The sequence below is a fragment of the Microtus pennsylvanicus genome, chromosome 5, assembly GCF_037038515.1.
Source record: "Microtus pennsylvanicus isolate mMicPen1 chromosome 5, mMicPen1.hap1, whole genome shotgun sequence".
Lineage (NCBI taxonomy): Eukaryota > Metazoa > Chordata > Mammalia > Rodentia > Cricetidae > Microtus > Microtus pennsylvanicus.
This window is the reverse complement of record NC_134583.1, coordinates 11,985,319-12,057,407: the sequence shown is the minus strand read 5'-3', so window position 1 is coordinate 12,057,407 and position 72,089 is coordinate 11,985,319.

The window sequence follows — 72,089 nt, the reverse complement described above, 5'->3', positions numbered from 1 at the left end:
GGATTTTTGCATCGATATTCATGAGTGAGATCGGCCTGTAATTCTCTTTCCTGGTTGAGTCTTTGTGTGGTTTTGGTATCAGAGTAACTGTAGCTTCATAAAAGGAATTTGGTAATGACCCTTCTGTTTCTATATTGTGAAATACATTAAGGAGTATAGGTATTAGGTCTTCTTGGAAGTTCTGGTAGAATTCCGCATTGAAACCATCTGGTCCTGGGCTTTTTTTGGTAGGGAGGTTTTTGATAACCTCTTCTAATTCTTCGCGACTAACAGGTCTATTTAGATTGTTCACCTGGTCCTGATTTAACTTTGGTAAATAATATTTATCTAAGAAAGTATCCATTTCCTTTAGATTTTCCAGTTTTGTGGCATATAGGCTTTTGTAGTAAGATCTAATGATTCTCTGAATTTCCTCTGTGTCTGTGGTTATGTCCCCCTTTTCATTTCTGATCTTATTAATTTGCAAATTCTCTCTCTGCCATTTGATTAGTTTGGATAGGGGTTTGTCAATCTTATTGATTTTCTCCAGGAACCAGCTTTTTGTTTCATTGATTCTTTGGATTGTTCTCTGTGTTTCTATTTTATTGATTTCAGCCCTCAGTTTGATTATTTCCAGTCTCCTACTCCTCCTAGGTGAGTCTGCTTCTTTTTTTTCTAGAGCTTTCAGGTGGGCTGTTAAGTCTCCAATGTGAGCTTTCTCTGTTTTCTTTAAGTGGGCACTTAGTGCTATGAACTTTCCTCCTAGGACTGATTTCATAGTGTCCCATAAATTTGAGTATGTTGTTTCTTTATTTTCATTGAATTCCAGGAAGACTTTAAATTCTTTCTTTATTTCTTCCTTAATCCAGGTATGGTTCAGTAGTTGGCTGTTCAGTTTCCATGACTTTGTGGGCTTTCCGGGGGTAGCCTTGTTGTTGAATTCTAACTTTAATCCATGGTGATCTGATAAGACACAGGTGGTTAGTAATACTTTTTTGTAACTGTGGATGTTTGCTTTGTTACCGACTATGTGGTCGATTTTCGAGAAGGTTCCATGAGCTGCAGAGAAGAAGGTGTATTCTTTCCTATTTGGGTGGAATGTTCTATAGATGTCTGTTAAGTCCATTTGTTTCATTACCTCCATTAATTGTCTTATTTCTCTGCTAGGTTTCTGTCTGATTGACCTGTCCATTGGTGAGAGAGGAGTGTTGAAGTCTCCTACTATTAGTGTGTGCGGTTTGATGGCTGCCTTGAATTTTAGCAATGTTTCTTTTATGTACGTGGTTGCTTTTATATTAGGGGCATAGATGTTCAGGATTGAGACTTCATCCTGATGAACTGTTCCTGTTATGAATATAAAATGCCCCTCTCCATCTCTTCTGATTGATTTAAGTTTGAAGTCAACTTTGTTAGAGATTTTATGGCCACACCTGCTTGTTTCTTAGGTCCATTTGCTTGATAGGCCTTTTCCCAGCCCTTTACTCTGAGTAGGTGCCTGTCTTTGTGGTTGAGGTGTGTTTCTTGTAAACAGCAGCATGTTGGATCCTGTTTTCTTATCCAATCTCTTAGCCTGTGCCTTTTTATAGGTGAGTTGAGACCATTGACATTAAGTGATATTAATGACCAGTGGTTGTTAACTCCGGTCATTTTTTTTTAGTCGTAGAGTTTGTGTGTATCCCTTCTTTGGTTTGTGTTGATGAAGGGTCTCTAGATGCCTGAGTTATTGTGGTCATTATTGGACTCCTTGGTTAGTGATTTTCCTTCTATTACTTTCTGTAAGGCTGGATTTGTGGCTGCATATTGTTTGAATTTGTTTTTATCCTGGAAAATTTTATTTTCTCCATTTATAGTGAACGAAAGCTTGGCTGGGTATAGTAATCTGGGCCTGCATCCATGGTCTCTCAAATTCTGCAGTACATCTATCCAGGACCTTCTGGCTTTCATGGTTTCCATGGAAAAGTCAGGTGTAATTCTGATAGGTTTACCTTTGTAAGTAATTTGGCCTTTTTCCTTTGCCGCTCTTAATATTTTTTCCTTATTCTGAATGCTTTGTGTTTTGATAATTATATGGCGAGGGGATGTTTTTTTTTGATCCAGCCTATTTGGTGTTCTGTATGCTTCTTGCACCTTCATAGGTATATCTTTCTTTAGGTTGGGAAAGTTTTCTTCTATAATTTTATTAAATATATTTTCTGGACCTTTGAGCTGCACTTCTTCTCCTTCTTCTCCTCCTATTATTCTTAGGTTTGGTCTTTTTATTGTGTCCCATATTTCCTGAATGTTTTGTGATGAGAGTTTGTTGGACTTGCTGTTTTCTTTGATCAGTGCGTTTATTTTCTCTATGGTATCTTCAGAATCTGAGAGTCTTTCTTCTATCTCTTGTATTCTGCTGGTTATGCTTGTTTCTGTAGTCTCTATTCGTTTACCTAGATTTTCCATGTCCAGCTGGCCCTCTGTTTGTGTTTTCTTCTTTGCCTCTATTTCAGTTTTCAAGTCTTGAACTGTTTCCATTATCTGTTTGATTGTTTTTCCTTGGTTTTCTAGGGTATCATTCACTGATTTATTCAATTCTTCAAACTTTCTGTTATATTTCTCATCCATTTCTATAAGGGCGTTTTTTACATGCTGTTTAAGGGCGTCAATCACTTTCATGAAGTCAATCTTTTCTCCTTCTTGATTAAGGTGTTCATGTCCTTCCGTTGTGAGGTCGCTGGTTTCTGGTGGCTTCATGTTGCTTTTCAGTTTGTTGGGCGAATTCTTGCCTTGGCGTCTGCCCATCTCTTCTTCCAAATACTCCCTTATGGATCTTCTTTTACCAGATCAGGTCTCCTTGCCTAACCAACGCGGCCTCCCCAATGTTGGCTCTCCTGGCACCAAGGGATCAGGTCTCCGTGCCCAACCCTGGCTCGTCCCAATGCTGATTCTCCCCAATGCTGGTTCTCTTGGGGCCGAAAGATCAGGCCTCCGTGCTGGTTGGGCAGCTCGCAAACAAAGCGCCTACCCTCCTTGGTGCAGGCAGGCCACAGAAACAAAGGAAGTGCAGCCCGCCCGGGCGCCCCGAGGACTGGGACCCAGCTCCCAATGCCACGCGCCAAAAGAGTGCGGGGGGGGGCAAGTGGGGAGGGCTCTGGACGGAAGCTGGGTGGGCCAGGAAGAAAGAGGCAGTAACCAGGGAATAGAGGTCCTGCAGAGAGCCCAAGAAAGACAGGAGGCCAAGGGACCCCGAGATCCCCGTCCCTGGCTGGTGCCGCGGGCCAGAAACTCCCTGAGATTATTCTTGAAATAGATTTTGGTATATATAGTAGTTTCTTCTTATAGTGGGGCATATTTTCTAAAACAGTGAGTTCTAAAAACTGTGCAGTGTATATATGACCTTCTACATAATGTAGCTGTGATACATTTTAATGTTTTGTACAAATGATAATAAAATCGAATATGTATAATAATATGTTGTAATTAAAGTTTCACTATTTTTTCTGTTTGTCTCCTGCTCTTCCACCCTTTTTCTCTTCCCTCCCTCATAGTCTCATTACAGAATAGTTTTATTTTTGAACCAAAATTGACTATTTTCATCATAGAATCCCAGAAAAGATAACTGTGAGGATCTGGACTTCTGTAACCAAAATTAATAAAATAAAATTTGCTTTAGAAAACTTACATGTTACAATAAAAATCAATACCAAGAATTAGGTGTATGAATTTCACAAAAGGTCGCAACCAATTTAACTATTAGAACACATTTTATTTCTTTAAGCTTCATTAGATAAGTCGTAGGGCCATGAACGGTAGCATTTCAAATGTTTCTGAAAGTCTATACTAAGTGTAAATGAAAATAAAGTCATCAGTAGCTCAAAATGGTCACCAGTATGACTGTCCAAACACGAGCTGAGCAATGGATACTCCAAACTGTATGAAGAATGGCCACCAAGGCCTCAACCCTACAGAAACACAACTGAAGACAACTGGAGAGAACTGGGGTTGTAAGAGGTAGTCCTCCCCAGTAAAAATATAGCAATTCTCTATCACCAACTCTAAAAATATATGTATAGATAATATTGTATGGACTGGAAAGATTAGTAATAAATGTATATACATACATCGACACAGATATAGACATATGTACTTATAAGTCATATACATATATTCATACAATAACAATTAGTTTAAAAAGAGACAATAAATTTGAAGGAGAAGGGAGAGGGTTCTATGTGAGTGATTAGAGCAAAGACAAGAAAGTGAGAAAGGCTGTAATATATATATATATATCAACTCAAAAATTTGAAAAATGAGAAGAAAGCCTTCAAAGATGAAATCTGGATAATTTTGAGACTTTTTAAAATAACACTGTGGAGAGAGTGGTGTGTTTCTTTTAGTGAGATTCATTCAACTTCAAGATTTACCTAAATTTCCAAATGACAGACTTTAGGAAATCAAATTTTATGACACACATATTAGAAAAATAACTTTTAGACATTTAAGAGAAATTTTGTTCTCCCCCTTACATGTGTCAGTGAATAACTCATTTTTCCATTTTGATTTGATAACATTTAGGCCAAGGCAAAAGAAAATATGAAGTGTTCATGGAAAGTGTGAAGTGGTCATAAAATCAAACCATAAACTATTCAGAGGTTTTTCTTTTTAAGTCCTAGTCACATAGTTCAAGAATGACACACTTAATCTTAATGAAAGAAATATTTATTTTAAGAAAATCTCATGTCCAGAAATGAATTCTACCTTTTCTTGACTTTCTATTTCTCCAGCTGTTCTCTTTCAGTTTAGAAAGATAAAAATAGGCTACATGCATATCCTTTCAAAATGAGAAGATGACCGCCTTTTACTGCAGAAGAACACACTTCTTCCTCCAGTTTTTACGTTGAGGTTTTTTCTATAACTTTATTACAAAGTATAAATATATAATCTCTAAATACACACACACATATAATTTATAAACTCTTTGTCAGCCATGACTTCCCCCTCATTTCATTTAAACAGATTGACATTTTTCCTATTTGGCCTTTATTGTCTTGAATTTCTGATTGCTAAGTGTGGTACTTATGTATCTTGTCGTATATTCAAGACCACAAGTGTTATCCTTCACCCCGTTTCTCTGCTTTGCTTTCCATATCTTTTACTTGACTCTTAGCATATCTAGTAGCACAGTTTTTCCACACCGTTGAAGTACATTCACCAGTTTCTTTTATAATTCTGTCTTCTGCAGTGAATAAGTTTCAGTTAATATTTTTATACCCCCTTTCAATTGAAATTCTGAAAATAGTGTCCCAGTTAAGATACTTTTGAAAAAGAAGTATGCGGGGATATTGTTGTCTTAATGTCACTTTACTTTTCCTGTAATGCATTCTATATCTAGACAAGTAGTTCTGAAAAGGGTCTAATGTGGTATAAATTATTCCTTGGTTATTGAAAATATGTAATTACTCTTGTGCACTTTACAGTCACATATTAAACACTTACCCAAATCATATGATGTAAGCACTTAAAGAATGTAAAATAACTAGGTTAGGAAAATGTTGAGCAAGTCTGGGACTGCTGACAGAATTCCAAAGATGAATGGCTTAGTGTTAAAATTGCTTAGAGCTTTCATTTCACCCAAACACAATTCATATGCTTGTAAGATCATCATTTAGAGGTTCGGTTCAAAATATATCAAGGGAACATTACGCAGTGAGTTAAAATCTGGAAGTTTGTACACTGTATAAAGTTTTACCCTTCAAATACAGGGTTGCAAGGTGGATCTAATGCCATTCACATAGAAAAAAATCTATACAGGCAAAACTAATCCCCTGGAAGATACATCAGGGTGCACTAATATCATTATGGCAGAGCTAAAATTAATTTGACAGCTGTTTGCATAATTAAAGTATATATATAAACATATATATATGTATGTACATGCATCTTTCATGCAAATTCACAGATTCAGACAAATTTCATCAATCAAAGCAGTAGTTGCTGTACCCTAAAGTGTTGGTGGTGCATAGCTTAGATATGTTCTATTTTAAGACAAAACTGCTCCATGGTGGTATTTACTTCCAGGTGCAATAAAACCCATTTAAATTTGAAGGCTAATTAAAGCAGTGAAACCTCATGACAAGGAGAAACCCAAGCTCTACCAATCAAACCAGGGATTGACACAGACTGCCAAACATAGCAAGGAGATCTCAGCTGAAAAAAAAAAATGTCTAAGAGTAAGCTGCCATTATCGAGAGTTCTCTAAGTAAACGACTCATATACTGAACCCAAGACATAGTGAGCCTGTATGACAACTTATTCCTAAAATGTGTCTGGTAAAAATTTTGTCACTACAACAACTACTTCATAAATTCATGTGTTTGTTTTACACACATTCCAGAGTACATAAACAGTCATAGAAAAATAAAATTTAAGTTGGACATGATCACTCATGATTGTAATTGCAGTACACAGGAGGTTGAAGCAGGAGCATTGCTGTGAGCTTCAGACCATACTGGACTGTCTAGCAACTTTTGTGTTAGTCTAGTTTACATAGAATATTCTGTCGTTTGTAGGTATACATGTATATATGTGTATATGTATGTATATATGTGTGAGTAGTGAGGAGTTTGTTCTCTTATATACTTAAGTTCTAACCATTCTAACATTGAATATTGTTATAGTGCTACTATTTTGTCTTCTCTTTTATTAATAAAACCTTAGTACAAAGAGTAGTAGTTATCACAATGACACTTTCAATGTTAAAACAAAATTGATTTTGAGAATGTATATTTGCTTGAATATCTCTACTCTTTGTTGTTGCACCTGGCTTCTTTACTACACAGTCATACATAGGGCAGACAACACAAATTTTCAAACTCTCATATTCAGATTATGAAAAAGGTAGAAATCCTTTTGAAGATATAAATGATTCATTTGTGAGCCTATAAGCAATTTTATAAAATAAATAAGTTTTATAAAAGCTATTTTTAGTTGACTGTATTAAAATTTTAGACTAGTGAACATTAGCATTTTTGCTCTTTTTTGATTTTTGGAGACAGATTATCTCTGTGTATCCCTGGTTGTATTGAAACTCCCCACACCTGACTGGTCTCAAACTTAGATTTCCACCTGTCTCTGCCTCCTGATTAAAGGCATATGCCAAGCACATCCAGGAAGCATTAATCCTAATGACTTTGGTATCACTGATTAGACCAATATAGTTTTAAAACTTTGATCTAGATTAAAACTGAAAGTGAACAATGTTCAAAGAAACACTTGCTCAATTTCTGGTGTTGAAATTTCTGATGTACAAAATCATTATGATTCCTATTACCTAGAAATTTCTTATTTGAGGGAAGCACAAAAAGTACCTAGAAATTTGCAAATATAGATTTAGAAAGTGTAATTTCTCTTATTTTATGATTGAGTAGTTAATCGTGAAAGTGCATACATACATACATATGTGTATTTATATATTTCTTTTATAACAGTTACAACTATTATGTAAGAAAATGTGAAAAACATTACAAGAATAGTTTATATTTTCCAAAGAATGACAGTAGAAAATATAGTGACTATTTTCTTAGATAGCTACTTTTTTTTTAATAGAAAACATCAAAAGAAAAACGGAACAGAAGGAGGAGGAGGAGAGGGGGAGAAGAAGAGAGGAGTGGGAAGAAACTCAAGATGAAAGAGGAGAAAAGGTAGGGGAAGGAAAGGGAAAGGAAGGGAACAGAAGGGAAGGAAAGAGAAATAGGAGGGGGGAGAGGAGGGAATGTAAGGGAGGGAAGGGAAGAGAAGATTAAGAAAAGTGAAATCTGATTGTTATTTAAATTTTCCGATGCTTACATGGTTTCTTACTGAGCACCAAGAAATTTTTTTTTGTCTGTAATAGGTCTGAAGTTGTCACCATCAAAATTATTAATTTTAAATCATTGTCTAGGGGGCTGGAGAGATGCCTCAGTGGTTAAGAGCATTGGTTGCTCTCCCAGAGCTCCTGAGTTCAATTCCCAGCAACCATAAGGTGGCTCATAACCATCTGTAAGGAGATCTGGCGCCCTCTTCTGACATGCGGGCATATATGCAGGCAGAATGTTGTATAAACAAACAAACAAATAAATAAATAAATAAATGTCTAGGAATTACTGTTTTAGGTAATATAATAAAAAGATTAGAATTTTTGTGCCTAATTTAGCGATTTATAAAGCTAAGTATAGAATATTTTTTTCTCCCTACCTATTTCCAACACACTAGTTTTGCATGGTAGCCTCTATTACTTAGGTTACCCTTGACAATAAGTACATTTGTTTTTAAATCCTTTGACAGTTGTCCGGATCATCTAACAAAATGTAAACTTACCATCTCCACATACGGTCCCTTTGTTGTGCTGTACAGTTGTAGTTCCCACTTCCAGGACACAGCCTTTCTTTGGGAGCATATATTTTCCTTTTACAGTGCCATCTCTTGTTGCTGCCTACTTAACATTTTAATTCTAACAAAGAAACGGTTAACATTTGTTTTTCTTGAACACACCATATGATCCTTTGTTCCTTTGCTCATGTGAAGACTTTTGCCCAGGTGTCCCTTCTATCAAATACCTAATAAATTCTTTCATATTTATAAACTGAATAATTCTGTTACAATCTTCACGAAGATTTTTAACATTCCTGAATATGATAAATGCCTCAAGACTAAATAAATAGTTGAATACTTTAACTATGTCAATATATATATATATATATATGACTAATAAAATCCCCAAAGAAAGTATTTGTAAAATTATCTCGGCCTACATGCAAATATCAATAGACTAAGGATTGGTAGGCAAAATATAGTGTTCTTAAATATGCTATTTAACTGAACAAATATGAAAATAAAGAACATAATGAAAAACTCAAATAATTAATGATCACAAGTGGCTTGTCAATCTCAAGAACTACCAATAACTTCTAAGTATAGAAAAAAAATCTTTTTTTCACAAACTAATTTTCTTCTGTAGATAATTTTAATCTACAGAATATTTCAGACAGACTGACTGAAATATTCTGTAGATTAAAACAAGCAAGCAAACAAACAAGACAAAGCAAAACAAAACAAAAAAATCGTTGTACTATATACTTTGTCAAGGAGGTCTGTTACATGTATGTGTTTTGTTCTCTTCAAAAATTTTTCCAGATAATGGATTACATCATATACACAGATCTTCACATACGTTATTCACTGGATTGTTTAAATAATAGTCTAATATTGCAAATGTTTTATATGTTGAATCATGCAACAAAACTTTTAAATTGCATACAAATTAGGAAATAACAAACCACGTCATTTTATTTTGCAAGTCAGTTAAGTATAAAGTTCATATCGCTGAACAGTGAGGCTAATGTGACATTTTTATGTTAAAGTAGATTTTTAATTTTGAGTCATTAAACAGGCACAATTTGATAGTTGATTAAAACTGTCTCTTCATGCCACCATTCATTAATGGAAGAATTAGCTAATCTATTGATCATTTGACTTGATAATCTTAAAAATCAGTGTAATAGCTATTCAGGTGAAAATAAGGTATGGAATTATATATGTAGACATTGTGGGAAAGGAAGTAGAAACTAAAGGGATTCACATGGTAGTTCTTACAACTATATCTCTATATTATGTTTATAATATTATTTATTCAATTATAAGACAGACTCGGAAAGAAAAGTATGTTTTTGTCATGTTAAAGTGCTAGAATTAAATGAATATAAATGCATATACATACATGCATCGATTCATATGTGCATTATGAAAAAAGTAGATGACTTTCTCAAAGTAGGAAGGAGAACAATAAGAGACATAAGAAATAAAAGAAGAATGAGAGCAATGTCCTAGATGTTTAAAAATGTCAAGAAGAAACAGATTCTTTTGTGTTGGACAGAAAGCATTTTCAGCTGTTTCTTTGAGATAGGATTTCAGGTTACTCAGTCCAGGATTTAATTTTTTTATGTGGCTTAGGATGGGCTTGAAATTCTGATTCTCCTGATTCTACCATGCACATTTCAGGATTGCAGGCATATTCCTTCACAACCAGGAAGAATTTAAAAACTAATAATAAGTATAAATGTAAGAGAAGACAGAGATGGTAAAATTTGCAACATAGACAAATCTTCAGCCATTTGAAAACCAAGGTTTATTATAGTAGCTATGAGAGGACTGTACATCTAATTATAGATGAATGGATGATGAAAATTTGACACATGTGCACAGTGTAATATTAGTCAGTTATAAAAAATGGAACTTTCAGGAAAATGGATGGAACTAGAAAATATATATTAATAATAGATAACTGAGTAGCTGATTAAACCCACTAACAGATTAATACTATAAAATAATATAATAACTTAGATAACCCAGGCAGGGAAAGTCAATACCACATATATTCTGTAATATGCAGATTCTAGTGTATTGTTTTCATGTAATCCATTTATATGGGGTAAGTGTAGGCATTGTCAGGAATGTAGCTAGAGGCCCAGATAAAGGGACATCAAGTCTGAGGATGCTGTGGACAGTAGCGAGGCAAGTGATACGGCAATGGAAAGGGAGCTATTGCACACAGAAGTATACAAGTATGACAGGAATGCGGTGCTCTCTGAAACAGGAAAGGTCAGGTGAGGGATGACAGGAATGCAGTGCTCTCTGGAACTGGAAAAGACCAGGTGAGGGATGAAGCAGAACTGGAGAAAGAGTGGCAACGAAGACGGTTGTGTTCTAGTCTAATAAAAATCTTATTTTAACTCGAAAATCTAGCAACATGATTAAAATTTAGAAGGACAACACATTTCGAGGGCAGCAACATGTGCTGTGTGATGGTCTGTGCAGCTTTACACCGCAGACAATAAGAAAACTCTCCTTCTTCCTCATAGCCTGGAAGTGTAGACTTGCACCTAGCTAAAACATGTGCGAGGGGGAGGAGCCCCAGAAGAGTGTCCTCTGGGCAGGATTCTCACTGGGGCTGACAACTTTTGGCCCTATAGTTTTGTTTTTGTTTTATTTTGTGATACACGGTTTCTCTTTATAACAACTGTGGCTGTCCTAAAAGTTGATTTGTAGGTGAGACTGGGGTGGAACTCACAGAGATCTGCCTGGCTTTGCCTCCCAAGCGCAGGGATTACAGGTATATGCCACCACCACCCAGTTTTAACCATGCATTTTTTTATCACAGTTGCCAATTTAAATGAGCTTTGTCAAAATATCTAGGCAAATTAAGCTTTTATTCAAAGATGTACGTATATATTTAAAAGGTAAACCATGATTTCTAGATAAGCAATAATGAAGAAAAATTATGTGGAAATGTTTAAACTTAAATAATAGTTGCAAATTATAGGCCAGGTATTATTATTTTTAACATTTCTGTATGAGAACTGAAAAAAAAACAGTTAATCATATGTGACTGACATAATATATATATTTACTTACCATTTTTAACTACCAATATAAATCCTAATATGGTAGATTCTTTCTATTTATTTAAAAGGAATTCTTGACTGTTCATGAAATTGCTGTCCCAACTATCAAGAACTCAGCTTACAAAATCAATTTTAACATATGCAATACAATTTATATTTACCATATTTTATGAAAATTTGTAATCTAACATTGTATGTTTGTGTTATATGTAGTAAATTCTACAATAAACATTCTTCTCTCCTTGATGAAAAAAAAAAAGAAAAAGAAAACCTACACACACAGTTGCATATGTACCAAAAATCATCTCCTCTGCCTACAGTGAGCAGTTCCGGAAATCCCCTCTATTGCGCATCATAATATTAGCAGTTTGAATTGTACCCTATCTTTTAGTCTGAAAAGAACTGTGTTTTCAGTTGAGAATGACCTTATAACATCTTCCACCAGTTGAAATATCAATTCAGAGAAATTTCCTAAATTCTCATGTCAATATTTCTGTAAATCTAAGAACACAAGACTTCATGTGATGAGCTGTTTCCTGTGCTGTCTCTAGAGTTTCATGCATTAATATAAGTCTGAGTCATATGAAATTAAAGGAGAACTGACTAAAAACACTTTTGATATACAAAATTACAGCACACATGTAATATAAAGATTATCACGAAATCAATGATCTTAATTTGCTTTTTTTATTGAGAATCTAAGAAAATAGCAAGCTCTTGTTCACATTGAGTTTTAACACAATCCATGGACTATAAAGGACTAAAATAGTTTAACAGTACATGTAATCATTATTGAATGAATGAAAGAAGGGATAAATTCAAAGGCTTTTACTTGCACATTACCTTCTGCTGCTGCCTGGAGGTTTTGTTCAACTTCCATTCAATTTACTCTATGAGAGCAGTGAAAATCTTATTGCTACTGTAGCAACTGCTAACTTGGAGAGGGCTATTTGCTCCTGGAGAGTAATACAGTCTTGACTTCCAGGCAGTATGAAGGCAGAAATAAAGGAGTCTAGAAGTAACTTTGCTCTTTCTATGATCAGAAAAGACACATTCTCAGGCACCCAGGGAAGAATTAATGTCAACATAATATTTAACAGCCATGGGAGTACCTAATAATCCACTCTAACTGCCCTCCTGAGAAATACAAATTTACCTTTATGTCTTTTTTGTGCGTCCTCCAATCTATCAAATGACCGCATTTGGCAATTCCCATCACCTTGATTGCTCTAATCTATCAACTGATGGAACTGTGTGCTTCTCATTTCCTCTAAAAGGGTGCTGTTATTCTCTTGCTTTTCTGGTAGACTGATTTACAACCCTTTCCTCTATTGCTCCCTCTGGTACTCTCTTTCCATATTTCTAACAGCTTTTGTGTTAAGCAGTTTAACTAAATTGCGTGGAGGCTCACCCCTCATTAATGTTAATCCCTGCTTTCCTACTTTTAAATTAACAGTGCCCAACTATCAAGAGGGTTTTATGACCATCAACTCATTTCTTTCTTTTCATGATAATATAAATACAGTTATTGTATTCCCAGTGAGAACACCATTAGAGCACAGTTTCTCTGAGATTAAAACAAAACCATTCTACCTAAATTTCTTTCATTATGCATATGTTTTAAATTTTGTAAAATTGGTTTCTACGTTAGGGGGATGGCTGAACAGATTGCACAACATTCTTGATGTGAGATTTCAGCTCTCTTTATATGTTTAAGTTATATCAATTATTCTTTATAACAAAGTTCTTCTTAGCTTGCTAAATACATTGTTTTGATTCTGGTTTTATAGTTATCTTCCCCACCTAGAAATAGTGTTACTAATTAGATATTCCTACATATGTTTTGGTGTTTTGATTTCAAGGAAATTGAAATTTCACAGCTACAAGCATGCGAGGGATTTGTTTTTCTTTCTTTGTAAGATGATATCCTAATTTTTATTTCACAGGCATATATGCCTTGCCTGCTCTCCTATTTGAGAACCACATTCACGCCTAATGATCACAGTATCAGAGAAAGAATTTGGTTGATCAGAGTTTCACCTAAGCAAGGCAGTGAGCTACCAGGTGGGTACTGTGAATCAAAATCAGGCCTTCTGCATGATCATTAAATGGTCTTCAATGCTGAGAATATATAGCTCCAGACGGTTTAATGATTTTTATATTTTCTCTTATTTTAATTAAAGAATTGTTTTGTCAAGTATATTATCATTTGAAATACATTTTCTATGAAATGCAATCATTTTTCTGATGTGTAATATCAGAGATGAGCTTTGACAAAGATACTAATTACTAAGGTAGGGACATGGGGTTAGAAAATAAGTAAAGAGAACAGAGCTGTGAGTGAAAATAATAAAACAAAAACTTAGGATAGTACCAGGAGGGAGCTCCACTGAAAACCGAAACTTAACTGCCTTTAATTTCCATGCACTTTTATGCCCAAATACAACAGGGGGAAGACAAAAGACTACTTTAACACTATACAAATGACAACTTGAACAGTTACTTGCTGCAATACTTTAAGCCATCAAGCCATTAATCCATGAGAAAAATATTTTGTTGTTTAGGCAGTGAACAGACTCTAGACCAAATATGCTAAAGGCAGCCTCTCCCACAGTCAAATCTCCCATTTCTAAAGAAGGGACAGAAGTATGTTTGAATGTCCTAATCATTGGTCTGGGTAGAGGAGATCTATCTGTATGGGACAACAATGTCAAAAAGACGAAGTAACCACATCCGAGGTCAGGATGTGTAGCCACACTTCTTGTCCCCAACTTGAACACACTAAAAATCTCTGACCTTCAGACAAGGTGACAATAGGATCACATTTGGGGGCCTCCATAGTATAGTGATACTCATTTAATATTTGTTACTCTCAGTGATTCAAAAGAAATTCGACCTGAATGGTATGACTGACTACATTTGATGGTCAAAAATCCAATGGACAAACAATTAGTTAATAAATTCCGGGATGTATACAGTTGGAACCTTTTCATTTATCCAGTATGTTCATCATTGTAAACAATCTACAAAGCACTAAAGTGCCTCATAAACCTGTGCATAGACATCAGAAGCTATGGCTAAGGCAGATCAGTAACTGCTAAGGGCCTCCCCTGTAATACACTATGGTGATTTGAATGAGAATGGTCCTCAAAGACTCTGGTGTTTGAATACTTGGTCTCCAGTTACTGGAACTGTTTCAGAATGGTTAGGCATTGTGGCCTTATTGGAGGAGGTATTTCACTAGGTGTGCTCTTTGAGGTTTCAAAAGCAAATGATTTTTCTCAGCTAACTCTCTCTGCTTTCTGCTTAGACATCAGATGTAAGCTTTCTGCCACTGCTCTCGCACCATGCCTTCCTTTCTGCTGCTATGCTCCACACCATAGCAGCCATGCACTCTAACGTTTTGGAGCCATGAGCCTCTAAAATAAGTCTTCTTTCAATTAAGTTGCTTTAGTCGTGATGGTTTTTTACAGAAAGTGAAAAGAGCCAAGTAAAACAGACCCAACAATGCAGGAACATTTTGTAGGAATGTGAAAGTCTTTAGCATTTTTGATTAGGAACATAATTGCCTACAATGCTGAGATCATTATGGAGTATAGGTGGCCAATTCAAGTGGTTTCAGACAGAAGAAATAATAAAAACTGGAATATGAGCCATTGATGTGATATTTGGAACATAATGTGACTGCTTATTGTCATTGTTCTAAGAATCTACTTTAAATTCGAGTGTTGTGGATTAACGTCATTGGCAAAGGAAAATTTCAAGACAGCCTACTATTGACTTTGTTATGTGGTTACTAGTGATAACTCTTGTGCAGATCTACAACATAAATATGAAAGCAGAACAAAAAGAATATACAAAATGTACAGTTTCATAATGAAAAGTGCACCAGGAAATTTAATGTTGTAGCCTTGTTTTGTGCAGAAGGAGAAAAGTGGACATGAAGTAAAGGGGGGAGTACCCTCAGGGAACTGCCCTACCTAGCTGATCCTGCAATTTGATAAAAAAAAAAGCCTAAGAAAGTGTCTCTTTTGCCATGTGGTTCTGACTCTAGAGTCATGGAGGGTAGAGAAATGAAGGGGTCATATAATCTTCCTCCATAGATAAGAGTCATTGAGGGCAGGCTGTTGTCAGGGATTCATCAGCATGGTATCCCTGAGAGGACATTGAGTGACGGTGTAAAAATGAATCCTGGATTACAATGGAGACCTGGGATGGTGAAGATGCCAGAGCCATGGTATATGTACCAAGGAGAATTGCATACAGAGTTTGGTTCCTGCCCAGAAAATGGAAGTGTGTTATAAACAGCAAAACTTGAAGGGTAGTTTCATCTAAGTCCTGTGGTTTTAAATACAGAGCTGCAAAATTTGTGATAGCCCTACTTGGTTTCAGTCTTGCTTTTAACCAGGATTTCTTCACTATGTGAACAATTAAATTCTTTTTCTTCATTTGTAATGGTATATAGACATAGTCTATGCAATTGCATTTTGAGTGAATGCAGTATTATTTTTGGTTTTAATTTTATATTGGTTTATAATTAGAAATTGCCTTGAATCTCAGGAGAGATGTTAGACTTTTAAACTGAAAGGAGACTGTTAAAGACCCTGGGATCTTTGAAGTTGGACTGAATGTATTTTGCATGATGATATGGCCTACATTAGGCAGGGAAGTGGAATATGGTGCTTTCAATGAAAATAGTCCCCATAGGCTCATGTATTTAATTACTTGGTCCTCAATAGGCTGAAGAGCTTGGATTAGGATGTGTGTCCTCATTGGAAGAGTTGTGTCACTGGGAGTGGGCTTTGAGATTTGAAAAACCCATAACATTTCTCAGTTAGTTTTCTCTGTCCCCTGCATGTGTATCAGATTTCGGTTGTCAGCCTCTGTCCCAGGGTCATGCCTGGCTGCCTGATCCATGAACCCTCACCACGATGGTCATGCACGCTAATCCCCTGGAACTGTGAACCTTGAAGTTAAATGCTTTCTTTTACAAATAACCTTTGTCATGGTGTCTTATCACTGCACTAGGAAAGTAAGAAAGGAATATACTACATGTATTTAAAAAGGAGTATAGATTGCATTGCAAATAAGGAGGGAACAAGTCACCATGAGGAAAAAAGGAATCATCAGTTATGCTTTCTCAGCCATTGAAAATCAAGTAGTCACAGATGTTCCAATATAAACACACTGTTATCTGTCATAAACACTATATATATATATATATATATATATATATATATATATATATATATGAATATGACTGTGATTTTTGATCTCTCCCACACAAGACATTCTTGAAATAAAATTTAAATTACAAACTTCAAAATAGAAGTAGAGTGTGGAAGCTCAAATAAAAATAGTGCCCATTGGTTCATATATTTGAATGCTTAGGGAGTGCACTATTTGAAGGGAATGGGAGGTGTGACCTTGTTGGAGCAGGTGTGGCCCTGGTGGGGTAGATGTGGTCTTGTTGGAAGAAGTATGCCTCTGGTAGTGAGCTTTGAGGTTTCGAAAGCCCATGCCAGACACAGTATCTCTTTCTTCCTGCTTCCCATGGATCCAGATATAGCTACTTTTCTAACACTATGTCTACCTTCAGGCCATCATACTTTCCACCATGACAGTAATGGACTAAATCTCTGAAACTTTAAGCAAGCACCAAAGAAATGTTTTCCTATATAAGTCTTGTTGTGGTCATCATGTGTCTTCTGAGCAATAGAACACTGACTAGGACATGGAGAAAATAATAGCATATACTTCAGGTGGCATAAAATAATGAGAAGAGAAGAGAAAAAGGAAACTCAGATTTACATACTAGGCATGATCTTTCATTGGGGCTTAAAGGTAGCAAGCCTTGTAATAAAAATAATTTAACTTCCAAGAATTAATGAGGTCAGTATGGTAGTTGACTATACTTTAGAGGTGATAAAAACCAAAGAGGAAAGAAAGTAAGTAGTCAAACTAAAGATAAAGAGGTTGATAGTGGAATTATGGTTTTAATGAGGGCACTCAGTTTAAAACCTCCCTCTTCATGGTTGCAGTGATTACCTAGTGGTCAAATGCCTCTTCCTTGCCTTCACTGCCTTATACCTCCGGAGACAGGGCCTATCCTCTTACCATTGTCCTCTCAAGCTGCACTTGCTATCTTGCTATTTGCAATGGATTATGACAGAGATGCTTTTTCTTAAGTTGCTATCTTGCAATGGAGTAGGACAGATGATTTTTCTTAAATTATGGATTCTAGGATTAAAGAAATTTAACAGCTACCACATTCTGTAAAAAATGCTGTTCTGAGGTACTATGGAAAGATTGAAGCTAATCTGTCAGACATGGGCAGATTACATAAAGTAGAACTGGGAATTTAAGCCAAGAACATTCACTAGTTTCCAGACATGTAGATGGGCAGCATTATATCTTACACATGTCAGAAGTTCATAGGAAATGCTAAGAAAACCCATAGAGTAAAAATAGTCAATATGTAAGTGTTACTTTACATCAGCAAGTTATGGAATAGTTTTTAGATAATTAACATTATACAGAAATTGATGATAAAATAAGATGCCATCACAATAAACATGTAACCCATCTGATACTACTGCCAGACTATATTTTAAAATATTTTGTTTTCTGTGTATCTGTTTATTTATTTTGCATTATATGGATGTGTGTGTTTATAATGAGGCAAATATGAGACAGAAGAGAGCTTCTATGGGGAGAATTATTTTTTCTATTATAAAGAATCTACAGATGAAAGGAGAGAGGAGGGGAAGGGAGGAGATGTAGGAGGGGGAAGGTGGGGAAGGGGAGGGAGGAGAACCAAGGGTAGAGATTTCTGAAACCTTTGAAAGCTTTTGTTCTTTTATGTTCTAGGACAGAACACTCAAGAATAGGTGATTTATTAAGAACAGAAATTGACTTTTCCAAATTCTAGGAGCTGGAAGTTCCAAAATCAAAGCTCTGGCATCTTGCTTAGAATTCTTGAGCATGGCGATAACCACTTGACAGAAAATAAATCAAGTTAACTCAGCTTGAAGTTGCCTTTATCAGGTTTTTAATGAATTTAGAAGAGGCAAGCTAGCATGGTCCAAGTGCCTCATAAACATACCAACTTTTACTTGCTTTTCGTTAGCAAAACCTTTTTTTCCAGGAGACACATGTGCCACTTAGAAGCAGTATGAACTTCATAGACGTGAAGGCGTATTTCCAAAAAGACTGTGGCTGTGCTTTTGAAAGAGGATAATGGCAAGTCAAGATGTTGTTATAAGCAAGAATTTGCATCTACATTTGACATACTAAAGTATGGATAAGAAAAAAATCCTATATTGATGAAGTAGTAAGATCTTGATGAATATAATTATTAGTTAAACTAAGTAAAAATATCTCAATCACAATTAACAAAGTAGTCTCCCATGTGGTTGTACAATATTCTATGTTGAGGAAGAAAACGTCAATTCTGACCTCAAAGAGTGTAAAATGAGAGACCAGTGCCATGTTACTCATATTAGTCTTTGTCACTTAAGTACTAGAAATTTAGCATTGATATTAGAGAAAAATGGTTAATCTCACACATAGAACTATAAAAATTTCAGTAGCTACATTAGAAAAATTGTGATGTTTAAGTTTACCATAAAAGTGAACATTAGATTTATCATTAATAGTTCATATATTTAAAATGCTATGTCTTATGAAATTAAATGTTAAATAAGATTAACTCAATAATTTCGTGAGTTAAAAACAGCATACATTAAAAAGATCATACCCTGCATGAATTTACTCAGCATCCTCTTTGAGACAATAGATGAAACAGCTAGAAGGAACAGTAATTCATTTTATTTTTCTGCCCAAATCCATTTATTTTGACTAATAAAGAAATATATCACATATCTTGCAACCTGTAGTTTATATGCCCATTTTCCTAAAATATTCCTACAAGCTGCAGCCAGAATTGAGTTTTTAATATACCATTTTAGCATTCTCTTTGTTTAGCAACTTCCAGGTGATGGAGCTCTAATAGGAAACTTCATTAAATATAATGGTACCAACTCACTGCTTTTCTCTCAAATTATTATTGGCTTATCTCCTTAGTAAAGGGTAATGCTATATAAAATGTTTAAATAAAGCTTTCTAGTTCCTCATGAGGTGTTTTTGGCAGCTGATTAGGACCAAATCCAATCTCAGGATAAACATCTATTCCACTAAAGACAAATCCTCCTCTGTCTCTGTGACCAAGGATCCAGCACAATTGTGTCATTGACAGGTGGCTAAGTGGTGTCATCTGCCCTGGTAGACAGGACAGTGTGTACTGCCTATGTATATTAATTACAGGTATGGGCTATGGTGAAAGAAGGTAGAAATAACCATGGTGAAAATTTACTTTGACTTCTTACTTAATTCTACACAACAGTGGAAAAAAAATATATGGACAGAATTAACACCTTTTATTCCCTGATACTGTCTCCTTGACCATGTTAAGTATTTGCATTGAAAGCAAATAATTATATACTTCATTTTTAAATATTTTATGTGTATAAGAATGTGGGTGTGTGTGATTGAGTGTGTGTGTATGTGTGAGAGAGAGAGACAGACAGACAGATAGAGACAGAGAGAGACAAAGAGAGAGAGAAATTCATCCACAAATATTAAACTATAGAGCAAAGAAGTGAAAAAAAGAAATCACCACAGTAATTATTTTCAAAGTTAGAGGAGTAAATTTCAATTAGTAAAATAATTCAAACTACTGTAAAAATAAATGAGTTGTTCTGAGACTCTGAGTAAAATGAAAAGCAGGTTTTAATTCATCATTCCATATATAATGTTTTTATTTTTATACTCAAAGAATATAATAAACTAGTTTGTGATCCCAGAGAAGCTAAATAATAAGGTGAACGCAAAGAAAAACATATATAGATCCTACTGGAAATTGGAAGCAGACAAGATCACTGGGCAAAAGTTGGGAGGATGGGAGTGGGGGTGGGGGGAAGGATAAAGAGGGAGAGAGAAAGGAGAAGGGAAGGATTGGGGAGAGCTTGAGGGAGTGGGATGATTGAGATAGAGGAAGGGTGGATATGGGAGCAAGGAAGAAGATATCTTAATTAAGGGAGCCATTTTAGGGTTGGCAAGAGTCTTGGCTCTAGAGGGGTTTACAGGTGTTGACGGGGATGTCCCCAGCTAGGTCCTTGGGCAGTAGAGGAGAGGGTGCCTGAACTGGCCTTGTCCCATAGTCACACTGATGAATATCTGGAATATCACCATAGAACCTTCGTCTGGCGATGGATGGAGATAGAGACAGAGACCCACATTGGAGCACTGGACTGAGCTCCCAAGGTCCAGTTGAAGAGCAGAAGGAGGGAGAATATGAGCAAGAAAGGACTGCGAGGGCTTGGTCCACCCACGGAGATGGTGGGACTGATCTAAAGGGAGCTCACCAAAGCCAGCTGGACTGGGACTGAACAGGCATGTGTTCAAACTCGATTCTCTGAATGTGGCTGACAATGTGGGCTGACTAAGAAGCCAATGATAATGGCACTAAGATTTGTTTCTACTGCATGTACTAGCTTTTTGGGATCCTAGTCTATTTGGATGCACACCTTCCTAGACCTGGATGAGGGAGGAGGGCCTTGAACTTCCCTCAGGGTAGGGTACCCTGCCCTCTCTTAGAACTGGAGGGGCAGGCAGGAAGGTGAGTGAGGGAGTGGGAGAAAAATGGGAGGAAGCGAGGAAGTGGAAATTTTGAATGGTATTATTTATAAAGCAAGAAAAAAAGAATATAATAAACTAATCTTGTGGTTTTAATTATAGAACTGGTTAACATAAAGCAGAGAAAAATGTGAAAATTTTTATTATTGTTATGCTGAATGCTTATTTTTTCATTCATTAAAGAAAACTTTTTTTTTCAGAATTGTTTGACAACTCTGCAATATCTTTTATTTTCAAACAAAATTTGGGGGAAATAAAAATGGTGAGAAGAAGCTTGTCTTCAAAGAAGTTGATTTTAGTGTAGGTTTCAGACAAGAAATAAATGTCACAGCCAATTTTAAGTTGGTAACATGAGTGAAGTTGTTATTCTATACATTATTAAGCAGAAAAGCTCTATGTAAGCTGAGGATCCAGGTACTAAGGGAGCCAGGTCAAGGAAATTACTTGGGGCAGGTGCATAAGCGGCTATGTATTTACTGAGCTTAGAGAATTTAGATAACTATAATGTGGTCTTGATAACTTAAGACAGGAGGCTTTAGTCTGGCAAATTTACAAGACCTATAAGGTCTTCAGTGGTATTTGGTGTTTTTGGTGTGTGTGTTTGTGTGTTTGTGTATGTCTCTATGTGTGGGTTTCAGTCTGTTAATATTTTTCTTTTGTTGACTTCCCCTCCCACCTGGATCTCCATTCTTTCTTTCTCTTGTTAGAAAACAAACAGAAAACATGCAAGGAATGATAATAAAATTAATATTTATAATTAACAGATAAATCATAATAACAGACACACACATACACACACCCAAACAAACAGCTGGAGAAGAATCACAAGAAACAAATATAGAAGCAGAGTCATGAATGTTTTAACACAAGAATTCCATAATATCTCAAAACTGGAAGCCATACTATATACTCAAGGGACCTGTGAACTTGAAAGAAAAATAAAGAAACAGAAAACGACAACAAATTACCTCAATTTACATTATGAGAAAAAGAACCTCCAAAGATACAGTTGATTTCATTTGTGTTAACCACCTACTGCCAGGCAGGGTACCTATCCTTGAGAGTGGTTTGATTCTCCATTGAAGCTCCCTTGGAGAATAGTAATTTTTCATTAACAAGAGGCTTTAAATTGGAGATAGCTACTTGGTTAGGAGTGGGAGTGGATGTCCACTTCTTTTAGCTCCTGGGCCTGAGCTGGAGCAGACACATTCAACCTCTCTGCATGCTACCAGCGATTCTCTGAATTTATATGCTTGTCAGCTCTGTTGGGTGTAGTCAAAAGTTTTACTTCTGCTCTCCAGTTCCCAGATAATCGGTCAGAGGCTTAATATTGCTTTTAAAGTTTCAGCTGATAGTTCAGGATTTTACTAGCTAACTCTTAGATTTAGATTAACCCATAGTTTTTATCTATTATTTACTATGGGGCTCATTGCTTGTTACCTCATATTCTACATGTCCTGCTTCATTGGTAGCTAGCTGCGATCTCCACTAACTCTACCCTTCCTCCTCCCAGTGTCTTCTGTGTCTGACTGTTCCACCTACACTTCCTGCATAGATTTTATTAATCAATGAGAGTAATACAAATTAAGAATGTACAGAAGGATTATTCCACAGTGTTTCTCCCTTTTGGTCTAAATAAAAAAGAAGGTTTGTTTTTTACGTAGTAATACGATATATATATATATATATATATATATATATATATATATATATATATATATATATATATATTTCCATCTGATACTCCTGTGCCTGTCAAGCCTGGCCTAAGTCTACCTATAAAATCTGTTTTATTTATCTCTATCATGGAGATCCATATGTCCTCTAGTACCTTCCTCTATGCCTAATATTTCCAAGTCTAGAAAATACGGCATTTTATCATTTATTTAATGACTAATAACCTCCTATAAGTGAATACATGCCATATTTATCTTTCTGAGTCTGCTTTATTTCACTCAAGATGATTCTTTGATCCATTTGCCTGAAAATTTTACATCATATTTTTATATCTGTGTAATACTTCATTATGTAAATGTAAATTTTCAGTTTTAATTCTTCTGAATTGTTTCCAATTTCTGGCTATTGTGAATAGAGCATCAATGAACATTGCTCAGCAAACATCCTTGTTATAGGGAATCGTCTTTGGAGTATATATTCAAGAGTGGTATAGCTGAATGTCAAGGTAGATAGACTTTCACCTTTCTGAGGAACTATCATACTGATTTCCGTACTGGATGTACAAATTTTCACTCTCAACAGCAATGGATGAGTGTTCCTCTTCATCTATATCCTTGCCATCATGAGGCATCACTTGTGTTATAGATCTTAGGTATTTGACAGGTGTAAGAAACAATCTCAAATTTGTTTTGATTTGTATTTCCCTAATAGCTAATGATATTGTGTGTTTATTTAAGTGTTTCTTAGCCATTTAAATTCTCTCTATTGAGAATTTTTCTTTTTTTCAGTATTCCACTTTTTATTGGATTGTTTGATTTTTGATATCTTGAGTACTTTATATATTTTATATAAGTCCTGTATGGATATGGAGTTAGTAAAATTCTTTCCCATTCTGTGGTCTGTTCCTGTGCCTTAATTAAATTTTTCAGTTTTGTGAGTTCCTGTTATTAATTGTTGATCTTCGTTCCTGTGCTAATAGTATTCTGTTCAGAAAGTATTCTATGGTGCCAATAAGTTCAAGGCTCCTTCTTTTTTTTTTTTGGTTTTCTATTAGGTTCTGTGTATTTGAATTTCTGTTGAAGTCTTGATCCAATTAGAGTTGAGTTTGGTGTAAGGTGATAAGAATGAATCTATTTGCATTTTTTAACCTGCAGTCATCCAGTTTATTGTTATTACTACAATAGTCATTGAAGATGCTGTCTTGATTTCAGTATGCGTATTTCACGTTATCCAATAAATAATAGATGCTGATACGACTGTGAATTTATGTCTGGATCTTCAATGCCACTGATCAATGTTACTACTCTTTAAGCCAAATACCGTGCTGTCTTATTACTATAGCTTTGTAATACAACTTAAATTAGGGAATGGTGAGACCTCCACCACTTTTTTTATTATTCTAGATCGTTTTAGCTGTCCTGGGTTTTTCTGTGCTTCCATAAGAAATGAATAACTATCCTTTAATATATATGAAGAATTGTGCTGGAATTTTATTGTGAATTGCATTTAATCAGTGGATTAATTAAGTAGGACGACAATTTTCTCTATCCTACTGATCCAAGAGTATGGCAGATCTTTCTATCTTCTGATAGCTTCTGAAGTTTCTTTCATCAAAGACTGGAAGTGTATAAGAGTAGTCTTTCATTTCCTTGGTTAGAGGTACCCCCCCAGATATTTTATATTATTTGAGTCTACTATGAAAAGTCTTGTTTTCTTGCTTTCCTCCTCTGAACTTTCATTACATTTATTGGAAGGCTACAGATTTTTAAGTTTAGTTTGTACTCTGTTCCTTTGCTTGAAAAAAAATATGGGAGTTTCCAGCTATAAATTTTATCATATTATCATCAAATTAAAAAAATATTACTCCTTCCTATCTATTTTATTTTCAAGTGATCTCCTCTAGTTTTCTTATTGCTCTACCTAGGACTTCAAGGACTACATTGAATAGGTATGGAGTAGATAGGATAGGCCATTGACAACATTGTCTTTCTCCTGATTTTACTGAAAGTGCCTTTAGTTTCTTCCCAGTTATGTTGATATTGACTATGGGCTTGCAATAAATTACATTAATTATATTTAGGTATGTCCTTTGTATCCCTATTCTCTACAGACTATAGACTTGCTATAAACTCCATTTATTATGCTTAGGTATGTCCATTGTATTTCTATTCTCTCCAGGACTTTTGTCATGAAGGGATATTGGATTTTGTCAAAGGCCTATTTTGGACGTAATGAGATGAACATGTGGATGTGCATTTCAGTTTGTTTATATTGTGGTTTACAATTATAGATTTTCGTATGTTGAATCATCCCTGCATCTCTGTGATGAACCCTACTTGTTCTTGGATTCAGTGTGCAAGCACTTTATTGAGCACTTTTACATCTTTTTTCATAAGAGAAATTGGTCTGTAATTCTCTTTATGTTTCTGTTATGTGTATTGGGTATCAGGGTAACCGTGCCCTCATAAAATGAATTGGGCAATGTTCTCTTTGATTTGATTTTGTGGAATAAATTGAGCAGTATTGGCTTTAACTCCTCATTAAAAGTCTGCTAGAATTCTGTGCTAAATCTATCTGGCCCAGGGCTGCTTTTCTTTGAGACTTTTAATGACTGGTTCTATTTTACAAGGTGTTGTAGGTCTGTTTAAATTGTTTATCTGATCTTGATTAAACTTTATGAAGTGGTATGTATCAAGGAAATAATCCATTTCTTTTCAATTTTCAAATTTGGTGGATTATACCTTTTTAAAGTATGCCCTTTTGCTAATGAAAAAACATCCAGTTAATTTTAAAAAACATAATTTAAAAAGCTTTTAATTAGTTTGAGAAAGTGTTTTTCTATCTTTTTGGTTTTCTCAAAGGACAATCTTGGTGTTCATTTGCGTTTTTCTCTTTGTTTTTGTTTTATTGATTTCAGCCCTGTGTTTGATTATTTCTTGCTTTCTTTTTCCATTTGATATCCTTTTTTATTCTAGAGATTTCAGATGTGCTGTTAAGTTGCAAGTATATTTTTTTCCTTTGTAGACAGTTACTATGACCTTTCCTATAACACTCAATTTCATTGTGTTCCATATATTCACATATTGAATTCTAGAATAATATCTTTTCTTTCTTTTTTGACAGATTTTTATTCATCAAAATGTTTTTCTGGGTACTGGGAGTTAAGATTTATGAATGAGGATAGGCTAAATACCTGAAGTAGTTCATAAGAGAGAGGACAAAATGAGAGAGGGGAGAAAAGTGTTCAACCATGATCTGCGTATTTAGCCTTCTTGGAATGAGGGTAAACTATAAGGAAATTTTATACCAGAAGGTATGCTTTAGCACTAGGGATGAGGCTGGGGATTGGACCTGTTTCCCTAGTCTAATCACATGTTATATTTACAGAGAAAGCCTCCTGGTGTTGAAGGCTAGGGTAATGTGTTGGGGGAAGCAAGATGGAGCAGATCTTCATGATTCATTGGGGATTGGGTCAGAGCGAAAAGATAGACCACAGAAATTGCTGTAGCTGGGGTTGAGAGTTGGACTGGATCTGTAGCAGCAGAGGTGAGGTAGGGATCTGCAATCAGTTGATCTTCTGCCCTAGCAGAAGTGACCTATCAGATAACAAAGGGAACTTGCTAAAGTTGGGGGCTGTAATAAAGCAAGAGTTGTGAGAGGATGTTAGATCAGTGGTATACTTCCTTGGTTTCCTGTCAGGAGTAGAAACCTGGAAAATTTTGACCGAAGACGTTGTCTTTATGTGAATGTATTCTGGCTTGTATGTTGAAAATTGACTACTGGGGAATTAACACAGCACAAGGAAACCTCTCAGAAGACAAGAAGAAATTCAGAAGGAGACATGGGCAGCTGGCCTTGGTAACTGCAGAATAGATAGTAAGAAGATATCAAATTCTGTGTATATTTTGAAGCTGTGCTTAATGGATTGTAGAAGGGTTGTAAAAGACAAAGAGTCATGTATAATTTAAATTTCATATCTTACATAGTAAAAATAGAGATACTTACTGAGATAGGAAATACTATGCAGAATAATATTCTGATTCTAGTTCTTAGGTGTGAAAGTTGAAAAATAAAATGAATCAAGCAGTTGGACTTCCAAATCCAGAACTTAGGTAAATAGTTTGTAGATCAGGAAAAAGTTGTGGCTCTTAAATCATGTGCCTGGATGGTATTAAACTAAGGCATGCATTTAGACATAATGCCAGAATACCTCAATTAATATTTTGGTTCCATTTTTGACTAGAAATCATATGTTGAGACTACTATGTCAAAATAGCATTTAATACTCTTTAGAACACAATAGCTTAGTTGTTTTGTGGATGCCATAAAATCATTGCTTACCACCTATATCTTGTTGTCTGAGGCTGTTGCTAGTGGCCAGTGAACACTGAATCAGATATTCTCACTCTAGTCATGAAAAAGAAAGTTTCTACTTGAGATATCTCAAAGTGACACCACTTTAATTTTGAAAAGTGGTAAATTGATCCATTATCATCAGACCTTTTAAATTTTCAAATACTGAGATCTGAGCAACAACAACATTGAGAGCTACAGTTTAAGAGAAGCCAGAATATCTTATAAGATATGTATTAATATCTTGTAGCAAGAACAAGAAAGCATGATTCCCATTCCTAAAACCATGCTAAAAATGTATTTATATGGAAATGATGAATGGATAAATGTGAACATCAAACAACAAAAACACAAATAAAAGAGAAGGAGAAGAAATAAGCTAAGAGAGGGGAGAGAATGGCCTGAAGAGATAGAAAGAGAAGAGAAAGAAAGAGGGATGGAAGAGCATGAAATTGCTTCTGAAATTCCCTGAAGTAGTCCTGGGGGTGGTATGGTAGTGAGAACAAAATGTTTAGCATCCGAAGCACTGAAAATGCTGATAATAGTTACAAAAATCTAAATAATTACAAGTTAAAGGGAAAGATAGTTGCTGATTCTTTAATATTGGATAAGATTATGTTTTCATGTTTTCCCACTGTCCTGGGTATGCTCTTGTCTTTACTTGTTTTCTGGTTGCTGGAGCCTTTGGACAGCTTGTAACAGAGTATGTCATTTGACTTTGTTCTTTATGGGCAAAAATGTATTATAATCTATTTTCTTCCCTCCCAGAATATAATCAAAACATTCTTGGCATGCCAGCTTCCTAAAAACTCACAAACACACCCAGTCCCAGTGTTTCCTATGGGAAACTTCTGCACTTGGCAACTCGAGTTAACACTGTATCAAGAGCAATATTTCAGCTACTGAATGGAAGCCAGTTGGATAGGAACCTTGAGCTCATTATCCTTTTGCTGATATTGATAGTGGTGGAACAGGCAGTGTCTGGGTAGTCCTTCCAATGTTTTCATAATTTCTACCTAGGTCAGTTTATAATCATATAGTTCATGTTCTACAATTTACAAAAATAGTATATACTATCATACTATACTATTTTCAAGAACTATATGGCTGTAGAATTTATAAAAAATGGAAGGTGATTTCTCTTCTCAGTTTTCCACAGAACTATCAGTATTATCAGTCACTGACTTTCTACTTAGATGCCTTACAACGCCACTGATTCTTTTTCTTGTATCTTGCTTCCTTTATTGATCTCTCTTTTTCAAAGCCATAGTCAGTACCAAGCACAACAAACAATTCAGACTCTTTATTTGTCTCTGGAGTCAAACAATTTGAAATGAATCTGCTGTTATTATTTCTTCATCCCATGAACTTCATAGTGGGCCTCAATAACAAAACTTTATTTTCTAAAAGTGTATTCTTTTCCTAATTTCTTCTTTTTTTTTTGATCACCTTGCAAATTATCCTCTCTCTCTTCGTTAGACACTGTCTCTTTTCTGTTTCATATTTGCTAAACAGGTAAATAAAAATCTATTCATCTTAATTATCCATGCCATATATCCCTGAGCATTTTACTACAAAATGCATTAAGTATCATTTTTGTTTGCTTTTCTGTCACATGTCAATGGCAAACGCTGTCTGAGGTATTGTTAATTCATATTCAGTTGTGTCCTCGGGTTATCGTTTGTTATCCTGCAGATAATGTCCTAATTCTCCAGCTGCTTTCTAACTACATAAGGTATTCTAGGTTCTCCTTACATTTGTGGTGGGGATAAACTATCCATTCTAAAAATAAAATGAAAGCCAACTCAATGCAAATGTCATATTTTTTGTTGTTTGTTCCTCACTTGGAACTCCAGTGATGGAACTGGATAGTTGATCACAAAGTGTGTTTTCCAGATTTCAAATTCAACCTTCACTTTCTCTATATATGTGCATTTTATTAACAATCCACAGAACATCTCTAAAATTCTGTGATTGAGGCTGGAGCATCCCTCAGATCTGGCATTCCTTTGCATACTTCACTTTAGGTCAAACATCAGCAGTTAATGAAGAAGGAACCCAACTAATTCTAGTCTCATGAATAATTAGTCAAGAATGCAAGAAGTATAACACAGAGTAGATCAAATAAAAAGCATGGGAGGTCATGCCGACTCTTCAATATGAGTGCCACTCCCTATTTCATCTGGATGACCTCACAACATGGTGGGTAAATGCTGCTAAACCCTCCACTTCTCTCCATGGAGCCTTTCACAAACAGTGAAACACAGAATGGTATTCTATGAGCAGGAGGGAACAGAAAGGGTGAGAGTTTGCTTAAAAATGGTGGACACCCATCAAATACAAGTCTGCTGATTTAGGAGTGGACTTTAAAACAATTGAGATTGTAAGAATACAAGAAAGATATTTTTAGTGAACTTTTCATCTCATAATGTCCTCAGTTTATATCAGTTATTCTGAGATTTAATTAAGAATTTGTATTAAATTATAATTCCAAAACATATTTTTATTTTACAAACTTTATGTGGGGTTGAATCTCCTCTTGGAAAAATCATTACTTTGGAAACACCATGACCTAAATTCAATTCCCAAAATCCTGTAAAAGCATGGTACTGAAGGACAGAGACAGGAGTATCCTTAGTGTTTAATTGGCGTTCATTTTGGCCTGTTGTCGGAGACTGTTTGTTCATTCCCGTCAGCTCACACCTGAAATAATCACCCAGGAATTATATTATTTGCAATGCTGTCTGGCCAATAGCTTAAGTGTATTTCTAGCTAGCTCTTATATCCTAAACAAACATATCTCCATTAATCTGTACATCACCACAAGGCCGTGGCTTACCAGCAAAGTTTCGGCAGGCTCCCATGGAGGTGTCTGTCTCCTGTGGTGACTACATGACTTCTCCCTGACTCTGCCTACTCTCATTCTCCATCTCTGTTTGGATTTCCCACCTGACTTTACTCTGTTAATCCATTAGCCAAAAGTAGCTTTATTCATTAACCAGTAAAAGAAACACATATACAGAAGGACTTCTCACACCAAGGTCCAGTTTTGGTGAGAGTCTATCTCAAAATGCAAGATGGATAGGATCTGAGGAATTTTATCCAAGGTTTCCTCCTAGACTCCAAATGAACATGAAGGAACATACACACACACACACACACACACACACACACACACAGAGAGAGAGAGAGAGAGAGAGAGAGAGAGAGAGAGGGAGAGAGAAAGACAGAGAGAGACAGAGAGGGAGAGGGAGAGGGAGAGAGAGAGAGAGAGAGAGAGAGAGAGAGAGAGAGAGAGAGAGAAAGAGAGCGAGAGCGAGAGCAGAGACATAGAAGGGAGGAGAGAGAGAACAAGTTTGGTCAGAAAATGTTCTGGTATCTAGTTTTAATACCATATGTGAATGCGTTCTATACTGATCCAGAATAACATGTTTGTAAAAATTTCAACAGATTAGCTGAGGATTGACCTTAGGTGATATTTGGCTCAGCTGCATGAGGTCCTAGCATATGATCTAAGTCAATGCTTCTCAACCTTCCTAATGTTGTGACTCTTTGATAGAGTTCCTCATGTTGTATATGGTAACCCCAATAATAAAATTATTTTTGTTCCTAATTCATAATCATAATTTTGCTACAGTTATGAACTTTGTTTTCTGATGGTCTTAGGTGACCCCACAGAAGGGTTCCCTGACCCACCAACAGAATAGTGATTCACAACTTGAGAACCACTGATCTAGGTATGATGATGCAAGAAGGTCAGAAGTGCCAAGTTCATTAGCTATGGAGTTCATTGCCATCATGGACTACATGAGAGCTTACCTCAAAAAAATGAAAAAAATGTGGAGAGTAACTATGAAGTGACTCTTGAATTACTTAGTCATAATGATGCCAAGTCAAATATGGAGTGGCTTGTGAGAGACAGTTCAAAAGCGAGTAACAATGAAATGTGTCTTTCATAAAAGGAGAAAGTGAAGCAACCTTCATTTATCAGGAACTTAGAGACAGGAAAGTGAAGATAAAGGGAAATTCAGAAAGGAGTTTTGATTAGGACCACTTATGATCCTAGGTCTTTGTAAGAGGCAAGGCTTGGAGAATGCTTATGCCAGAAGGCTGTTTTTATAGCTATCTTGTCATCCATAATTCTGACAAAGATTCCCCCAATTGTCAAGAATGTGTCTAAGAATTTCTCACAGTACCTGAAAATTTATTTTTATATGAAAGATTTGAATGAATAACTTAACTTTTAATAATATTAGAAATGTGTTTATGCTTTAAAAAATCGAATAAAATTTCAAGGTCCAAATCAGGAGCAGATGAAGAGAGAGCACGAGCAAGAAACTCAGGACCGCGAGGGGTGTACCCACACACTGAGACAGTGGGGATGTTCTATCGGGAACTCACCAAGGCCATCTGGCCTGGGTCTGAAAAAGCATGGGATAAAACCGGACTCGCTGAACATAGTGGACAATGAGGACTACTGAGAACTCAAGAACAATGGCAATGGGTTTTTGATCCTACTGCACGTACTGGCTTTGTGGGAGCCTAGGCAGTTTGGATGCTCACCTTACTAGACTTTGATGGAGGTGGGTGGTCCTTGGACTTCCCACAGGGCAGGGAACCCTAATTGCTCTTTGGGCTGACCAGGGAGGGGGACTTGATCGGGGGAGGGGGAGGGACATGGGAGGCAGTGGCGGGGAGGCAGAAATCTTTAATAAATAAATAAATAATAAATAAATAAAAATAAAATAAAAAAAATAAAAAGGAAAAAACCTAAATCAATCTTATATTTCTTTGGTTGATAAAAGTTTGAATAATAGTGTATCCAGCATTTATCTTAATTATTTCATCTACGCCAAGTCCATGAGTATTATAGCTTATTTCTCACCATTACCAACTTTACACTGATATTACTCACTTCTTGCCTTTGGCTGGTCCACTTTTTTTCCCAGCTTAGTTTCTGATCTTACTAAATTACGAGCTGGTGTGTCTAATGGCTTACTGTGCTACCATTCCTTGGCACAGTATGGTGTTTCCAACACCAGTTCTGTGCACTTACTTAAACTGCCAAGAGAAATATTGAATAAAAATCAATTCCTGAAAGATATTTTTTGTTTGTTTGTTTACAAGTGATTACAAATAGCTATGCTTTTATGCCAAGGATCTGATAATAATTCTGTGTAACAAAAAAGACCCACTCCTAAAACCCTGCTCTGCTTTTCCATCAATGGAACATTTGACTTTTACTGAAACAAATTTGACACAATAGCCGAAGATTGATATGACTTATTTAACAAGTCCAATGAAAACGCAATTTGCCTTTTACTGTTAGTAATTTCCTCCCATGCTCGTAAAACCTGCTTCCTCTGCTGAAAGGTAGAAAAGAGTGATGATACTTTACAACAGGAAATGAATACCTGTATGTCCACCTTAGGGTTTTAACTCCTTTGAATACCAAACTCATTATTAATGTGGCCATTCGCTTCTTATGCATATACCAATTATCTCGAGTTTATTTAAAGAGAAATTTTTTTCACCCTTTTTGTTTACAAATATTTTTGTTATTATGATTTTAGACAGTTTAAATGTATATTTGATAAAATATTGATGTTAATTATTGTTTCTGTTGTTTATGCTGATAACAGTGGAGCATGTCTTCATCCCATGAAATGTTTTCTTTTCTTTTTCTTTTTTCTTTCTTGTTTTTATTTTTGTTTGTTTTGAGTCACGGTCTTACTAAGTACCTCTGATGGACCTGCAGCTCACTCTGTAGAGCATGCTGGCCTTGTATTCACAGAAATCCATCTGGCTCTGTCTCTAAAGTGCAAGGGTTAAAGGTGTGCAAACACTTTGCATTGCCATAAGTAAGTTGCCTACTCAGAATTTTGTTAGTTGCTAAGATTTCCAACTCCTTTCAAAGTTACCTGATTGTCTCAAAACACTTAGCCCTTCAGTTGTATTTCAGGTTGCAGCTCAGTAACTCTCAGTCCTACATAGAGATCTTTCCCTTGCAAACACTGATCAGCAGTTAGTCATCACTGGATCTGTGATTCTAGTAGGAGCTAGTCAGTCACCAGCCAGTGCCAACACTGCAGTCTCCAAAGACTTCATTCATCAGCACATTTGTGCTTAGGAAGTGGCTATAGTGGAAGTTTTTATACCAGAATAATGGTTGGAAACCATAAATCCTGACTTTTGTTTTTGAGAAGCAAGTCATTTAATATTTTCCGGGGCAGGGATGATTTACAGCTCAGGAAAAAAGCATGAAAGTAAACGTAAACATATGCAATGCAGATAAATTTTCCCCAATCTTCTTTACATAGTGATTGCCTCTATTAATATTTTAGATATTGTAAGCTTCCATGTTATGAGAAACAATAAGTTGTATGTTAAAAGAAAAACTAAGGACACCTCTAATAAAAAACGACACATCACAATGAATGATATTTTGTTACAGCCTCAAAGATTTCTGATTCCTGTACACTCCTTTGGAATGTACTATGTACTATTGAACATGTTGGTATAGTTCTGTATTCAGTCAGCAATCATTTATTTGAGTTGATGTAAAGGGAATTTGCCCTTTTAATACTTTTGAAGAATGACTTTCCATGTCTTCTGAGCACTTGTGAATATCAGTAGAAAGTGCTTCTTTCCAGAAAGGAACCATGTGTGGCCTGTGGCTAAAGCCTCCCATTTCAGAACTAGAATAAAACACTAAGAAGTGATTCACATCCTCACTGAAATGAGTGAAAACAATTCCAAATAAAACAACCAGGAGCTTCAGTCTTACAATCATAAGTACTGATTTTGTTAATAGCCAGTGTGGAAATAAAAAAGGACTTTGTCCTCCAATGAGACTGCTCCTCTGGTGAGCATCTTTAAGTCAACGTGTGCACTAAGTAACAGGTGGGTTCTTTCACAGCAGCAGGACCCATGAGTCAGTAAATGCAGACTGATAGAAGATATGAAGCTTGTACAAATTTGCACTTTGCTTAGCAATAGAAAAATCATATGTCTAGGAGGAAGCTTGTTTAAAAATTTTGGAGAATACTAATGAAGAAAGAATAAATGAAATGGAGTTCAATTATACGCCCTATGAGAATCAGTCTCCATACCCTTCATGAGGATGGGTATAGGATTTCATGTTACAGTCTATGTACAGCACGTGGCTTGTCTACTATAGCTCATGGAGAGCTATGATGGATTAATGGGAGGAAGAATATCTATTAAAACTTTTATTTCCAATATAGCACAATAGGTATAAAGTAGGATAGAGAACAGGAGGCTCAGGGCTTCAGCCTACTGAAGCTCAACTCTTTAGGTAGCAGCACTGGGGATTCTGGTGAACGCTCATCACAAGAATTGCTTCCTAAAGAGGACTTACTATACTTTCTCTACTCATTATCATCTTTGACCTGAGAAGTTTTACAGATATCTAAGTGTATGGTACCAAAATATGTAAATATTCATAGTCAAAAAAAATAACTCTTGTTCTACATATAATTTTATCATTTATTAAAGGAAAGAAGACAAATTGTATACTAGTGGGATAAATGTCTTTCTTTAATATTATATAAAAGAGTTAAACTTGGTTTGATAGTAGAGGATGTAGACCATCCCAACATTTTCTCATTAATTGATAGTTGTTTTTGTTTTATATTATCAGAATTAAGGATGCAGTTTTACAAAAATAGATTATGAAATAAAAGAAGTATATATATGTGTATATATTTATATCTATATATGTGACATATTTTCACTAATAATACGTAGTTAATTTAATTCATTCTTTGACTGGTCTGAAGATCTATTTAAGGTTACCAGTTTTAACTGCATCTTTTGGTCATTCCCACTTCAAAAGAAGAGACATATTTTCAACAATTCCCCCTTTTTCATTTTAGTGTACAGTGGGGATTTGCTGTGCAATTATGCAAATAGAGCAGAGATCTATCAATCACTGTTCATTTATTGGCCCTAGCATATACTGATTTGAAGTTTAAAAAATATCTCATTACCATATACTGATAGTTTGTATTATTTATTTATTTATTTTTTCTGAGTCCTTATGAGGCCAGGTTTATTAGTTCAGTGGGTTTCCTTGTGGTACACTAGACACCACTGGGTCCTACAATCCTTCCTCCCCGTTTTTCTGCAGGATTCCCAGATTTCTGCCTAGTGTTTGGCTGTGGGTCTCTGCATCTGTTTCCATCCATTGCTGGGTGAAGCCTCTCTGATGACAGTTGGGTTAGGCACCAATCTATGCGTATAGTAGAATATCATTAGGAATCATTTCATTGACATTTTCCATTTGTGTTTGGTTCTATCCTAGGTCTCTGGGGTATCCCACTTCTGGGTCCTGGTCTTCATGGGTATCCAGCTATTTCAGTCACCAGTTAGTCACTCCCACCATTTCTGCACCATCTTCATTAAACCTAGAACATCTTGTAGGCAGGACAAATTGTAAGTCACAGGGTCATTTTTATCACAAAAAAATTTTAGTGTTTCTTGAAATGAAACATAAACATAACCAATATATATACATAATTTAAAAGTCAACATAATATCCCAATGTTAATATAGAAAGAAATAAAATGAAATGAGTTTGTTGCAAACTTTTATAGACACATGCATATAGACACACCAGCATGCAGTAGCTATAGAGCAAAAAGCCAAGCTCAAAACTATGACATACTCAGTTCTTACCTCTCACTTCAGCTCTACAGGGCGTGGTCCTTCAGATGTGAACCACTCAGAGAGTGGTTTTGGCTCTGTTTAGGAGACTATATACCTCCATTCTGAATTTACCTATCTTCTAAAATTCTCAAGAACCAAAGGTCCCCCCACACACACACCTCTTGTCTCTTCAAGAAACTTCTATTGTCATCTACTTACTCTGGGCACAGTTTGACCATCTGAATCTCCAGGATCCATCCAGATGCTTAGTTTGCTCTGGGTACATCACATCCTTTCCAGCTGATGTCCGGTCTAATTAATAGTGTTCATTATCTGGTCCGTGGTGGAATTACATGGTTTCAAGTTGATGTGGGTATAGTCTCTATGACTCTAAGAAGTTTGAAGAAGCAAAACTGAATCCCCAATTTTATTTGAATCAGTGCTGTTGGAGTCTTAGTTCCTTCCTTTTCTAGAAACTTTACCTTGGGCAAGTCTTTTAAATTTATATCTCAGTTTCCTTAGGCACGAAGTAGGGGTAATCACATTACTTAGGAAACTCTTAAAGGAGCAAAATGAGAAATGTTTGGAAACTGCTTTTGCACACTATCACCCACTAAGTATTTTCTTAATAAACTGTGATTTCAGCAGGTGAGTTTTAACATTCCTAGGTAAACTAACACAGCGAATGACTTATTTTTTTAAAAGAAAGATTATACGATAAATATTTTAGTCTTTGAGGTTTGTGTAGTCTCCCCTGTAGCCTCTCACCTCTGCTGCAGCATTGAGTCAAAGATGTATTTCAGCACATGCAAATTAATGGGCAGATCATGCTTTCATTCAATTCTATTTGTAGATTGGGGAGGTAGCTCAGTGATACAGCGTGTGCTTAGCATGTGTGAGATCCTTAGTTCAATTCATAGTACCACAAACATTTCAACAATATGCAATGGGCCAGATTTGGCCTGCTCCTGTGGTATAGGATGTAGAAGCAGAAAAGGCCTTCCTAGGAAAGAGGTGATAGTACAAAGCAGCCAAAAGTTTGGTGATTGGTACACAGCAGCTAGAAGCTTGGAGATACACGGCAGCTAGAAGTTTTAACTCTGTGCCTGTATGTTGTTCTTTCTTTCAGTGGAAACAGGATATTTTACAATCTGCTCTACCCCATATTTTTAGCTTCATTTATTGATGTACATTAACTAAACATCTTATACAATTAGCTTTATTATAGCACAAATAATAAAAACCCAGAGACAGATATTGGGGTTCAAACTGAAGATCAGAAAAGCAAAACAGCCAAGTCACTAAAGAAGTCTTACCTCTACCAAGGCTTGGTGACTGCAGACTGAGCCCTGAGCCTCTGTCTCCTTCCATTTTATATTCCTCTTTAGTTCTTAGATTAAAGGTGTGTGACTCCTTAGTAATGGGATTAAAGGTGTGAGCTACTACCACCTGGATCTGTTTCTGCAATGGTCTTCTGTAGCCCAGGTTCGCCTTGAACTCACAGAGATCCATCTGTCTTTGTCTCCCAAATCATGAGATTAAAGATTAAAGGTGTGTAACACCACTGCCTGGTCTCTAGTGGCTTAGTTTTATCCTCTGATCTTCAAGCAAGCTTTATTTATTAAAACATAAATATCACTATATTTCCCCTTTTGTCTAAAATAAAAAAGAAAGCTGCAACCAATATAATAAAAAAGTATATACAATAAGAACAATAGCTATATACAATATGCACAGGCAAGAAATACATCAACAATGTTTAGTCTATTTGTATTTGACAAATTTGGAGGAAAAACTCCATATTCATCCTATCTTGTGAGCTCAATGTCTTGTACCTACTTTACCTTATATTATAACTTGCTTTCTGTATCTGGTAAATAAGGAAAACTATAACGACTATCTAGTCTTTAACTCCTTCAGAGACCCAAGAAGGAAATGTTTTTTTTTAATCTTTTTTTTATTGAGAACATGAGAAAAAAAAAAGTTTCCACCTCCTCCCAGCCTCCCATTTCCCTCCCCCTCCTCCCACCCTTCTCCCCCTCCTCCCACCCTTCTCCCCCTCCCACCACTCCTTTCCCCCTCCCTCTCCAGTCCAAAGAGCAGTCAGGGTTCCCTGCCCTGTGGTAAGTCCTAGGTCCTCCCCCCTCCGTCCATATCTAGGAAGGTGAACATCCAAACTGGCTAGGCTCCCACAAATCCAGCACATTACGTAGGATGAAAATCCCTTGCCATTGTCCTTGGCGTCTCATCAGCTCTCATTGTTCGCCACGTTCAGAGTCCAGTTTTATCCCATGCTTTTTCAGTCACAGTCCAGCTGGCCTTGGTGAGCTCCCAATAGATCAGCTCCACTGTCTCAGTGGGTGGGTGCACCCCTCGTGGTCCTGACTTCTTTGCTCATGTTCTCCCTCCTTCTGCTCCTCATTGGGACCTTGGGAACTCAGTCCAGTGCTCCAGTGTGGGTCTCTGTCTCTATCTCCATCCATCACCAGATGAAGGTTCTATGATGATATGCAAGATATTCGTCAGTATTTGCTATAGGATAGGGTCATTTCAGGTTGCCTATCCCCAGCTGCCCAAGGAATTAACTGGGGACCTCGGCTTGGGCACCTGGGAGCCACTCTAGGTTCAAGTCTCTTGCCAACCCTAAGGTGGCTCCCTTAACTAAGAATTGTGCTTCCGTGCTTCCCTATCCAACTTTCCTTTATCCCAATCCTCCTTTTTCCCTAAGTTCCCCCCTTCCTCCCCTTCTCCCTTTTCTCTCCGCATCTCCCCTTACCCCATCCCACCCCACCCCCAAGATCTCAATTTTCTCCCCGGCAACTTTGTCTACTTCCCATAGCCAAGAAGATAACTATATGTTTTTCCTTTGGTTCACCTTCTTACTTAGCTGCTTTAGGATCACCAATTGTAGGCTCCGTGTCCCTTATTTATGGCTAGAAACCAATTATGAGTAAGTACATCCCATATTCATCTTTTTGGGTCTGGGTTACCTCACTCAGGATAGTGTTTTCTATTTCCATCCATTTGCATGCAAAATTCGAGAAGTCATTGTTTTTTACCGGAGCGTAGTACTCTAATGTGTAGATATTCCACACTTTCTTCATCCATTCTTCCATTGAAGGGCATCTAGATTGTTTCCAGGTTCTGGCTATTACAAATAATACTGCTATGAACATAGTCGAACAAATGCTCTTGTCATATGATAGGGCATCTCTTGGGTATATTCCCAGGAGTGGTATTGCTGGGTCCAGGGGTACTTGATCCTGAATTTCCTGAGAAACCGAAACACTGATTTCCAAAGTGGTTGCACAAGATTGCATTCCCACCAGCAATGGATGAGGGTACCCCTTTCTCCACAGCCTCTCCAGCAAAGGCTATCGTTGGAGTTTTTTATTTTAGCCATTCTGACAGGTGTAAGATGATATCTCAAAGTTGTTTTGATTTGCATTTCCCTGATTACTAAGGAGGTTGAGCATGACCTTAAGTGTCTTTTGGCCATTTGAACTTCCTCTGCTGAGAATTCTCTGTTCAGTTCAGTGCCCCATTCTTTAATTGGGTTAATTAGCATTTTAAAGTCTAGTTTCCTGAGTTCTCTATATACTTTGGAGATCAGACCTCTGTCTGTTGTGGGGTTGGTAAAGATCTTCTCCCAGTCAGTAGGTTGCCTTTTTGTCTTGGTGACAGTGACATTTGCTTTACTGAAGCTTCTCAGTTTTAGTAGGTCCCATTTATTCAATGTTGCCCTTAATGTCTGAGCTGTTGAGGTTACACATAGGAAGCGATCTCCTGTGCCCATCTGATGTAGGGTACTTCCCACTTTCTCTTCTATCAGGTTCAATGTGTTCTGACTGATAGTGAGGTCTTTAATTCATTTGGACTTGAGTTTTGTGCATGGTGATAAATATGGGTCTATTTTCATTCTTCTACAGGTTGACATCCAGTTATGCCAGCACCATTTGTTGAAGATGCTTTCTTTCTTCCATTGTATACTTTTGGCTCCTTTATCAAAAATGAGGTGTTCATAGGTTTGTGGGTTAAAATTCACGTATTCTATACGGTTCTATTGGTCGACTTCTCTGTTTTTATGCCAGTACCACACTGTTTTCATCACTGTAGCTCTGTAATAGAGTTTGAAGTCAGGGATGGTAATTCCTCCAGACAATCATTTATTGTATAAGATTGTTTTGGCTATCCTCGGTTTTTTGTTTTTCCATATAAAGTTGATTATTGTCCTCTCAAGATCTGTGAAGAATTTTGATGGGACCTTGATGGGGATGGCATTGAATCTATAAATTGCCTTTGGTAGAATTGCCATTTTTACTATGTTGATCCTCCCCATCCAAGAGCAAGGGAGGTCCTTCCATTTTCTGGTATACTCCTCAGTTTCATTCTTCAATGCCTTAAAGTTCTTGTCAAATAGATCTTTCACTTCCTTGGTTATAGTTACCCCAAGATATTTTATGCTGTTTGTGGCTATTGTGAAAGGTGAAGCTTCTCTGATTTCCCTCTCTGCTTCCATATCCTTTGTGTATAAGAGGGCAACTGATTTTTTGGAGTTGATCTTGTATCCTGCCTCATTCCTAAAGGTGTTTATCAGCTGTAAAAGTTCTTTGGTGGAGTTTTGAGGGTCGCTTATGTACACTATCATATCATCTACAAATAACGAATGTTTAACTTCTTCCTTTCCAATTCGAATCCCCTTGATCCCCTTATGTTGTCTTATTGCTATTGCTAGAACTTCAAGCACTATATTGAAGAGGTATGGCAAGAGTGGACAGCCTTGTCGTGTTCCTGAGTTTAATGGGATGGCTTTGAGTTTTTCTCCATTTAATTTGATGTAAGCTGTCGGCTTGCTGTATATAGCTTTTATTATATTTAGGTATGACCCTTGTATCCCTAATCTCTCCAATACATTTATCATAAAGGGATGTTGAATTTTGTCAAATGCTTTTTCAGCATCTAATGAGATGATCATATGGTTTTTTTCTTTCAGTTTATTTATATGATGGATTACATTGATAGATTTTCGTATGTTGAACTAACCCTGCATCCCTGGGATGAAGCCTACTTGATCATAATGGATAATTTTTTCTAATGTGTTCTTGGATTTGGTTTGCCAGTATTTTGTTGAGGATTTTTGCATCGATGTTCATGAGTGAGATTGGTCGATAATTCTCTTTCTTGGTTGAGGCTTTGTGCGGTTTTTGTATCAGAGTAACTGTAGCTTCATAAAAGGAATTTGGCAGTGCCTCTTCTGTTTCTATATTGTGAAATACATTAAGGATTATAGGTATTAGGTCTTCTTGGAAGTTCTGGTAGAATTCCGCATTGAAACCATCTGGTCCTGGGCTTTTTTGGTAGGGAGGTTTTTGATAACCTCTTCTAATACTTCGCGACTAACTGGTCTATTTAGATTGTTCACCTGGTCCTGGTTTAACTTTGGTATATGATATTTATCTAAAAAAGTATCCATTTCCTTTACATTTTCCAGTTTTGTGGCATATAGGCTTTTGTAGTAAGATCTAATGATTCTCTGAATTTCCTCTGTGTCTGTGGTTATGTCCCCCTTTTCATTTCTGATCTTATTAATTTGCAAATTCTCTCTCTGCCGTTTGATTAGTTTGGATAGGGGTTTGTCAATCTTGTTGATTTTCTCCAGGAACAAGCTTTTTGTTTCATTGATTCTTTGTATTGTTTTCTGTGTTTCTATTTTGTTGATTTCAGCCCTCAGTTTGATTATTTCCAGTCTTCTACTCCTCCTAGGTGAGTCTGCTTCTTTTTTTTTTCTAGAGCTTTCAGGTGGGCTGTTAAGTCTCCAATGTGAGCTTTCTCTGTTTTCTTTAAGTGGGCACTTAGTGCTATGAACTTTCCTCTTAGGACTGATTTCATAGTGTCCCATAAGTTTGAGTATGTTGTTTCTTTATTTTCATTGAATTCCAGGAAGACTTTAATTTCTTTCTTTATTTCTTCCTTAATCCAGGTATGGTTCAGTAGTTGACTGTTCAGTTTCCATGACTTTGTAGGCTTTCTGGGGGTAGCATTGTTGTTGAATTCTAACTTTAATCCATGGTGATCTGATAAGACACAGGTGGTTACTAATATTTTTTTGTAACTGTGGATGTTTGCTTTGTAACCGACTATGTAGTCGATTTTCGAGAAGGTTCCATGAGCTGCAGAGAAGAAGGTATATTCTTTCTTATTTGGGTGGAATGTTCTATAGATGTCTGTTAAGTCCATTTGCTTCATTACCTCCATTAATTCTCTTATTTCTCTGTTAGGTTTCTGTCTGATTGACCTGTCCATTGGTGAGAGAGGAGTGTTGAAGTCTCCTACTATTAGTGTGTGTGGTTTGATGGCTGCCTTGAATTTTAGCAATGTTTCTTTTATGTACGTGGTTGCTTTTATATTAGGGGCATAGATGTTCAGGATTGAGACTTCATCCTGATGAACTGTTGCTGTTATAAAATGCCCCTCTCCATCTCTTCTGATTGATTTAAGTTTGAAGTCAACTTTGTTAGAGATTAGTATGGCCACACCTGCTTGTTTCTTAGGTCCATTTGCTTGATAGGCCTTTTCCCAGCCCTTTACTCTGAGTAGGTGCCTGTTTTTGTGGTTGAGGTGTGTTTCTTGTAAACAGCAGAATGTTGGATCCTGTTTTCGTATCCAATCTCTTAGCCTGTGCCTTTTTATAGGTGAGTTGAGTCCATTGACATTAAGTGATATTAATGACCAGTGGTTGTTAACTCCGGTCATTTTTTTTTAGTAGTAGAGTTTGTGTGTTTGCCTTCTTTGATTTGTGTTGGTGAAGGGTCTCTAGATGTCTGAGTTATTGTGGTCATTGTTGGACTCCTTGGTTAGTGATTTTCCTTCAATTACTTTCTGTAAAGCTGGATTTGTGGCTGTGTATTGTTTAAATTTGTTTTTATCTTGGAAAATTTTATTTTCTCCATGTATAGTGAACGAAAGCTTGGCTGGGTTTGCATCCATGGTCTCTCAGTTTCTGCAGTACATCTATCCAGGACCTTCTGGCTTTCATGGTTTCCATGGAGAAGTCAGGTGTAAGTCTGACAGGTTTACCTTTATAAGTAATTTGGCCTTTTTCCTTTGCAGCTCTTAATATTCTTTTCTTATTCTGTATGCTTTGTGATTTGATAATTATATGGCGAGGGGATGTTTTTTTTTTTTTTGATCCAGCCTATTCAGTGTTCTGTATGCTTCTTGAACCTTCATAGGTATATCTTTCTTTAGGTTGGGAAAGTTTTCTTCTATAATTTTATTAAATATATTTTCTGGACCATTGAGCTGCACTTCTCCTTCTTCTCCTCCTATTATTCTTAGGTTTGGTCTTTTTATTGTGTCCCATATTTCCTGAATGTTTTGTGATGAGAGATTGTTGGACTTGCTGTTTTCTTTGATCAGTGTGTTTAATTTCTCTATGGTAATTTCAGAATCTGAGATTCTTTCTTCTATCTCTTGTATTCTGCTGGTTATGCTTGTTTCTGTAGTCTCTATTCGTTTACCTAGATTTTCCATGTCCAGCTGGCCCTCTGTGTTTTCTTCTTTGCCTCCATTTCAGTTTTCAAGTCTTGAACTGTTTCCATTATCTGTTTGACTGTTTTTCCTTGGTTTTCTAGGGTATCATTCACTGATTTATTCAATTCTTCAAACTTTCTGTTATATTTCTCATCCATTTCTATAAGGGCATTTTTTACATGCTGTTTAAGGGCATCAATCACTTTCATGAAGTCAATCTTTTATACTTCTTCTTGATTAAGTTGTTCATGTCCTCCCATTGTGAGGTCGCTGGTTTCTGGTGGCTTCATGTTGCTTTTCAGCTTGTTGGGTGAATTCTTGCCTTGGCGTCTGCCCATCTCTTCTTCCAAATGCTCCCTTATGGATCCTCTTTTACCGGATCAGGTCTCCTTGCCTACCCAATGTTGGCTCTCCTGGCGCCGAGAGATCAGGTCTCCGTGCCCCAGGCTGGCTCTCCTGGCGCCGAGAGATCAGGCCTCCGTGCTGGTTGGGCAGATCGCAAACAAAGCGCCTACCCTGCTTGGTGCAGGCAGGCCACAGAAACAAAGAAACTGCAGCCCGCTCGGGCACCCCGAGGACTCGGACCCAGTGCCCAGACAGGCTGGGCTGGGCGATGCCACGTGCCGAAAGAGGGCGGTGGGGGCGAAGTGGGCAGGGCTCTGGACGGAAGCTGGGTGGGCCAGGAAGAAAGAGGCAGCACCCAGGGAGTAGAGGCCCTGCAGAGAGCCCAAGAAGGACAGGGGGCCAAGGAACCCCTGAGCTCCCCATCCCAGGCTGGCGCCGTGGACCAGAAACTCACCCCAATGCTCTGTATTATTTATTTAGTATCAAAGCTGACCAATTTATATTAGCTCTTAAACACTGGATGGGAAAATGAACATATTTTTTTTTTGAAAATCAACTTAATATTAAAAAATTGTCAAATATTCTATATTTTAATTGTTTCATTCCAACAATCCTAATAATTGCTTACAGATTAATAAAACTTTCTAGTTTAAATTATGAGAAAGATTGTTGTTATAACGAAAAAATATAGTTAATATTGAGAGTATAGGAATAACTTTAAGATAATAGAAATAATATTTATACAGTGATCAATTTTCTACTAATTCTGTGTTTCCAGCAAGTGGCAATAAAGGAGCTTTAACAGAAACAGAGCATTTGTATATTTTTTACAATATATTTAATAAATAGTAGTTGGAGACAGTGTAGCATTAAAACACTAAGCTAGTATGGAGAATGATCTGTATTTAATACACACCACCTTATATAGAACACCAATGCATGTTGCAGAAACATGGGCTTTATTCCGAATCATGTCCGTCTACCATGACTCTCAACTGGTTTGAAAATCCATGCTAAGTAAATGCCCCTCATGAAAGCGTTGTGTATGTACTGATTAACACTATCAGATACTAATATTAACTATTCTTCTTTTAGTCACCTCTAGGCTGGTTATAAACTAAGAAATGTTTCCTAACTTTAAATTCACACACAATATCCTAAATCAAGTTATTTTTATAATGTTTTAGATTACTTAGAAAAATGATAAAGATATTCAGTCAAAGTCTAATATAAAATATTTGAACATGTACAACTCAGGCACTGGGCAATAACCTGACAAATCTTGGAATCTTGTTTCCAGTTTCATTATTTTCATTAATAATGTATTGACAGTTTATATTTTATGCATGAGAACCGAGAGAGAGACACCATTTTGACTGTGTATTATAATTGTCCTTTCAGAAGTGAAAAATGATTCATAGCAAATATTATAAAAGATTAGGTGAGGCACTTTGGTTTTTTGCTTTTATGACTTGTTGAATTTCATTCTTCCAAATATACTGCTAAACTCATATGTAATACTATTATTTTGTAAATTGTGTTTTCAATCTGTTCAATAAAGGTGGCAATGTGCATATTGGAATTAGCTTCTTATATTTGAGAAAGCTGTTTTAAACCCAATCTACTTCCTAGAAATTTTCATGCTCTGAGGTGTCATCATCTTCAGCCTAGACGACAATATTTTAAGCATGTCATTTATGCACCCTACCTAATTTGCAGTGGGTATAAATATTCAAAGAGGTTATCCATGTAATCCTATTAGGGCAGAGTTTGCAGGAAAGCGTTTTCTTGCTCTTGGATCTTTGAAGCTCCTGGTAGTTGTAAGCCATGCTGTAGCTCTGTTGTGAAATTTTCCCACAGCCGTTAAAGCTAATGGTGGAACAAATGAAACGTTGTAAATCCAGAAAAGCACCAAGCCTGCTTAATTCCTCAGGCATAAATTTTAATCATTGAAAGAGAATTTTTTTCCCTGTTTTTAGAACTAATCTTACTTCCCTTTGTTTTTCCCCAAGAGGATTTGATGTTTTGTTAAGAGTGAGATCAATTACAGTTACAATAGCAATTTATAAGGGATTTAGACGTAGACAGAAATCACAAGGCAAATAGAAATGCTTTTTCGTGTTTCTCCCTGTTTTTTTCCAACAAGAGCCCCACTCTTTCTTTCTTGATCTCTCCCTCTCTTTTAGCATCACTTTTTCTCTCTCCCTTTCTCCCCCTCCAACGTTTCCTCTTCTCTAGTTTATACTTTCCTTTTCTCCCCGTATTGCTTTCTCTCTCCCTTTTTATTTGCTTCTTGCATTTTCATTGAGCATTGAGAGATTTGGCAAATCAATAACATAATTAATGTTTTTCTGGCTATTATATCCTAATTGCTCCATATTTCCTATTTTAGAGACTAAAACCAGCTATGAATAATTTACATAATTTGATTGGGATTCATATATAGACTATATAGATTTGCCTTGCTAGATACAATAATTTAATATGTTCATCAGAAGTCAGGTTACAATGTCTTGGATAAAGTGAAGTGAATCAGAACATTCATTTGTATATTCCATGTTTACTAAACTTGCAGATGATTTTGAAATTTAAAAATAACTGCTAAAAATGAACAACAATCCCAATAAGGAGAACGTTTTTATTTTATGTTTGTCTGCATGTGACACTTTCTCTCAATTAGATTTGCTTTGTTTTGAAATCAGTTTCATATTTCTTCAGTAGGATTACTTTGTTATTGTGTAACCTGGAATAAACTGCTTTTGTGAACTGAAGTATTAATCTTTTCTTTTTATTGGATTTTCTATGTGCTCAAATATGCACCTAATTCCATTTTACAGACCCGCATACTGCACTGGACTTGTGTAAAGAAGTTTAGTGTTACCAAGAGGTGGTGTTTCTGTGGAGAGAACGCCATCAGATAGCATATGGAAAGTGTACAGAAAAAGGAGTATTTGTCAAAAGCTGAGATAGTTTTGTATAGGAAGGAAAATTATATTTAAACCGCAAGAGAAACGGATTTCTAAAGGGCACTATATAATATATTGTATTAAACACAGAACACACATGCAAATATACATATACATGCCATATAATTTAAGCAATTGAAAATAATCAATCTGACTGAATTTTATCGACTGAAATGAAAACTCGTACGTAGCTCTTAGCAAATCCTCAGGTGGGATTTGACTATAGCCTAGAGGCAGCAAGCCATTATCCTTCTGTCAATGTGTAACTCATGCTGACTTCTAGCTGAAAGTCCACAATATTGACTGTTACTAGGTTCGTGTGTGTGTGTGTGTGTGTGTAAATGGGGCAAGCCAGAAATCCTATAAACCACCTTTCTACAATTACTCTTTAAATTAGAAATTGTATTTTTTCTTGGTGACTTAACAATGGACCGGTTTCTTGGTGTTTGAATTTTTTTAGGTATAGCTTGCCTTTGGAGAAAAAGAATCCTGGACTAGGATTTGTCAGTTCTGTACCTTCCACTGAAAACATAACCAGTCTTTGGTTTCTTTGAAAGGAGCATGTGGCATTAAAACAAAATTCCCACAATGTGTGGAATAAAATGAAGAGAAGGTCCATATTAAGGATTTATGACAAATAGAATCTTTCATCCATACCCCATTGTCTCTTAGTACTCCACCTTTGCTGGTTATCAGTCTATTTTCTCCTGAACTTAGTGTCTCAGAACTGTGTCCATATGCTTTGTATACAGAATAAAACAAAGTCATATGGTATTTTATGTTCTCTAGTATGAAGTTCTATTTATTTAAGATACTTATCAGCAATGAATCTTGATAATCTGATGTTTTCTTAGGACCATCCTTTGAGAAATCTAAACTTTCAGAAGAATACTTTATTTTGAGCCACTTCAGACACTGGTATGTAGCAGAACAAACATGGTTACATTTTTCCACCATTCTCAAGTAATGCAGACAAAAAAATCTGTCGCTGTGCCTCACATATTGTTAAATAACAATAACATAAATATATTTAACTATATTTCCATTTTTAAAATTAATTATATAAAATTTAATGAAAGTACATAATGATTATTTCAAATGAGTAATAGATCCCAGAGACTGGTTTTGCTTTGAATAAACCCAACATGCACAGTCATGTCACTGGTTGCTCCCCTGACACATATGTGATGAGATAATTTTTCATAAAATTTTTAATCCTAAACAAGTCATAAAAAAACACTAATCAAATGTCAATCGAGGTTAATCCATGAACTATGTGATCTTTAGTCCTCAAAGCCATCAAGATCTTCAAAAACAAGGAGAAAATGGCACAGCCCAGATAACACTAGAGGATGTGATAAGAGAAAAAAGTATGCAAACTTTGCAAAATATAAGATTATTGATTTCTAAAAGAAATATTGATTTTTTTCTTTATTTTGTATGGTTATAAATGGACTGTACTGAGATAAATTATTACTAATAAGAAAAACAATGAAGGATACATAGAAACTCTTTGCAAGAATTCTGTAACTCTAAAATTAGTCTACTATATCAAGAAAAGGTTTTGCTATTCTTACTTAGCGGTGCATGAAAAGAGAGAAGAAGCAGGTTGTTTCAACATCACCTTGGAATTAAGGTAATGTTCTTGAAATCAAAGTTCACTAATCTTCTAATTATTTTGTTTGTATGTAGAGTGAAATCAAGTACCAAACACAGGCTATAATGTGGAATTGTGGTCACTCAGATGAAACGTGATGAAATCTTAGATCCCAAATCATATTAGTAGTACCTAGGATGCAGTCAAAATACTACTAGAATGCATATATTGACTTAATTTTTAATCAACTGTAACTTTTTTGCAAGAACCATTAGATATAGTGCTTCTCATAGAAAGGAACTTGTAAGATTATTGGACAAGTGCTTCACGAATTCATGATGATCATATTTTGTGATAACTGGGCTTATCTCAATAAACATTGATAAGTTTTTTACATCTTTGATGAACACATGGCAGTATAGTGAAGATGTGAAAGATAAGTAGATTCTATCCAGTGAAGGCTTTAATATGCAAATTTGAAATGGCCAGAACTGTTAACAATTTCCTATTTAAGAAATAATGTATATGGTGATTAGATTAAATTAAAAATAAGAAATGGAAGTTCCCCGTGTCCGACACTGATATACAGATTAGATATAACCAAGGACGTAAAAGCTGTGAGCTGGGCATAATGGCACATGCTGTGATTTTAACACTCGGGTGGTGGAGTAGAAGGACTGCACAGCCCTTAAGGGAAGTCCATTGGCTGCTTTTATGTGGTAACTTGATACAAGCGAGAGTCATCAGAGAGGAAGAAACCTCAGTTTGAAAATGCCTCTGTGAGATGCAGCTGTAACGCATTTTCTCACTTAGAGATTACTGGGAGAGGGACTTGTCCGTGGTGGTCGTACCATTCTTGAACTGGCAGTCCTGGTTTCTATAAGAAAGCAAGCTGAACAAGCCCTCTCCCACCCAAACACGACAGTAAGCAGCACCCTTCCATGACCTCTGTATCAGTTCCTGACTCCAGGTTCCTGCCCCGTTTGAGTTTCTGACCTGACTTCCTTCAACAATGAAGAGCAACTTGGAAATGTAAGCAAAATAACTCTTTTTCTCTCCAACTTGCTTTTTGCCCGTGGTGTTTTGTTGCAACAGTAGAAACCCTAACTTAGAGAGGCAGCCCAAATTAAACTGCTCCAAAATATTATCGGCACCATCTCTAATGTTATTGTCACTGATTTCCAGTATTATAATTCCAAATGAAAAAATTTGAGAACCTCCATTTTGAACATATTAATACCTGATTTAGGATAGGTAATAGCTACCACTGAAAAGATAAATAAGGAACAGTTTAAATTATAAGATAAAGTAGGTCCACATTAAAATAAGAAATTTCCCATCATCTGCATAACATATAGTGAAAAAAATACGTTAATCAGCAAAATTTATTGCCTTGGTCTTAACAGTGATCTTTGTAGATTCTCAAATGAATCCCTAATTCCAACACCAATTATCTGTTCAATGGATTCAGGAGCTGATTGGTGACTCAAAAGAAAGTCTAGTACAAGAAAACTATAATGATAAAAGTCTGGTCTTCAAAGAAGAGCACGTATTCTCACTCTTCCTTGCTCTACACAACATTCTCATAAAATGGAACAGTTGCTGTGCCTACTTTAAAGTAAAAAGACACCCACACACTGAGACAATGGGGATGTTCTATCGGGAACTCACCAAGGCCAGCTGGCCTGGGTCTGAAAAAGCATGGGATAAATCCGGACTAGCTGAACATAGAGGACAATGAGGAATACTGAGAACTCAAGAACAATCGCAGTGGGTTTTTGATCCTACTGCACGTACTGGCTTTGTGGGAGCCTAGGCAGTTTGGATGCTCACCTTAGGAGACCTGGATAGAGGTGGGCGGTCCTTGGGCTTCCCACAGGTCAGGGAACCCTGATTGCTCTTCGAGCAGATGAGGGAGGGTGACTTGATCGGGGGAGGGGGAGGGAAATGGGAGGAGGTTGCGGGGAGGAGGCAGAGATCCTTAATAAATAAATAAATTAAAAAAAATAAAAATAAAAAAAAATAAAGTAAAAAGACATAGAAAGTAAATCACCTAAAATACTGAGTAATTAAACACAAGATTAGAAATGAAGATCAGCCTGGTAAAAGACACCTCCACGACTTCAATTCTCACCTCTTCTTTCAGAACTTTAAGTTTGCCCTTTTTTCTCCTTTAATCATGTTTGGAAACACCATTACTGCTACCTCAAAATACTCTCAGTACTGTTTTGATAAGCTGTGCTTTATGCTGAGAAGACCATGAAAGAGAAAGACATATTTGAAAGGATTAAAAGCTACAGGATCCTTCATTGCTCTTTCCTCTTATATTTTTTACTTAGCCCAAATTTCAGGACATGCAAGCCATGGGAAATACCCTGTCTTAGCACTAATAGGAAATACATGGACCCCTATGGGCTTTGAAGACACCATCTTAAGGAACTCATTGAGTTCACTCTTTGAAGAATTTCGCTTTTTTACTGGAAGAAAGTAACAACTTTTCTTTAAGACTCAGTGGAGGGGATAGTATAAAGCAGTGGCGAAAAGGGCTCCTTTTCAGAACGAATTAGATATATTAATGATTTACACATTAATATTAAAACTAACTCATGATTAAATCTATCTAAAAAGTTGAATTCATAATTTCAAAAGATAGAACTTTAAAATCTTTTATTTTAAGTGTGTATTTGTATGCAAATGAACACATCTAATTCCCTTATGTTGTCAATAGTTCTACAAGTATAACATTTCACAGTGAGAATCTTAAGAAATTTTGCATTATACGTTCATGGTAGTGGATGAGGTAGTGATGAACAAAGATGTGTCATTCGCAGCAGAAAACCAGAAATGATTATGTTTTTCCCATATCATAAGATTAACACTTCCACAACACTTCTAAATATTAACATCGTCCATTAATACAAAACTAATTTGAAAAATAGTAAATAATCTAATAAACATACCATAGCATATATTTTAACACCCAGTGAGTAGAGCCACTGGTTTGAGGTCTGGTCTTCACTGTCTAAGTTAGCATCCTGTCGTAGAGAAAGGAAAGCTCTTGAACAAGCCACAGCTGAGTCTCCTAAGTCTCTGCAGCGGAGCAGCAATACTGAGAATACAAAACTAAAATACAAAGAGCTGCTAAGTAATATTGCCTTGGGGACTGGATTGGCAGAAATTCTGCCTTATTAAAGTAACATTAAAAGTTAATTTAAAAGTCCCAACATGCAGTTTCATTCAATACCCAATATAGTAGAAATAAAACCTGTCTCTGCTCTGCTACAGTATTAGATATTATGTGAGCTTATGTGACTATATGTTGGCTGATTATATCCTGATGGAATAATGGAACTATTCTTTCTTTTTATAACAAATATTTAAGCTATGCATACTTTCTTTTAATTTCCTATAATATGAATAAAGATATTTTTCTAATAGTAAATAGAAGGTGCCTGATAGCTTCATTAGGAAAGAACTTGTAAATAACCATATATAATAAATAATACATGTGAGATGAATACAATTTAACAGATATGGGGAAAATTTTTATGATAAGTCTTATTTTCAAGCACTGAATCAAATAACATCGAGCCAATCAACTAATCATTTAGCAATTAATTAGTGAACAATCATATCATGGATTTTTTTTACATGGGCAAGTTTAAATGAAGACACATTCGTTAATAAGCCCACAGTGTTATTAAAGATAGTAGCAAAATATCCTTGAGTTCATTTTTAAATACCATAGAGTGAGCAAAACATAGTATAAGTTGGACCTGTGAATGAACTAGTCCTCCTATCCACATTTGGATAGTTTTATGATCAAAATAAAAGAGTTAGAATGCTAAATGATAGCTTGCAACAAATGTATGTTATTGGAAAATATGATTTCAGAATAAGTATTTTACTATTTTATTTTTATTACATCATGAAAAATAAGAAGGCTATTGTATCAATCAGTAAATTGACTAAACTGTTATTTGTATAATGCTATAAGATGGATTACAGAAGAGAAGCAAAGAACTATTAAATATTAATGCTAAATGTAGTAACATTCCTCTCTACAACAAGAAAGAAGGAAGATGCAATTTACTAGAAAGGGAAAAAGTAGACACAGTGTATTAAGAAGAGGATATATGATAAGATGTTCTTTCTATAAGGAGAAAGTTCAATATGTTCATGTCCTTGGTGGAACTGGCAGACCAATCAGTCATGTTGACTAGTTTGCTTCTATGTCCACTCTGAAAAGAGATCCTCTACTCTGAGAAATTAAGATTTTTGAAACAATCTCTTTCTGTCATAAGAAGATCTTATTTAGAAAACTATATTGCAAAGATTTCATGAGTGTGGTTTCCTTGACCTATGTAAAACACACCATGATAGCCTACTTCTCCAGCTTACTGTCACTTTGTCCTGTCTTCCATGATGTTCCACTAGCCTAGGGTGTAGGAGTTGTGCTGAAGATGCCTCCAGGGCAGATTGGCCCCCAAGGTCAGTGGTTCTTAACATTTTGACCAGTTCTTTTATTTTTGTGGTGGGTTCTTTGTGCTTTACAAAGAGTCTTCTTTGATTGGGGTTATGAGTTCTGCTTACCCGCAGATGAAAGAATAGATACTTAGAATAAAATTAGGAATTATACCAGTTTAGGGAAGTGACAGTGGTATTTTCTCATCTAGTATCTATAATATCTAAGTTTGCAGACATTCTCTTGTGTTGGATTGGTCAGACCTTATTGAAGAAATTGTTCTTACCTCCAAGACGTAAGTGCCACCGTTTTGCTCTTAGGTATATATTGCTGTGCTAATTATTATTATTGTTTATAGGCTTTCTCACTGGCAAGGACTATTATTTGCTCTTTTCCTTGCCGCTTACACAATACCCTCTCATATTATGAGAGCTCGTCCTTGCAAAGGAGGTTTGCAGGACAGTTCCAGACTGATCGCTACAAATCCTTTGTTTGAAGTCTATGTTGTCTTCAGCAAGAGGGTCTTGCCATTGCACTTGACTCTCTCTCTCTCTGTTTTTTTAGTTTTGAAGACACAATTTTCTCTCACAGATCTGCAGCAACACCTCTCTAATAATAGCAAACTATAAAAGTGTGAGTCTTCTAATGCAGTTTTAGTATTTTTAAATCTTATTAAATATTCTGTGATCTAGTGCAGTAGAAAGGAGGAAAGGATTTTCAGGGCAAACAGTTTTTGATGACTTAGTAAAACATGTTGGGACTCTAATTCAATCTCCACACTCCAAACAAAGTCTCTGTGACACCCCCCCCCCACACACACACACCACCACCACCAGAGAAAAGATTTGCTTCTGGTGTTTATACAATATTTTAGGGTTCTTTCTTCCTTCTGGTACACTGAATATGTGTATTTGTTTGTCTTCTTTCTCATCTGCACTCTTGACTTCAATGTCTTTTATAGAACCCCAGGGAATTAAAAAACTCCTCAGTTCAGAAACTCTCACATTCCCCTGACTTTCACAAGCCTGCTTTTCCAAACGAACTCTGCTTCATTTTATTTCAGTATCAATTACTCCAAGTGTGTATGGCAGTTGGATGATTATGGTAGTAATGAATTTATCTTCAACTTTCCCCCACATCTCCCTTCATCATACATGTTTCCTTTATTTTCTCTACAATTCCATGCGTATCTGAAATGACTGATTTCTTGGTTTCATGGAAAAATGTGTAGTATACATTAGACCCTTGTCTTCTTTGCACTATCGAACTCATTTGTCCAGAGTGACTGTTTCATTTATAGAATGAGTCCCTGGGACATATTCTGAACTATATATACAAACTGTACTAGTTATATGTAAAGGACAAAGTGTGTGCCACCATCCCAAGTTTCTGATTACTGAATCCAAGCAGTTGACTCAAGCTCAGTCAAATAATTTATGTTGCCACTACGCATTACAATTACACCAGGGTGTAAATATAGGCAGAATCTAATCAGTGACTTTGCCTAGAATTTATTAAACTAAAACTGATAAATTTATTATCTTCTTGTGTGTCTGAATATGCCTGTGTGGTGAAAAGAGAGAAACAGGGACAGAGAAGTAAAGAAAGTTATGTGTGTATGAATATGTGTGTGTGAGCATATGATCAGCTCATATGGTTGCATAGGCATATGAATATAGAAACCAGAGTCATTGTGGGGTGTGGTATTTCAGGGGCTATATATCTTGCTGTTTCTGAGATGGGGTCATATTATAACTTCAAATTCATTAAGTAGACTGGACTGCTTACCCTCAAGCCTCAAGGTTATTCCTGTTTTTACCTTCTCAGCTGTAGGAAGGATTAAAAGTGATCTCAGGTGCACATGCTTGGATAGCAATTGCTTTACTGACAGAGACCATTTTCCCAGGCCTGAGTAATCCCTTCCTTCCAGTAAGGAGAAAAGACAAGAGCTGCACATCATTAAGCAGCCTAATTCATAAAGACTTTTATCTGCACAAGAGGCAATAAAGCTTACATGAAAAATGAGTCAGAAATAAAGCAGAGATAGTGATTATTTGTTTGCTTACACTTAGTTCTATAGCTCTTGTCCCTCGACTATTTTACATATTGTTCTTTTAGAATTTGCTTGTTAGGAATCTGTGTGTATTCTGGAAATGTCCATATGATATTATATTGATCTTAGTAACTTCTTATCAATTGCAATAAAAAATGTTAATTACTCAACACCATGCACTCTATCTTCTCCATTAGAATGTTCTGCCATCATTTGCAGTTTGTTCCATCATTCCCCTTCTGCAATGATTTAAACTAATATATTAGCAATATGTGGCAAATGGATTTGATTAATTTGTAATTTACACAAGAAAAATAACATCAGATCCCATGATTTTAAAATCTTGTAAAAAAACATTTAGCAAGTAGATCACCTGGATTATGACTTTGCCTATTATTCCCTTTATTAGATGTGTAACATTAAATATTCACTTGTCTCTTAGAAAGTAAACATGATGCTCTAACTACCATATCAATCCTTGAAACATAAATTTTGTGGAAATTTTTCCTAATTTTACTGTTTTATGCTGATCCTTTATTGATGTTTTAGATATTGAAAACAAAGTTAAGAACATGTTTGGCACAGGACCTGATTTCTTTCCTATTATTGAGTAATCAAAAAAATAAACTCTTATATCTTTAGTTGTGAGCCTATCTTTTAATTATTGAGCAGCCATCTATCCAACAAGATCAAGCAGGTTCATCCCAGAGATGCAGGGATGGTTCAACATACAAAAATATGTCAAGGTAATCCAGCATATAAACTCCTGAATGTTGAGGGCAGGGGTTGTCTCTAACTCTTTTGCCTGCTTTTGGGACCCTTTTCCTCCTATTTATTGGGTAGCCTTATCCAGCAGTGATGTTAGGGTGTGTGTAAAGTTTTATTGTAACTTAATATGCCATGTTTGGTAGCTGTCCATTAGAGGTGTACTCTCCTACTTATTTTATCTTGTTTTATTTTTGAAGGGAAATGGAGGACTCAGTCTTAGTGAGAGGGGAGGCAGGGAGGAGGGAGTGAGAGGAAAGAAGGGAGGCAAACAGTGGTTGGGATGTAACATATGAAAGAAGATAAAGGGAGGGAGGGAGGGAGAGAGAGAGAGAGAGAGAGAGAGAGAGAGAGAGAGAGAGAGAGAGAGAAGGTAGGAAGGAAGGAAGGAAGAAAAGAAGGAAGGAAGGAAGGAAAGAAAGGAAAATATCAACTGAACATGGACTGTCATTGATATTTAATCATAATTAGAGGAGATATGTTCTGAGTTCATACAATAAAAAAATCTATAGAGCATTTACTTAATATCTTACAAATTTGTGTTTAATGTTATTTTACCTAAGAGATATTTAATTTTTTCTAAAATAATGCATCCACTTTATACTAATTAAATGATGTAGCACTAATTATCTGTATTAAATATAATATCCCTCAATTTAAAAATAAATAAATACATGTTGAAAAATAAAAGCTATAGGAGAGGTATTTTGTTATATTTTGGCTTAAATTTCCCAAATGACTAGCTTTTACCTGAGATTACAGATATTTTGTCTATTGTGGGGGAGAGAGGCAGTCTGACCTGTCTTGACACTGTCATATTAAGATGTTCAGGATCTGTCCAAGATCTGAACTTCCACAACCCCTCATAGCATTATTAGCTGGTTTGTTCTTCTGTATCAGAAACTCAAAGGGGTAATGCATGTGTGTCATGCCAGGTTACATTCACTGCAGGGGCTGTGCTTTTCTTGTGTTTGTGACTGTGCTTAAGGGTAGCATTAACCTCTCTACCAGTTGTATTGGCAGTGAAGTCTATCTATATCTATCTTTCTATTTATCTTTCTATTTATCTATCTATCTATCTATCATCTATCTATCATCTATCTATCATCTATCTATTATCTGTCTATCTATCTATAAACATCCATCTATACATCCATCTATCTATCCATTCATCCATCTACCGATTTTTAATAGTTTTACTCTCACGTAGAAATATTATTCCTTGTAGAGAAGAACACTAGAAAATCAAAAGAGCAAACTTTCTTCATAGGAGTTCTACTGACCTGTTGCAAAAGGAAGAACAACTTCCCTAGCCACAAAGAACAAAGAGCTGTCACTTGTAACCTTAGTAATGAAGATCTCACTTCCCAGCTAGATTCACAGAGAACACTCTTAAGGTCCGTTGTAAGTCTATTACCATTATGATGACAGCTCTAGTAAGTGTAGCCTCAGGGGACATCCATTGTCATGCATAAAAATAGAAATGCTCTATGTATGTTTAGATTTTGAAAACAAAAAGGGAGTAGTTTCAGTTTTCTTTTAAGCTGCTGTAGATCTCAGAGTTAGGACACATTTGCAGACATCAAGTCTGCTCCATTCTTGTTTATCATCACAGCAATGATTTTAACAATTTAAGCTGGTGGCGTATATAACAGCAACTCACATTGCAACAAACATAATGTCAAAGAAAAGAGTCTGGTATTTCAGAGTCTAAGTATTCACTGTATGAATGTGTACGTTTATATGTTTATGTCTAGGTAAAAAGGAAGGAGAATCAGATTTTAGTACAAATGTACTAATAATTAAATGTATTATATACACATTTTAGAAAATAAAATTTGAATACATTTTGTATATGCTAATATGGCTACATTATAGTTTTACTTGGGACTTTAAAGCAAAAGAATTAAAGAATTGCATTTTTTTGGGAATTTGTCTCCTCTGGATGAACCCTGGAGACCCCTTCCTGTTGCACTTAATCTTTCAATGTCCCTTTCCTTGTAGTAAGAATATTAGTCCCTGCCCAACTGTCTTTAGAACTCCTTTCTTCTTTTGGGTTTCTGGATGCCTGGATTTTCCCCAGAGTGCAATGTGAAAGCCATAGTTTTTGACTTTTTATCTAAGTACTTTTCCTTTTCTTCCTTACAGTTTTTTTCTTGATTAGCAACTATATTGATATTAATATCCAAGAACTGATCATTATTCATCCATACAAGTTCTTCTGGCTTTTGGAGCTTTCAGCAAACACACACTGAGGCCTGATGGACAAAAGCAGTGTTGTTCATTAAATAGTGTTCTCTCACTTCCGAGTTGGGTGAGGTGTATCCCCTGTAAGCAACACAGGAACATTTGCAGAAGTGATTGTGGAACTAGTTGGGTGCTGTGTGACTTTTCCAATTTTGGCCAAGTCAGTGAGTCTATAAACTCCATTCTGAACTGCCTCAAAGATGGCTTTCCTCATTCTAAGAAGGTTCTGGAGAACTTAGAAGTTGGGATCCCATTAGGAATGCTCATCGGAAAGAGTGTTGACAGAAAATTTCTCAGGGTTATTAGGGTGCTATGGAGTTTCAGCTATTAATCAGGTATATCCTACACCCTACACCTGAGATAAACAGCACAAATAGGAGCTGTCAACAGTTGTCCCAGGCAGAATGAAGATCAGAAGGTTAACCATAGCTTGTGACTATTCCAAGTATGGTGGGATGTGATATCACCAGCTGAGGATAGCAGGGGTGAAAAACTAATAAACATACTGAGGTGGGACTTGTGTTCATATCCCATCCACCTTGATGGTGACCATCCCTAGAGTGTGATATAATGAGCACAAAGAGACTGATCTACTTAGCACTGGGAAGCCTTTGAAGAACCTGTACCTTAAGTGACCAAGGTGAGTGATCTTTGCAAGTAGTCTACAGGTGAAGGAATCATTGGTGGCTTTGTCATGGGTGAACTTGGCATGGCAAGGCCAGATATTAAAGCACATATTGGAAATCAGGTTTCTGGACCCTGAAGGCTTGAATAGCTGCACATAGAAAGATGGGAAATGATGGAATTTCCAAGTATTGATTGTCTACATGGTGGATGAGTGGATGTTCTGGTTCTGAGATGGTCTTAGAGATGAGGAATACAATGTACTCCCAAGGGGGATGGAACTGAAACCAGACCTAGGGTATGGGGCTGGACCATATAACAAATTGCTGTAAGGAAACTGTAGGAGGTGGCTGAGTTTTCTGAGCAGATTTCCTGCACTCTGTGGGTAATTGAAAGGTTCACAGTTCCTTCTGAAAGCCAGCCAAAATTGAAGAATGGCCAGTAGACTTTGAAGGAAGACATCAACCTGGAATGGTTTATTCAAAAGCCATATTCTCTAGAGAATCCTTGAACTGAAGTTTGTCAGCATCATTTGGAAAAACACAGAGCATTTCATTTGAGAGGAACCCATGATTTGAGTTTGTATGTGTCTAGGATATGTGTAGTGTGTGAACAGGGAGGGATTGAGGCACAAAGGACTCCCTCTCAGTCTTATGCCTGCCTCACTGGCCACCTCACAGTGATTTAAGAGGACTTGTCTTAGGGTCACACATAAAAATTGCATTCTTAGTCTCCTCCTATTACAAAAGGTGAGTATTAATTCTGGTCAAGTAACTTCAGTGGAACCAGCCACCATCACTTCCTTTCCTATATCTATGCTCTTTTATCCAGAGTTTAAATAGATAATCCCTAGTTATCTCTACTCAATACTATTCTAGCCAGAAATCCAGACATTCCTGGCCAAGGGATTAAGGAGGGCTTCTTCTCTCTGAAAGCTTAAGTTCAATGGTCCTTAGCATCTCTTTCTGGGGATTAGTCTGACCTTCCTAGCCTACGGTATATTACCTATTTCTGACAGCAGCCCACAGCTCTCTTCTCCATCTGTGCTCAAATCTCTTGGTCTCAGACTGCAGCTCTCTTTTGCCTTCTTAAAAAAAAAAAAAGACCCTGGAAAACTTTCAGTAGTGCATAATCAAGTGTGTCAGCATTTGCTGAAGAAACAGCTTGGTATAGTACCCAGTATCTCCTTACTCAATGAGGTGTATGGTAGTGAAATCACAATGGGAATTTCTGAATGCTTGGGAAAATTTCTGGGATACTGAGTCACTGAGCCTTTTTGTAGATGGGGAGGGGAAAATTCATTACTCTAGCAGTCTGCGCCCAAATAATACCTTAATGAGATAGATTTTAGGGTTCAATCTGAAGGTCAGAAAAGCAAAACAACCATGCTGAGGTGCTATCTAGAGATCAGCCTATGTCTTAGAGTACAATTAGAGCATTTCTAGGCCCTCAAATACCTTAAATATCTATCAGGATATGCTTTCTGTACTGTTTTGACTCTTAAATTAACCATTGCAGAATAATAGTTGCCAATTTCAAATACAAAAGTTAGGGTAAGCAAAGAAAGTGCTCTAAAGATCTAAAAATTAAAAGTAAATTACTCCCAGCTGGTTTCCTCAGATAAAATCCACCAAACTGTAAGGAAAACAATAAAGTTTAATGGATATACTGAATTATCAAACCCAAACTAGAGTATGGTGAAAGCGTTTAGCACAGTACTTCTCAACCAATGGGCCATGACCCCTTTGGAGTCGAATGACCCTTTCACAACAGTCACCTAAGGCCATATGCATAGCAGGTGTTTATGTTATCATTCATGGCAGCAGCAAAATTATAATTATTAAGAAACATTGAAAATAACTTTATGGTTGAGCATCACCTCAATATAAGAAAATGTACTAGGGGGCTGGAGAGATGGCTCAGAGGTTAAGAGCATTGCCTGCTCTTCCAAAGGTCCTGAGTTCAATTCCCAGCAACCACATGGTGGCACACAACCATCTGTAATAAGGTCTGGTGCTTTCTTCTGGACTGCCGTCATACACACAGACAGAATATTGTATACATAATAATAAAAAATAAAAGAAAAAATGAAAATGTACTAAAGGGTCACAACCTTAGGAAGGTTGAAAACTACTAATTTAGCAGCTGAATAGCAAAATTATAAAAAGTGAGAATCACAGATTTATTATATATGATAAACCACGTATTAAAATGCAATTGATCAAAATTGAAGTATGAAAAGAAATACAATTAATATGATTCAAATAAATTGGAATGGTACAAGGGATAGCCCATTACTAATGCAGGAACAGTGAACAAATTCATGAAGGATTACATATTTTTAAACAAATGACAAAGATTACAAATTTTAAAATACAAAATATGGGATGCCCAAATGTGACCGGAACAAGGATGATACCAATGAACATCCCAAGCTGGACAGAAAAATTCCACCTAGTTTTAGTCCTATACAAGGAACTGTAATTGAGGAGAGCTGAGAGCAGGAAAGGTGGCTTTCACTTCAGAACAACATATCGATTGTCCAGTTTCAATTAACCAGCCTTGAAAACAAATATACAAACTTTAGGTATATATAAGTGTATGTGTATGTACAAATGCATACACATCATAGTTGTATAAGCAGACAATAACACTTTGTACTGAAAAAAGAAGCTATTGATTTGACCGAGAGTGAGAAGGAATATATGGAAGGTTTTGAAGGGAGGAAAGGAGAAATTTCATCCCTAAATTATAATCTGAAAACTAAAGCAAAATAAAAAAGAATGAGTTAAAAAGTCACTTCTATGCATTGCTTTGAGGGGCCAACAAGAAGACAAACTTATAAAATCTAATGAATCAGGGTGATGGGACACACCTTTTGTTTCAACACTCAGGAAGGAAGAGACATGCAGATCTCTGAATTTGAGGTTAGTGTGGTCTAAAGAGTGAGTTCCAGGACATCCAGAGCTACACAGAGATACCCTCTCTCAAAGAACAGAACAAACAAACACCAAAATATCTAATCCAAGTATATACAAAGATGGAGAAGAAAGTGGAGGTCATTGAAGAGAAATAGAGATTCTAATATAACAGGTATATTTCTAACAACAGTCACAGAATAAAACAGAACAGGAAAGAAAAAATATGATCAAAGAGAAAATGTTTAATTTAATATCTAATTTTCCCCAGAAATAACACATACATGAATGGTTTTATACAGAAATAGAACCAAATGAGAAATGAATTTTATAGAACAGAAAGATGATAGATATATGGATGGACAGCTAGATATATCCACAATTAGATACATTTCAGAAAAAAAATAGATCATCTACCAACATAGAAATTTAATCAATAACACCTGTCTTGGTATCATCACATAAAGCTAAATGACAGTGAAAAAAAATTTCCAAGTGCAGGGTTTAGAGCTTTTATCAAGTTATACTTAGGCATTCCATAAATGGAGCAAGGAGAATTCAGTCTTACAACAAATAAAAAAAAAATCTATATTTAACAAATCCTCAATCTGGCCAGTTAATCAAGAATATGTTACAAAGGGAAATATTAATTATTAATAACTAGCTGAGTGAAAAATGAGGATTGGGTTAATGAAGGAAGGGACAGGGAGGTTAGTGCCATGTCTTCACTTGACTTCCAAACACATGCAATCTGCATTTGGGGAGCTTACATGCTGGTGCAGAAACACAAGATAAATAACAACCAAAATAGATGGAACAAACTTATTGTTTAATTAAAAAATATTATTTTAAATGGTGTAAAAATTATGATGCCAAAATGAATTTTAAAATATTGTATCATCATATCTATGTCTGAAAAACAATAAGTTCTCCAAGTTTTTAAGTTGTTGTGTAGGCATGCTACCTGTGAAAAGACTAATGTAAGATTGTGAAATCAAAAAAGGGGAACAGAAAAAGGCACTCTGCATATATGTTAGAATTCTGTAGTTTCGTCATCTTGTAGTTTCAACATCCTAAGAGTTGGAGGAGGGGCTGTCTCTGACTCTTCTGTTGGCTTTCAAGACCCTGTTCCTCATACTGGGTTGCCTTGCCTAGCCTTAATACATGCACAGTCCTGGTCCAGCTGGATTTGGTGAGCTCCAATTAGAACATGCACACTGCCTCAGTTGGTGGACCAACCCCTCGCAGTCCTGACTTCCTTGCTCATCTTTTCCCTCCTTCTGCTCTTCAACTGGACCTTGGGAGCTCAGTCCATTGCTCTGATGAGGTTCGTGTCTCTATCTCCATCGGTCGCCAGATGAATTTTCTATGGTGATATTCGAGATAATCATCAGTGTGATAGTGGGGCAAGATTAGTTCAGGCACCCTCTACTCTGCGGCCCAAGGACCTAGCTGGGGACATCCCTATGGACACCTGGGAACCCCTCTAGAGCCAAGTCTCTTGCCAACCATAAAATGGCTCCGTTAATGTAGATATCTTCTTCCCTGCTCCTATACCTGCCCTTCCTCCATCTCTGCCCTTCCCCCTCCTCTAAGCTCTCCCCAGTCTTTCCCTTCTCCCTTCTCTCTCCCCCTCTCACCTTCCTCCAACCCCACACTTACCCCTACTCCCACCCCCATGCTCCCAACTTTAGCCCAGGGATCTTGTTTGCTTCCAATTTCCAGGAGGATTTATATATGTTTTTCTTTGGGTTCATCTTGTTATTTGGCTTCTCTAGGCTTGTGGACTATAGGCTTAATGTCCTTTGTTTAGGGCTAGAATCCACTAAAGAGTGAGTACATACCACATTCCTCTTTTTGGATCTGTGTTATCTCACTCCGGATAGTGTTTTCTATTTCCATCCATTTGCATGTGAAATTCAAGATGTCATTATTTTTTCCGCTGAGTAGTACTCTAATATGTATATATTTTCCACACTTTCTTTATCCATTCTTCCATTGAGGGGCATCTAGGTTGTTTCCAGGATCTGGCTATTACAAATAATACTGCTATGAACATAGTTGAACAAATGCTTTCGTAGTATGATTGGGCATCTCTTGGGTATATTCCCCAAAGTGGTATTGCTGGATCCTGAGGTAGGTTGATTTCCAATTTCCTGAGAAACTGCCACACTGATTTCCAAAGTGGTTGCACAAGTTTGCATTTTCATCAACAATGGATGAGTGTTCCCCTAACTTCACATCCTCTCCAGCATAGGTTATCATTGGTGTTTTTGATTTTAGCCATTCTGACAGGTGTAAGATGGTATCTCAAAGTTGTTTTGATTTGCATTTTCCTGATCGCTAAGAAGGTGAACATGACCTTAAGTGTCTTTTGGCCATTTGAACTTTTTCTGTTGAGAATTCTCTGTTCAGTTCAGTATCCCATTTTTTAATTGTGTTAATTAGCATTTTAAAGTCTAGTTTCTTGAGTTCTTTATACATTTTGGAGATCAGACCTTTGTCTGATGTGGGGTTGGTGAAAATCTTCTCCCACTCAGTTGGATGCCTTTTTGTAACACTCTGCTCACAAATCCCATTCAAGTGCTCAGACTGCTGAAAGAGTCAGTGGTGTTTGTGCCAGTGAACCAGGAGGCTACCCCCTAAAGAAGCTGCACAGCCTTTCTTGCCAAGGCTGAGTCAGGAAGACCTGTCTTAAAGGAGCTGCATCAAGCCATCAAACAGAGCAAGAACGTGTGTTAAACTGTTTTTCTTTGTGTATTTGTGTACTATGCCTTTTCAAGTTCTCTCAGGTTTTTAAGTGCATTTAGTTGACCATGTTCATCACCAGTTTCCTGGGGGAAGCTGATAGTTTGTCTCTTGACCACGCTGATATGAAATAATCACATAGAAACTAAGTCATTTAAGTCATAGCTTGGCCAATCACTTAAGCATAGTGCTAGCTAGCTTTAATATCTTAAATTAGACCATTTTTATTATTATATACTTTATCATGAGGCTTGTGGCCTACCTGCAAGGTTCTGGCTGGTGGCCCATGCCTTTCTCCTCTGACAGCTCCATGACTTATCCATGACTCTGCCTACTCTCTCTCTCTATCTTTTCCTGCCTAGCTATATTCTCTTAAGCCATTGTCCAAAAGCAGCTCCTTTATTCATTAACCAATAATGAAACATACATTCAGAAAGACTTCCCATACCAATATTGGCTTACCTTCAACCTCTGAGAACCAACCAAGGACAAAAATTAAAAATATTTTTTAAAGAATAATTAGATCACAAATGGTAATTTCCTTGTATTCAGTACTTAAAATCTCTAATTTCTGCAGAGAAATGTAATTACTAAATCTTACAAAGTAAATAAAAAGCAATGAAGGAACTACATTAAAGTTTAGTAAAAAAAAAATAAAAATTTTAGGACCACAAACACACTTGAGAATTATGATCAGAAAGGGATTCTCTAATATCTATCTAATAAGCAACACTGGGATTTTGAATGTACTGAATATCAGAATAAGTGAAACTACCAGGTTTTTTGTTAATTTACTACTAATTGAATAATGTTTCCTAGTAGTAAGGGAGAATAGGAAAATAAAATTTTTTATTTGTTTGAGAAAAGACAGAAAATTTCACAGATAACTGTGTGTGATCATCAACTCATATAACATCTCATATAACATTACATGTGTCATGGTTTCAATGAGAATTGCCCACATAGGCTCATATATTTGAATATTTGATTCCCAGTTGATGGAACTATTTGAGAAAGAATAGTAGATGTAGCTGTATTGGAGGAGGTATATAACTGCAGAAGGGCTTTGAGGTTTCAATAGTCTACCTTATTCCCTGTTAGGTCTATTTCTCTATTCCATGCTTATGAATAAATATAAGCTTTCAGTTCCATCTGAAGAACTGCTGCCATACTTCTTGCCATGAATATCATGAAATTACCATCTAAAAATGTAAGGAAGCCCCAATAAACTTTTCTTCAAGTTGCTATAATTGTCAAGATTCCCTACAGGAATAGAAAATAATAATATATATGGATATATGTATATTATAAAATGAATTCCATTATATATGTAAATATACCATAAAAATCTCATTTTATATGTTTATATAAGATAACGTAAAATATATTATATATTTTTACCTGTATATAAAATGAGATTTATTAGAAAGGCTTACAGGCTGTTTTCCAGTTAGTCATATCTAAGAAGCCAGTAGTTATTCAGTACATATGGCTGGATGTCTCAACTTATCTTCAATATACTCACAAATACTAAATAAATAGACTCTAATGACAGTAAAGAAATGGATTTCCCAGTAAGAGTAAGAACAAGCAAGCAAAGAAATCGAGAATTTTTCTTCTTCCATGACCTTTATACAGGCTGTGAGAAGAAGGGGTGGCACAGATTAAAGAGGGATCTTCTACCTGAAAAGAACTGGGTTAAAGTTTTATCTTCTGAACTCTAAAGTTACTGATTAAAAATGGCTCTTCACAAAGAAATTGATGATATCAGAAAATAGAAAGATCTCCCATGCTCTTAGATAGGTAGTGTCAACACAGTAAATATAGCAATCTTACCAAAAGCAATCTACAGATTCAATACAATCCCTATCAAAATCCCATCATAATTCTTTACAGACTTATAAAGAATAATACCCAACTTCATAAGGAAAAGAAACACCCAAAATAGCCAAAACAATCCAGTACAAGAAACCTCCAGAGGCATCATCATCCATAACAAATCTATCCCGTAGACTTATAGTAATAAAAGCAGCTTGGTATTGTGATAAAAATAGACATATGAATCAATGGTTTTGACCTGGAGACCCTGACAATAATAAACAACTATAAACACCTGATTTTTTTACAAAGATGTCAAAATTGTGCAATGAAAAAAATAAAACATCCTCAACAAATGATACTGGCATAAATGGATGTCAACATTTAGAAGAATGCAAATAGATACATATCTATCTCCATTCACAAAACTCAAGTCCAAGTGGTTCTAAGACCTCAACATAAATCCAGTTGGTCTGAATTTGATAGAAGAGAATGTGGAAAGTAGCCGTGAAAACATTGATATAGGAGACCACTTCCCAAATATAAATACCAGTAACACAGACATTGGGAGCAAGGAATAATAAATAGATCCTCCTGAAATTGAGAAGCTTCTTTAAAACAAAGGATATGGTAAATAGCACAAAACAGCAGTCTACAGAATATATAAAGATTGTCACCAACCTCACATGACTGAGGACTGATGTCAAAATATATAAAGAATTCAAGAAATTGGGTATCAAAATACCAAATAATTCAATTAAAATGGGGTACAGATATAAACAGAGCATATTCAGCAAAATAATCTCAAATTGCCAAAAGACATTTAAGGAATTGTTGAACATACTCAGCCATCAGGGAAAGGCAAATCAAAACAACTCTGTGATACAACGTTATACCAATCAGAATGGTTAAGGTAAAAAATAAACTAACGAAAGCTTATGCTGGAGAGGATGTGGAGCAAGTCCAACTGCTGATTGGACTGCAAACTTGTACAGCCACTTTGGAAAACTGTATATTGGTCTCTCAGAATATTGAGAATAACTAACTTCAAGGCCCTGCAACACCAAAGTGGGCAAATATCCCAAGTATGCACATTCATACCACAAAGAAATTTGCTCAACTATGTTCATAACAGCATTACTTGTAATAGCCAGATATTGAAAAGAACCTAGATGTCCCTTATCCAAAGTATAGATAAAGAAAATGTAGTATATTTACACAATCGAGTATTACTCACTTGAATTAAAAGAAAATGACATCTTGAAATTTACAACTAAGTGGATGAAACCAGAAGAAAACTTCCCGAGTGAGGTAACTCAGACCAAGAAAGACAAATATGTATGTACTTAGTCATAAATGAATATTAGATGTTAAGTAAATGATAACTAGGCTACAATCCACAACCACTGAGGAACTAGGTAACAAAGAGAACCATTAAGAGATAAATGCATGGATTTTCCTAGGAAAAGGAGTAGATAAGATCTCCAGAGTAATTGGGAGCATTGTTGGAACAGGGGAAGGAGTAAAGAAGTGGAGGGAGGAGAACAAGAGGGAATGAGATGGTTGAGTGTGGTGAGGGACAGATAGAGTGAGCAAGGAAATAGATATCTTGATAGAGGCAGCCATTAAGGGGTTAGGAAGAAAACTGGCTTTTTGGAGCACATTCCCTGTAGAGGGATGCCTTGCTCAGCCTCAGTACAAGGGGAGGGCCTTGCTTCTGCCTCAACTTGATATATGAGACTTGGTTGAATCCCTATGGGAGTCCTTACCCTCTCTGAAGAGTGGATGGAAGGGGTTGGTGGAAAGGTGGGAAAGAATGGAAGGAGAGGAGGGGAGGGGAATTGTAATTGGTATGTAAAATAAAACAAAACTTTTAAATAAAATATTTAATAAAAATGACTCTTCACAATTGCAATGACTCAATTAATACAAAAAAAATCTTATGAAGCAGCAGGCCCCCTCCTGTCAAGCATCACCAGCTGCAAAAGCTACAACCAGACCCACCAGATTCACCTGCACCAGGAGGAAAAGTGACCACAGGCCCTCCCATAGACTTATGGGTTGCTCATAGACGTAAAGCAACCACTGGCCTGACAGGCTGCAACTACCTCTGGAAAATCAGAGACCAGCAGACCCACTGATATGTAGAGGAAAAACCCCAGTTACCACCACAGCCACAGGCCCCAACTGCAAGTGAAAGAGAGATGCAACTTCACCTGAAGAAAGAGTGAGCACCTGAACTACAGGCTCTACCTGTACTGATTGGAGGAAGAGAGATACCAGAGGATTAGGCTACACCTGCACCAATGGAGAAAGAGATGAGTATATGGCAGTGTAAGGATACATTCAACAACAAAAGAGCAATATGGTACCAACTTGTTAATGGTACTACATCAGCAAGACCTGAACAGCCAAACAAAGATGAAGCAGAAGAAATCAACCTCAAATATAATTTTATAAAAATGATAGAGGCTGTTAAAAAAGAAATGAAAATTCTCTTAAAGAAAGGGAGCACAAAACACAAACAAAAAAAAGGAAGAAATTAATAAATCTCTTAAGGAAAACCAAGGAAAAAAATAAAACAACCAAACAGGTAAAGGAAAACAGTTCAAAAGTTCAAGAGTTGAAATTGAAATATAGGTAATAAAGAAAACATGAACTCTGTCTCTAGCTTCATCCAGATGAAGGTTCTATGGTGATATGCAAGATATTCATCAGTATGGCTATAGGATAGGGCCATTTCAGGCTCCCTCTCCTCAGCTGCCCAAGGATCTAGCTGGGGACATCTCCATTAACACCTGGAGACACTTCTAGAGTCAAGTCTCTTGCCAACCCTGAAATGGCTCCCTTAATTAAGATATATACTTCCCTGCTCCCATAGCCACCCTTCCTCCATCCCAACCGTCCCATTTCCCCAAGTTCTCCCCATCCCCCTTCTCACTTTTTTCTCCCCATCTCCTCTTACCTCCACCCCACCCCCAAGTTTCCAATTTTTGCCTGGCAATTTTGACTGGTTTGGTTTTCTGTAACTTGAGTTCTGTGGCTTCTGTAGGTTATATTCTCTTCCAGGGAACACTCAGAAATCTTTAGACTGTTAATGCATATCTGGTATGGGTCGGTTTTATCACTGAGTTCATTTTTGTCATCTACCATATTCTGAGATGTTAGTAGTTGGTTAATTTTATCATAGATCTCATCCATTTTCTAGGTCAGTTTATACAGAAATTGCAATAACCAACTAGCATCTTCATTTTTCCTATTTTTCCAAAAATTCTCAAAGGATATATATATATATGATCTCCAAATCTTTTGACTCTCCAAATTGGTGAGTCAAGATAATTGAATGCAGTTTTCTCCTTAAGCTTGTAAAATAGTTCAGACCAAGGAATTTCAGTACTCTCTAAGCTTCCAGAAGATGTTTTAATAACAGAGAGGCTTTAGTGACTGCAGGAGTTTTCAAATTGGAAAGCCTATTTCAGATATCTAAAAATTTCATTCTTATATTTCCGATGTTCTAGAACCACCTCTGGTCACAAAATATTAAAATTCACGTAACTGATAGAGGGAATCTATATATAAACAGAAAGGGTACATACTAGAGTAATTATAGGCTACATTTTAACTAGTCTAAAAATGGCTATCTACCAATGGAAGTTAGAAGAGTACAGTAGTTCTTCAGTCTGTAGGAGTGTGTGTCTCTGCTGGTCTTCAAAATACCCCAGAATCCTAAAGAAGTATCTTCTAATATCAGTAAATTAATGGCCATTGCGAGAGTGAGCAGGCAACAAGATCTGCCTTCTTCTTCCATTTCCTTTATATTGATTGCCAGCAGAATGTGTGCCTGGATTAAAGATGAATCTTTCCACTTCAAAAGAACTGGATTAACAGTGGCTCTTCCCACTTCAAATCATTTAATTAGAAAAAAAAATCACTCTCTGGTGTACCCAGCAGCTTGGATTTTAGTCAATTTCAGATGGCGTCAAGATGATAACCTAGAATAGCCATCACAGTTTCCTTGGTTTGGTGTTTCTTCACAATAGAAAGGTGACTAAGACAGAATTTGGCACCAGAAAGTAGCATATTGCTATGACAGACCTAACCATGCTGGTTTTTTTTCAAGGAATGTGTGAGATCTTGTAACTTTGTACTAGGAAAGTGATTTGAGCACTGTGAGTAGAGCTTTATAAACCATCATATGATGCTGCTGGAATACTTAATACAGAGACTAATTTGGAATATGAGGATGAATTTCAAGGGGTTTAGTGGGGAATAATATTAATAATTGGGCTAAAAACTGTTATTAGGATATTGGAAATAATGTAGTTAGTTTTGTCCTTAAACTAAGAATTATCCTGAGGCTAACTTGATGAGTTTTAGACTCATATCATTGGCAGTAAAGATTTAAAGGTGTCCTACACTTTGATTGTATTGAGTTGTGATTAATCATCTTCCTTACACAGGCAATAATAGAAAGAAGAACAAGCAGAACAAATATACAAATGGTTTGGTTTGGGGAGAAAAAAGAGCATCAGTATATATGTTGCATCCAAGTCTTGTGTTCAAGAATCTAAGAAGTCTAAAAAAAAGGCTGGCTAAGAACTCAAGAAATTGATTATCAAAAGAATACATAATCCAATTTAAGAAATGTTCTGGCTGTGTGGGAGCCTAGCCAGTTTGGATGTTCACCTTCCTAGACCAGGATGGAGGGGGGAGGACTTTGGACTTTCCACAGGGCGGGGAACCCTGACTGCTCTTCGGACTTGAGAGGGAGGGGGAGAGGAGTGGGGGGAGAGGAAGAGGAGTGGGGGGATGGGGAGAGGAGTGGGGGGGGAGTGGGAGGCTGGGAGGAAGCGGAAATTGTTTTTTTTTTCTCAATAAAACAAAAAGAAAGTTAAAAAAAAAAAGAAATGAAATACAGACCTCAGCAGAGAAGGGGATGGGAGAGGCAGGGAGGGGAACAGAGAAAAATGTAGAGCTCAATAAACATCAACAAAATAAGAAAATGGAATGAAATGAGTGGTGACTTCCTGTGAAGGAGTTACACAGATGAGCTTCAATTTTTCAAAATGAAAGTTTATTTTAAAAGGAAAGCACCAACTTATCAAATCTTAAGAAAACATAATTCAATAAGGGGGAATTCTTCCATCAACCAGATAGCAGAACTTGACAACATTGCTCATGTGCTTCTGGCTTTTGAGTCATGAATGATACATGAGAAAAGGGATTCTGTAACCTTCTTGCTTGGATAATAAAAACCCTGAAGAAGTGTGATGCAAATGAGTTCCTGCTTAAGAGACCAGGTGAGGGTTTTGTATGTTATGAAAATAAAGCATGGATTTCATTTCATTGGAAACCACAAGATGTTGGTGATGACAGAGCTGTGTGACATCTACAAAAGACAATTGTATACAAGGAATGGAACCAATCTAAGACAGAAAGGTGTGTAGCAGTGGGCAAAGAAAGATAAGAGGAATCATCTAAGACCTTTTCTGTAGGGCAGGATTTGAAGTTTGTTCTGATGCTGTTTGGTCTTACTTTGGCCCAATATTTCATCACTATTTTCTTATTTCACCTGTTTGAAATGGTAATGTATCTTCTGTGCAATTTCAAGTTGAAAGTGTGTATTTATTTTTGATTTCACAGGGAGTTACACAAAGTGCTAAGAGACTGCCTTGAGTCTCAGAAGATGAATTGGTCTTTAAAGTCTTGAGAAGGATTATGTAGATTTTGAAGTCAAAATAAATGCATTTTACTTCATTAAAAGACTACAAGCTTATGGTGACCAGGGGGTATAATGTGATAGTTTAAATGTAGATGGTCCTACATGGTGTAGGTGTTCCTTCTGTTTGTGTGTAGCTTTCATTGGATAATGAATAAAGAAACTGTCTTGGCCTAGTTGATAGGACAGAGCATAGGTGGAGTAGACAGAACTGAATGCTGGGAAGAAGGGCAGAGTGGCAGACACCATGGATCTCTTGCCTGAAAAGGACACTGGTTAGAATCTTGCCAGTAAGCCACAGTCATATGGCAATAAACAGATTAATAGAAATGGGTTAAATTAAGATGTAAGAATTAGACAATAAGAAGTTAGAGCTATGGCCAAGCAGTGTTTTAATGAATACTGTGTGATTTCTTTTGGGTGTAAGCTAGCTGGGTGGCCATGACAACAAGCAGCCCACTCCTCCTGTTACACCTTTTGGATTTTTGATTTCCAGTTGAGG